The sequence below is a fragment of the Aegilops tauschii genome, chromosome 1 (assembly GCF_002575655.3).
Source record: "Aegilops tauschii subsp. strangulata cultivar AL8/78 chromosome 1, Aet v6.0, whole genome shotgun sequence".
NCBI lineage: Eukaryota > Viridiplantae > Streptophyta > Magnoliopsida > Poales > Poaceae > Aegilops > Aegilops tauschii.
The window spans coordinates 396,922,067-396,994,155 of NC_053035.3; the positions used below are offsets into that span (position 1 = coordinate 396,922,067).

General features: G+C 45.3%; 1 long non-coding RNA gene and 2 other non-coding genes across 4 annotated transcripts; all 3 read right to left on the reverse strand.

The window, feature by feature from the left end:
• Positions 1 to 28,979: 28,979 nt before the first annotated feature.
• On the reverse strand, positions 28,980 to 29,057 carry LOC120973109 (small nucleolar RNA snoR117). The gene has a single exon (XR_005767227.1). It is a non-coding gene; the product is annotated as a small nucleolar RNA snoR117 (small nucleolar RNA).
• A 58-nt stretch (positions 29,058 to 29,115) lies between these two features.
• Positions 29,116 to 29,204, reverse strand: LOC120973096 (small nucleolar RNA U31b). Its single transcript, XR_005767216.1, has one exon. It is a non-coding gene; the product is annotated as a small nucleolar RNA U31b (small nucleolar RNA).
• Positions 29,205 to 32,000: 2,796 nt separating this feature from the next.
• Positions 32,001 to 36,350, reverse strand: LOC109762346 (uncharacterized). Of its 2 annotated transcripts, XR_012183812.1 has the most exons (4): positions 35,993 to 36,350; positions 33,120 to 35,886; positions 32,954 to 32,997; positions 32,001 to 32,373 (listed from the first exon to the last, which is right to left on the reverse strand). It is a non-coding gene; the product is annotated as an uncharacterized lncRNA (long non-coding RNA). The 2 variants fall into 2 exon arrangements; XR_012183811.1 differs by having other exon boundaries at positions 32,954 to 35,886.
• Positions 36,351 to 72,089: the final 35,739 nt, after the last annotated feature.

Here is a 72,089-nt window from a genome sequence, read left to right on the forward strand (position 1 = left end):
TAGGATGGCCTTCAGGATACAAAGGTTCCTGAGTCATTTTACCAGTTCTAGTAGCCACTCTAACAGCAAAATCATTATTCTTACTATTTAATTCATTGAGCAAATCATTCTGGGCCTTAAGTACTTGTTCTACTTGAGTGGTAACCATAGAAGCATGTTTACAAATAAGTTTAAGTTCACCTTTAACTCTAGACATGTAATCACTCAAGTGTTCAATCATATAAGCATTTTGTTTTAGTTGTCTACCAAAATAAGCATTAAAATCTTCTTGCTTAATCATAAAGTTATCAAACTCATCCAAACATTGGCTAGCAAACTTAGTAGGAGGGATTTCAGCTTTATCGTATCTATAGAGAGAATTTGCCTTCACTACCTGTGTCGGGTTATCAAGACTGTGTAGTTCTTCAATAGGTAATGGATTAAAGTCATGTATTTCTTCAACAAGCGGTAAATTAAGACCATGTATTTCTTCAACAGGAGGTAAATTCTTAACATCTTCAGCTTTTATACCTTTTTCTTTCATAGATTTCTTTGCCTCTTGCATATCTTCAGGACTGAGAAATAGAACACCCCTTTTCTTCGGAGTTGGCTTAGGAGTTGGTTCAGGAAGTGTCCAATTATTTTCATTGGTCAACATATTATTCAATAGAATTTCAGCTTCATCTGGTCTTCTTTCCCTGAAAACACAACCAGCACAACTATCCAGGTGGTCTCTGGAAGCATCGGTTAGTCCATTATAAAAGATATCAAGTATTTCATTTTTCTTAAGAGCATGATCAGGCAAAGCATTAAGTAATTGGAGAAGCCTCCCCCAAGCTTGTGGGAGACTCTCTTCTTCAATTTGCACAAAATTATATATTTCCCTTAAAGCAGCTTGTTTCTTATGAGCAGGGAAATATTTAGCAGAGAAGTAATAAATCATATCCTGGGGACTACGCACACAACCAGGATCAAGAGAATTAAACCATATCTTAGCATCACCCTTTAATGAGAACGGAAATATCTTAAGGATATAATAGTAGCGAGTTTTCTCATCATTAGTGAACAGGGTGGCTATATCATTTAATTTAGTAAGATGTGCCACAACAGTTTCAGATTCATAGCCATAGAAAGGATCAGATTCAACCAAAGTAATTATATTAGGATCAACAGAGAATTCATAATCCTTATCAGTAACAAAGATAGGTGAAGTAGCATAAGCATGATCATATTTTATTCTAGCATTCAGAGTTTTTTGTTTCAGCTTAGCTAATAATTTCTTAAGATCACTTCTATCAATGCAAGCAAGAAAGTCTCTAGCAGTTTCTTCATCCATAACATAGCCCTCAGGCACAACAGGCAATTCATATCTAGGGGGAGAATCTTCATCATCACTTTCATCAATATTATCAGTTTTAATAATTTCATTCTCTCTAGCCCTAGCAAGTTGTTCATCAAGAAATTCACCAAGTGGCACAGTAGTATCAAGCATAGAAGTAGTTTCATCATAAGTATCATGCATAGTAGAAGTGGCATCATCAATAACATGCGACATATCAGAATTAATAGCAGAAGCAGGTTTAGGTGTCGCAAGCTTACTCAAAACAGAAGGTGAATCAAGTGCAGAGCTAGATGGCAGTTCCTTACCTCCCCTCATAGTTGAGGGATAAATTTTTGTTTTCGCATCTTTCAAGTTCTTCATAGTGACCAACTGATATAAATCCCAAGTGACTCAAAGAATAGAGCTATGCTCCCCGGCAACGGCGCCAGAAAATAGTCTTGATAACCCACAAGTATAGGGGATCGCAACAGTTTTCGAGGGTAGAGTATTCAACCCAAATTTATTGATTCGACACAAGGGGAGCCAAAGAATATTCTCAAGTATTAGCAGTTGAGTTGTCAATTCAACCACACTTGGATAACTTAGTATCTGCAGCCATGGAAGCCAAGGACCAGAGGGGAAAACCTTCTCCCATCTAGGGAGAAGGTCAAGGAAGAAGAAGAAGAAGGGGGGCCTCTCCCCCTCTCTTCCGATGGTGCCGGAACGCCGTCGGGGCCATCATCATCACCGCAATCTACACCAATACCTTCGTCATCTTCACCAACATCTCCATCACCTTCCCCCATCTATCTACAGCGGTCCACTCTCCAGCAACCCGCTGTACCCTCTACTTGAACATGGTGCTTTATGCTTTATATTATTATCCAATGATGTGTTGCCATCCTATGATGTCTGAGTAGATTTTTGTTGTCCTATCGGTAATTGGTGAATTGCTATGATTGGTTTAATTTACTTGTGGTTATGTTGCTGTCCTTTGGTGCCCATCATATGAGTGCACGCGTGGATCACACCATAGGGTTAGTTGTATGTTGATAGGACTATGTATTGGAGGGCAAGAGTGGCATAAGCTTCGACCTAGCATAAAAATTGATGCATACGGGATTGAAGGGGGACCAGTATATCTTAATGCTATGGTTAGGTTTTACCTTAGTGACCATTAGTAGTTGCGGATGCTTGCTAATAGTGCCAATCATAAGTGCATAGAATTCCAAGTCAGGGATGACATGCTAGCAGTGGCCTCTCCCACATAAAACTTGCTATCGGTCTAGTAAAGTAGTCAATTGCTTAGGGACAATTTCGCAACTCCTTACTACCTCTTGAGCACTGCGTTGGTTTTTCCTTGAAGAGGAAAGGGTGATGCAGCAAAGTAGCGTAAGTATTTCCCTCGGTTTTTGAGAACCAAGGTATCAATCTAGTAGGAGGCTACGCGCGAGTCCCTCGTACCTACATAAAACAAATAACTCCTCACAACCAATGCGATAAGGGGTTGTCAATCCCTTCACGGTCACTTACGAGAGTGAGATCTGATAGATATGATAGGATAATATTTTTGGTATTTTTGTGATAAAGATGCAAAGTAAAATAAAAGCAAAGTAAAAAAGCAAAGGAAATAACTAAGTGTTGGAAGATTAATATGATGAAGATAGACCCAGGGGCCATAGGTTTCACTAGTGGCTTCTCTTAAGAGCATAAATATTTTACGGTGGGTGAACGAATTACTGTTGAGCAATTGACAGAATTGAGCATAGTTGTGAGAATGTCTAGGTATGATCATGTATATAGGCATCACGTCCGAGACAAGTAGATCGACTCCTGCCTGCATCTACTACTATTACTCCACTCATCGACCGCTATCCAGCATGCATCTAGAGTACTAAGTTCATGAAAACAGAGTAACGCCTTAAGCAAGATGACATGATGTAGAGGGATAAATTCATGCAATATGATAAAAAAAACCCTATCTTGTTATCCTCAATGGCAACAATACAATACGTGCCTTGCTGCCCCTACTGTCACTGGGAAAGGACACCGCAAGATTGAACCCAAAGCTAAGCACTTCTCCCATTGCAAGAAAGATCAATCTAGTAGGCCAAACCAAACTGATAATTTGAAGAGACTTGCGAAGATAACCAATCATACATAAAAGAATTCAGAGAATATTCAAATATTGTTCATAGATAATCTTGATCATAAACCCACAATTCATCGGATCTCAGTAAACACACCGCAAAAAGAAGATTACATCGAATAGATCTCCACGAGAGAGGGGGAGAACATTGTATTGAGATCCAAAAAGAGAGAAGAAGCCATCTAACTACTAACTATGGACCCGAAGGTCTGAGGTAAACTACTCACACTTCATCGGAGAGGCTATGGTGTTGATGTAGAAGCCCTCCATGATGGATGCCCCCTCCGGCGGAGCTCCGGAACAGGCCCCAAGATGGGATCTCGTGGGTACAGAAGGTTGCAGCGGTGGAATTAGGTTTTTGGCTCCGTATCTGATCGTTTGGGGGTATGTAGGTATATATAGGAGGAAGGAGTACGTCGGTGGAGCAACAGGGGGGCCACGAGGGTGGAGGGCGCGCCCTGGGGGGGTGGGCGCGCCCCCCCTACCTCGTGGCCTCCTCTTTTGTTTCTTGGCGTAGGGTCCAAGTCTCCTGGATCATATTCTTCCTAAAAATCACGTTCCCGAAGGTTTCATTCCGTTTGGACTCCGTTTGATATTCCTTTTCTGCGAAACTCTGAAATAGGCAAAAAAAACAGCAATTCTGGGCTGGGCCTCCGGTTAATAGGTTAGTCCCAAAAATAATATAAAAGTGGATAATAAAGCCCAATAATGTCCAAAACAGTAGATAATATAGCATGGAGCAATCAAAAATTATAGATACGTTGGAGACGTATCACTCCTACCACCACTTTTCCACACTCGCTATACTAACTTTATTGCTTCTTTACCTAAACAGCCCCTAGGTTTTATTTACGCGCTCTTTATTATCTTGCAAACCTATCCAACAACATACAAAGTACTTCTAGTTTCATACTTGTTCTAGGTAAAGCGAACGTTAAGCATGCGTAGAGTTGTATCGGTGGTCGATAGAGCTTGAGGGAATATTTGTTCTACCTTTAGCTCCTCGTTGGGTTCGACACTCTTACTTATCGAAAGAGGCTACAATTGATCCCCTATACTTGTGGGTTATTAGTGGGCACAACCCACCCGGGCGCGCCTGGCTGCCAGGCGCGCCCTGGTGTCTTGTGCCCACCAGGGTCACCTTCCTGGTAGTTTATTATTTTCCTAATTTTTAAAATATTCCAAAACAAACAAAAAATATTTTTGCAGATTTTTCGGAGTCCGTTTACTTACCGTATCACGTACCTCCTCTTTTTCACGATTCTGGAGTGTTCCGAAAAGTTTCTTTTATGTGTTCTTCTGGTGTCATAGTTTGGATAATATTGCTTTCAACATTAATGGGCGTACCTAAGATATAATGTTTTAGTTGTTGCCCATTAACAACCTTCGGGTTAGTACCTTTGGCATTATTTATTTTGATGGCTCCAGATCGATAGACCTCCTCGATAACATAGGGTCCTTCCCATTTGGAGAGGATTTTTCCTGCAAAGAATCTGAAATGAGAGTTGTACAAAAAACATATTCTCCGACTTTCAACTCATGCTTTTGGATTCTTTTATCATGCCATCTTTTAACTTTTTCTTTAAATAATTTGGCATTTTCATAAGCTTGGGTTCTCCATTCATCTAATGAGCTAATATCAAATAACCTCTTTTCACCGACAAGTTTGAAATCATAGTTGAGTTCTTTAATTGCCCAATATGCTTTATGTTCTAACTCAAGAGGCAAATGACAAGCTTTTCCATAAACCATTTTATAAGGAGACATACCCATAAGATTTTATATGTTGTCCTATAAGCCCAAAGTGCCTCATCTAATTTCTTAGACCAATTCTTCCGGGACCTATTGACAGTCTTTTGTAAAATTAATTTTATTTCTCTGTTTCTAAGTTCAACTTGACCACTAGACTGAGGATGGTAGGGTGATGCAATTCTATGGTTAACATCATACTTAGCAAGCATTTTACGGAAAGCACCATGAATAAAGTGTGAACCACCATCAGTCATTAAATATCTAGGGACTGCAAACCTTGGGAAAATAACTTCCTTAAGCATTTTAATAGAGGTGTTGTGATCAGCACTACTAGTTGTAATAGCTTCTACCCACTTAGTAACATAATCAACAGCAACCAAAATATGAGTATATCCATTAGAGGAAGGAAAAGGTCCCATGTAATCAAAACCCCAAACATCAAATGGTTCAACAGCAAGTGAATAATTCATAGGCATTTCTTGACGCTTACCGATATTACCTATTCTTTGACATTCATCACAAGATAAGACGAACTTACGAGCATCCTTGAAGAGAGTAGGCCAATAAAACCCAGATTGCAATACCTTGTGAGCAGTTCTGTCTCCCGCATGATGTCCTCCATAAGCTTCGGAGTGACATTTCCGTAGGATTTGTCCCTGTTCATGCTCAGGTACACAACGTCTAATAATACCATCTACTCCTTCTTTATAAAGATGTGGGTCATCCCAAAAGTAATGTCTTAAATCATAGAAGAACTTTTTCTTTTGTTGGTATGTGAAACTAGGTGGTAAATATTTAGCAACAATATAATTAGCATAATCAGCATACCAGGGTGTACTATTAGAAACATTTATTGCAGCTAACTGCTCATCAGGAAAACTATCATCAATAGGTAGTGGGTCATCAAGGACATTTTCAAGCCTAGGCAAGTTATCAGCCACGGGGTTCTCAGCTCCTTTTCTATCAGTAATATGCAAATCAAATTCTTGCAACAAGAGAACCCACCTAATAAGTCTAGGTTTAGCATCTTTCTTTTCCATAAGATATTTTATAGCAGCATGATCGGTGTGAACAATAACTTTAGAGTCAACAATATAAGATCTGAATTTATCACAAGCAAACACCACTACTAGGAATTATTTTTCAGTAGTAGCATAATTTCGTTGAGCACCGTCTAGAGTTTTACTAGCATAATGAATAACATTCAGTTTCTTATCAACTCTTGGTCCTAGAACAACACCAACAACATAATCACTAGCATCACACATAATTTCAAAAGGCAAGTTCCAATCATGTGGTTGGACAATAGGTGCAGAAATTAAGGCTTTCTTGAGTGTTTCAAAGGCTTCTACATAATCATCATCAAAAACAAATGGAACATCCTTTTGCAAAAGATACGTAAGAGGCCTAGAAATTTTCGAAAAGTCTTTGATAAATCTCCTATAGAAACCAGCATGACCAAGGTAACTACGAATACCTTTGATATCTTTAGGACATGGCATTTTCTCAATTGCATCAACCTTAGATTTGTCCACCTCAATACCTCTTTCAGAAATTTTATGGCCCAAAACAATACCTTTGTTAGCCATAAAGTGGCACTTCTCCCAATTCAAGACAAGATTTGTTTGCTCACATATCTGCAAAACTCGATCAAGATTTCTTAAACACTCATCAAAAGACTTCCCATAAACAGAAAAGTCATCCATGAAAACCTCAATAATCTTTCACAAAAGTCAGAGAATATAGCAGTCATACATCTTTGGAAGGTAGCAGGTGCATTGCATAAACCGAAAGGCATACGTCTATAAGCATAAGTTCCAAAAGGACAAGTAAAAGTGGTCTTTTCTTGATCAGGCTGAGAAACAGGTATTTGTGAAAAACCAGAATATCCATCAAGGAAGCAAAAATGTGTGTGCTTAGATAATCTTTCTAGCATTTGATCAATAAAAGGCAGAGGGTAATGATCTTTTCTAATTGCTTTGTTTAATTTCCTAAAATCAATTACCATTCTATAGCCTGTAATAATTATTTGTGGAATAAGTTCATTCTTATCATTAGGAACAACAGTAATACCTCCTTTCTTAGGGACACAATGAACAGGACTTACCCATCTACTATCAGTTATAGGATAGATTATACCTGCTTCCAGAAGTTTTTATATTTCCGTTCTTACCATTTCTTTCAGCTTCGGATTTAACCGACGTCGGTGATCAACAACGGGTTTAGCATCAGGTTCCATATTAATCTTGTGCTGACATAGAGTGGAACTGATGCCCTTTAAATCATCAAGAGTATATCCAATAGCAGCTCGGTGCTTCCTTAGAACTTTCAATAATCTTTCTTCTTCATATTCTGAAAGGTTAGCACTAATAATAATAGGATATATCTTCTTCTCATCAAGATAAGCATATTTCAAAGTGTCAGGCAATTGTTTTAATTCAAACACAGGATCACCCTTAGGTGGAGGAGGACCTCCTAGAGTTTCAATAGGCAAATTGTGTTTAAGCAGAGGACGTTGTTCAAAGAAAATCTTATCTATTTCATTTCTTTCATGCATATGCAAATCATTCTCATGGTCTAGCAAATATTGTTCTAAATGGTCGGTAGGAGGTACAGCAATAGAGGCAAGACCTATTATTTCATCTTTACTAGGCAATTCTTTCTTATGATGCTTTCCACTAAACTTGGAAAAATTAAACTCATGAGATTCATCACCAAAGCTAACACTGACAGTTTGTTTCTCACAACCTATTTTAGCATTAACGTTGTTCAAGAAAGGTCTACCAAAGATAATGGGACAAAAGTCATCCTGTGGGGAACCAAGAACGAGAAAATTAGTAGGGTATTTTATTTTCCCATACAAGACTTCAACATCTCTAACAATCCCAAGTGGTGTGATGGTGTCTCTATTAGCAAGTTTAATAGTAACATCTATGTCTTCTATTTCAGCGGGTGCTATATCATTCATAATTTCTTGATATAAGGTAAAAGAAATGTCACTCACACTAGCACCTATGTCACATAAACCATGATAACAATAATCTCCTATTTTAACTGAGACAACGGGCATGCCAACGATAGGACTATATTTATCTTTTTCATCGGGTTTGGCAATTCTAGCAGCTTCATCACAGAAATAAATTACATGCCCATCTACATTTTCAACCAGGAGATCCTTAACCATAGCAACACTAGGTTCTACCTTGTTTTGTTCAGCGGGTTTAGGTGTTCTAATATAACTTTTATTGACCACATTTGAAACTTTAGCATGTTCCTTCATCCTAACTGGGAAAGGTGGTTTTTCAATATAAGCAGTAGGAACAACTGGATCAACATTATAAATAATAGTTTCATCTTTAGCTACTACCGGTTCTTTAATTTCTTCTTTAATAGGTGGGTGATATTTAAACCACTTCTCCTTAGGGAGATCAACATGAGTAGCAAATGATTCACAGAAAGAGGCTACTATCTCAGAGTCAAGTCATATTTAGTGCTAAACTTTTGAAAAGCATTGGTACTCATAAAAGATTTAACACAATCAAACTTAAGCTTAATACCTGACTCTTTACCTTCATCGATTTGCCAATCTTCAGAGTTGTGTTTAATTCTTTCCAAAAGATCCCACCGGAATTCAATAGTCTTCTTCATAAAGGAACCAGTACATGAAGTATCAAGCACGGATCGATCATCATGAGAAAGCCGAGCATAAAAATTCTGAGTGATAATTTCCTTCGAGAGCTCATGATTAGGGCATGAATATAACACTGAATTAAGACTCCCCAAGCTAGAGCGATACTTTCTCCTTCATGAGGCCAAAAATTATATATATAATTCCGATCACGGTGAACTAGATGCATAGGATAATTTATTTGGTGAAACTCCAATTTCAATCGATTCCAATTCCAAGATCCAATATCATCGCATAGCCTATACCATGCCAATGATTTTCCCTTCAAAGATAAAGGGAAAACCTTCTTCTTAAATTCATCTCCGGGTAGACCTGCAAGCTTAAACAATCCACAAATTTCTTCCACATATATCAACTGCATATTAGGATGTTCGGATCCATCTCCTGCATAAGGATTAGCTAGCAGTTGTTCTATCATACCTGAAGGGATTTCATATTCAATATTTTCAGTAGGTGCAGTAGGTTGAGGGGTGACTAATTGTGGTTCCGATCGAGGTGAAGATACCCCGAACAAGCCCCTCAAAGGATTGTTTTCCATAGTAACAAGTGACAATAAATTTCAGCATGTAGTAATAATTTTTCCTTACCAATTTCCACTTACCAAGAGCGCTTCACTCCCCGGCAATGGCGCTAGTAAAGAGCCTTGATGACCCACAAGTATAGGGTTTCAATCGTAGTCCTTTCGATAAGTAAGAGTGTCGAACCCAACGAGGAGCAGAAGGAAATGACAAGTGGTATTCATCAAGGTATTCTCTGCAAGCACTGAAATTATAAGTAACGAGTAGTTTGATAGCAACATAATTTGTAATGAGCAAGTAATGGTAAGGGTAACCAAAGTGCAGCAAGATACCCCAATCCTTTTGAGGCAAAGGACAGGTCAAAACAGTCTCTTATAATAAGTAAAGCGTTCTTGAGGGTACATGGGAAATTCATCTAGTCACTTTCACCATGTTGGTTCGATTGTGTTCGCTACTTTGATAATTTGATATGTGGGTGGATCAGTGCTTAGGTGATGTTCTTACTTGAACAAACCTCCTACTTATGATTAACCCTCCCGCAAGCATCCGCAACTACGAGAAAAGTATTAAGAATAAATTCTAACCATAGCATTAAACTTTTGGATCCAATCGGTCCCTTACAGAATAGCGCATAAACTAGGGTTTAAGCTTCTGTCATTCTCGCAACCCATCATCTAATAACTACTCCACAATGCATTCCCTTAGGCCCAAATATGGTGAAGTGTCATGTAGTCGACGTTCACATGACACCACTAAGGGAATCACAACATACATACTATCAAAATATCGAACACATATAAAATTCACATGATTACTTGCAACAAGATTTCTCCCGTGACCTCAAGAACAAAAGTAACTACTCACAAATAATAATCATGCTCAAGATTAGAGGGGTATTAAATAGCATATTGGATCTGAACATATAATCTTCCACCAAATAAACCATATAGTAATCAACTACAAGATGTAATCAACACTACTAGTCACCCACAAGTACCAATCTATAGTTCCGGTACAAAGATTGAACACAAGAGATGAACTAGGGTTTGAGAGGAGATGGTGCTGTTTAAGATGTTGATGGAGATTTCCTTCCCCAAGATGGGAGAGTTGTTGGTAATTATGATGACGATGATTTCCCCCTCCGGGAGGGAAGTTCCCCTGGCGGAATCGCTCCTCCAGAGGGAAAAAGTGCTCCTGCCCAAGTTCCGCCTTAGACGGAGGCGCTTCGTCCTGAAAGTCCTGCCCTTATTTTTTCCTAGGTCAACATAACTTTTATACCAGAAGAGGGGCACTAGAGGTGGGCTGGGCTGAGCACAACCCACCAGGGCGCGCCTGGGGGGGCAGGCACGCCCTGGTGTCTTGTGCTCACCAGGTGGCCCCCCTCTGGTAGTTATTTGCTCCAGTATTTCTTACTTATTCCATAAAAATTCCTCGTGAAGTTTCAGCTCATTTGGAGTTGTGCAGAATAGGTGGCCTGACGTAGCTTTTTCAGGTCCAGATTTCCAACTGCCAAAATTCTCCCTCTTTGTGTGAACCTTGCATATTATGAGAGAAAAGGTATTAGAATTACTCCAAAAAGCATTATTATGCATAAAAACATCATAAATAACAATAGGTAAACATGATGCAAAATGGACGTATCAGCTACCTCTACATCTACCTTCGGGATTAGTTTTAGACCTCACTAATTGTTATTTTGTGCCAGCGTTGAGCATGGGCATTATATCTGGATCTTTTTTATTGCAAGACGGTTATTCATTAAAGTCAGAGAATAATGGTTGTTCTATTTATATGAGTAATATCTTTTATGGTCATGCACCTTTGATGAATGGCCTATTCTTGTTGAATCTCGATCGTAGTGATACACTATTCTTAATATTGATGCCAAAAGATGCAAAGTTGATAATGATAGTGCAACATACTTGTGGCACTGCCGTTTAGCATATTGGTGTAAAGCGCATGAAGAAACTCCATGCGGATGGACTTTTGGAATCACTTGATTATGAATCATTTGATACTTGCGAACCATGCCTCATGGGTAAGATGACTAAAACCCCATTCTCCGGAACAATGGAGCGAGCTAATGACTTATTGGAAATAATACATACCGATTTATGCACTCCGATGAGTGTTGAAGCACGCGGTGGGTATCGTTATTTTCTAACCTTCACAGATGATTTAAGTAGGTATAGGTATATCCACTTAATGAAACACAAGTCTGAAACATTTGAAAAGTTCAAAGAATTTTAGAGTGAAGTGGAGAATCATCGTAACAAGAAAATAAAGTTTCTACGATTTGATCACAGAGGCGAATATTTGAGTAACGAGTTTGGCCTTCATTTAAGACAATGTGGAATTGTTTCACAACTCACGCCACCTAGAACACCATAGCGTAATGGTGTGTCCGAACGTCGTAACCGTACTTTATTAGATATGGTGTGTTCTATGATGTCTCTTACCGATTTGCCTTTATCATTTTGGGGTTATGCATTAGAGACAGCCGCATTCACGTTAAATAGGGCACTGTCTAAATCCGTTGAGACGACACCGTATGAACTATGGTTTGGAAATAAACCTAAGATGTCGTTTCTTAAAGTTTGGGGATGTGATGCTTATGTCAAAAGGCTTCAGCCTAATAAGCTCGAACCCAGAGCGAAGAAGTGCGTCTTCATAGGATACCCTAAAGAAACTATTCGGTATACCTTCTACCACAGATCCGAAGGCAAGGTCTTTGTTGCCAAGAATGGGTCCTTTCTAGAGAAGGAGTTTCTCTCGAAAGAAGTGAGTGGGAGGAAAGTAGAACTTGATGAGGTAGTTGTACCTTCTCTTGAATTGGAAAATAAGACATCAGTTCCAGTGATGCCTGCACCAACCGAAGAGGAAGCTAATGATAATGATCAAGAAACTTCGGATCAAGTTACTACTGAACCTCGTAGGTCGACCAGAGCACGTACCGCACCAAAGTGGTACGGTAATCCTGTCCTAGAAGTCATGTTGTTAGACAACGGCGAACCTACAAACTATGAAGAAGCTATGATGAGCCTAGATTCTGACAAATGGCTAGAGGCCATGAAATCTGAGATAGGATCCATGTATGAGAACAAAGTGTGGACTTTGGTGGACTTGCCCGATGATCGGCAAGCCATTGAGAATAAATGGATCTTCAAGAGGAAGACAAACGCTTATGGCAATATCACTGTCTACAAAGCTCGACTTATCGCGAAAGGTTGTATATGATGCAAACAGAAGGTTTTGTTGATCCTAAGGGTGCTAACAAAGTATGCAAGCTCCAGCAATCCATTTATGGACTGGTGCAAGCATCTCGGAGTTGGAATATATGCTTTGATGAGGTGATCAAAGCATATGGTTTTATACAGACTTACGGTGAAGTCTGTATTACAAGAAAGTGAGTGGGAGCTTTGTACCATTTTTGATATTATATGTGGATGACATATTGCTAATTGGAAATGATATAGAATTTCTGGATAGCATAAAGGATATTTGAATAAAAAAATCAATGAAAGACCTCGGTGAAGCTGCTTACATATTGGGCATCAAGATCTATAGGGACAGATCGAGATGCTTAATAGGACTTTCACAAAGCACATACCTTGACAAAGTTCTGAAGAAGTTCAAAATGGACCAGTCAAATAAAGGGTTCTTGCCTGTGTTGCAAGGTGTGAAATTGAGTCAGACTCAAAACCCGACCACAATAGAAGATAGAGAGAGAATGAAAGTCATTCCCTATGCCTCAGCCATAGGTTCTATAATGTATGCCATGCTGTGTACCAGACCTGATGTGTGCCTTGCCATAAGTTTGGCACGGAGGTATCAAAGTAATCTAGGAGTGGATCACTAGACAGCGGTCAAGAATATCCTGAAGTACCTGAAAAGGATCAAGGATATGTTTCACATTTATGGAGGTGACGAAGATCTCGTCGTAAAGGGTTACGTCGATGCTAGCTTCGACACAGATCCGGATGACTCTAAGTCACAAACCGGATACGTATTTATATTGATTGGTGGAGCTATCAGTTGGTGCAGTTCTAAGCAAAGCGTCGTGGCGGGATCTACATGTGAAGCGGAGTACATAGTTGCTTCAGAAGCAGCGCATGAGGGAGTCTGGATGAAGGAGTTCATATCCGATCTCGGTGTAATACCCAGTGCATCGGGTCCAATGACAATCTTTTGTGACAACACTGGAGCAATTGCCTTACCGAAGGAATCCAAGTTTCACAAGAGAACCAAACACATCAAGAGACACTTCAACTCCATTCGTGAAAAGGTCAAGGATGGAGACATAGAAATTTGTAAAGTACATACGGATCTGAATGTGGCAGACCCGTTGACTAAACCTCTTCCGTGGGCAAAACATGATCAGCACCAAGACTCCATGTGTGTTAGATTCATTACAATGTAATCTATATTATTGACTCTAGTGCAAGTGGTAGACTGTTGGAAATATGCCCTAGAGGCAATAATAAAGTGCTTATTATTATATTCCCTTAATCATGATAAAGGTTTATTATTCATGCTAGAATTGTATTGATTGGAAACTTAAATACATGTGCGAATACATAAGCAAAATACCAAGTCCCTAGTATGCCTCTACTAGACTAGCTCATTGATCAAAAGATGGTTAAGGTTTCCTGACCATAGACATGAGTTGTCATTTGATAACGGGATCACATCATTAGGAGAATGATGTGATCAACAAGACCCATCTGTTAGCTTAGCATATGATCGTTCAGTTTATTTCTACTGCTTTCTTAAATGTCAAATACATATTCCTTCGACCATGAGATCATGCAACTCCCAGATACATGAGGAATACCTTGTGTGCTATCAAACATCACAACGTAACTGGGTGATCATAAAGATGCTCTACAGGTATCTGTTGAGTTGGCGTGAATCAAGATTGGGATTTGTCACTCCGTATGACGAAGAGGTATCTCTGGGCACTCTCGGTAATACAACATCATAAGAAGCTTGCAAGCAAAGTGACTAAGGAGTTAGTTACAAGATGATGTATTATGGAGCGAGTAAAGAGACTTACCGGTAACAAGACTGAACTAGGTATGAAGATACCGACGATCGAATCTAGGGCAAGTAACATACCGACGGACAAAGGGAACTACATATTTGTCATAAAGGTTGGACCGATAAAGATCTTCGTAGAATATGTAGGAACCAATATGGGCATCCAGGTCCCGCTATTGGTTATTGACCGAAGAAGCGTCTCGGTCATGTCTACATCATTCTCGAACCCGTAGGTTCCGCACGCTTAACATTTGTTGACGATATAGTATTATATGAGTTATGTATGTTGGTGACTGTATGTTGTTCAGAGTCCCGGATGAGATCACGGACATGAGAGGAGCTCCGGAATGTTCCGGAGGTAAAGATTGATATATAGGATGATATGGTTGGGCCAATGGGTAAGGCTCACGGGGCTTTAGGTCGGTGCAAAAGGAAGTTTTGCGGAGATCAGGGACCAGACACTAGGGACCCTGGCGTCTGGGCCAGACGCCAAGGACCGTGGCGTCGGGTACTAGAAACCGAGAAGGACTCTTCCTTGCGTTCCAAACCGACTTTGAGGAGGCTCTTTCTCCAAGAAACGACCCCAGGGCTCAACATATAAATAGAGGAGCAGGGCTAGCCCCTGGGGGACACCACAATTCACCAAGCCGTGTGCCGGCACCCCCTCTCCCTCTAGTTCGTCCTCTGTCCTAAATCCGTTGTGCTTGGCGAAGCCCTGCGGAAATAGTTTTCACCACCACCGTCACCATGCCGTCGTGCTGCCGGAACTCATCTACTACTTCGCCTCTCTTGCTGGATCGAGAAGGCGAGGACATCATCGAGCTGAACGTGTGCTGAACGGGGAGGTGTCGTACGTTCGGTACTTGATCGGGACGGACTGTGAAGGTGTACGACTACATCAACCGTGTTAATAAACGCTTCCGCTTAGTGATCTACATGGGTATGTAGATGCTCTTCCCCTTTCGTAGCTATACATCTCCATGGATAGATCTTGCGTGTGCGTAGAAATTTTTGTTTTCCATGCAACGTTCCCCAACAAATTCGACAAAGGTAAAGAGTAAGGTATAAATCTTGAGTTTGATTGTGTTAAGTCTTTTATGGAAATCGATACTTTTCATAAGTTCAGTGGTAAATATGGACTTGACTCTGAGATAGTAGCTTCTATTTGTGAATCATTTGCTACTCATGTTGATCTCCCTAAGGAGAAGTGGTTTAAATATCATCCCCCTATTAAAGAAAAGATAGACGAACCCATTATAGTTAAAGATGAAACTATCATTTACAATGTTAACCCAGTTGTACCTACTGTTTATGTTGAGAAACCTCATTTTCCCATTAGGATTAAGGAACATGCTAAAGCTACAACCGTGGTTAATAAAATCAATATTAGAACACCTAAACCCTCTGAACAAATTAAGGTTGAACCCAATATTGGTATGGTCAAAGATCTCCTGGTTGATAATATTGATGGGCATGTTATTTATTTTTGCGATGATTCTGCTAGAATTGCCAAACCGTTAGAAATGAATGCGATAAGCCGGATAAGAATAAACTAGTAGTTGGGCATGCTTGTTGTTTCTGTTAAGATTGGAGATCATTGCTATCATGGTGTATGTGACATGGGTGCTAGCATTAGTGCTATCCCATTTACTCTTTATCAAGAAATTATGAATGATATTGCACCTGTTGAGATTGAACATATTGATGTCACTATTAAGCTAGCAAATAGAGATACTATTTCACCACTTGGAATTGTTAGAGATGTTGAAGTCTTGTGTGGTAAGATCAAGTACCCTACTGATTTCATAGTACTTGGTTCACAACAAGATAATTTTTGTCCCATTATGTTTGGTGGACCTTTCTTGAATACTATTAATGCTGACATTGATTGTGTTAAAGATAAAGGTTAGAGTTAAATTTTGTGATATATCTCATGAGTTCAATTTCTCTAAGTTTAATAGACAACCACATGAAAAAGAATTGTCTATTAAAGATGAAATTATTGGTCTTGCTTCTATTGTTGTTCCTCCTACCGATCCATTAGAACAATATTTGCTAGACCATGAAAATGATATGCATATGAATGAAAGGAAGGAAATAGATGAAATATTTTTCAAACAAGTACCTATCCTCAAGCATAATTTTCCTGTTGAAACTCTTGGAGGCCCTCCTCCACCAAAGGGTGACCCCGTGTTGAATTGAAACAACTACCTGATACATTGAAATATGCTTATCTTGATGAAAAGAAGATATATCTTGTTATTATTAGTGCTAACCTTTCAGAGCATGAAGAAAAGAGATTACTAAAAACTCTGAAGAAGCACCATGCTGCTATTGGATATACTCTTGATGATCTTAAGGGCATTAGTCCCACTCTATGTCAACACAAGATTAATATGGAGCCTGATGCTAAGCCAGTCATTGATCATCAACGACGGTTAAATCCTAAGATGAAGGATGTGGTAAGAACTGAAATTTAAAGCTTCTAGAAGTAGGTGTAATTTATCCCATAGCTGATAGTAGATGGGAAAGTCTTGTTCATTGTGTTCCTAAGAAAGGAGGCATTACCGTTGTTCCTAATGATAAAAATGAACTTATCTCCCAACGAATCATAACTGGTTATAGGGTGGTAATTGATTTCAGAAAAATAAATAAAGCTACTAGAAAGGATCATTACCCCTTGCCTTTTATTGATCAAATGTTAGAAAGGTTGTCTAAGCATACACACTTTTGCTTCCTAGATGGTTATTCTAGTTTTCTCAAATACCTATGTCACAAGAAGATCAAGAGAAAACTACATTTACTTGTCCTTTTGGAACTTATGCTAATAGACGTATGCCTTTTGGTTTATGCAATGCACCTGCAACCTTTCAAAGATGTATGACTGCTACATTCTCTGATTTTTGTGAAAATATTGTTGCGGTATTCATGGATGATTTTTCCGTTAATGGGACTTCTTTTGATGATTGCTTAAGCAACCTTGATCGAGTTTTGCAGAGATGCGAAGAAACTAATCTTGTCTTGAATTGGGAGAAGTGCCACTTTATGCTAAATGAAGGTATTGTCCTTGGGCATAAAATTTCTGAACGATGTGTTGAGGTAGATAAAGCTAAAGTTGGTGCAATTGAGAAAATGCCATGCCCTAAAGATATAAAAGGTATAACAATTTTTCTTGGTCATGTTGGTTTCTAAAGAAGGTTCATTAAAGACTTCTCTAAAATTTCTAGGCCTCTTACTAATCTCTTCCAAAAAGATGCTTCATTTGTTTTTTATGATGATTGCGTAGAAGCCTTCGAAACATTTAAGAAAGCCTTAACCTCTGCACCTATTGTTCAACCACCTAATTGGAACTTGCCTTTTGAAATTATGTGTGATGCTAGTGACTATGTTGTTGGTGTTGTTTTAGGACAAAGAGTTGGTAAGAAATTGAATTTTATCCATTATGCTAGTAAAACTCTAGACAATTCTCAATGAAATTATGCTACTACTGAAAAATAATTTTTAGCAGTTGTTTGCATGTGATAAATTTAGATCTTATATTGTTGATTCTAAAGTGATTGTTCACACTGAGCATGATGCTATTAAATATCTTATGGAAAAGAAAGATGCTAAACCTAGATTGATTAGGTGCGTTCTGTTGCTACAAGAATTTGATTTGCATATTATTGATAGAAAGGGAGCTGAGAATCCAAGAGCTGATAATTTTTCTAGATTGGAAAATGTTCTTGATGACCCACTGCCTATTGATGATATTTTTCCTAATGAACAATTAGCTGTTATAAATTTCTCGTAATACTCCTTGGTATGCAGACTATGCTAATTACATTATTGCTAAATATATACCACCTAGTTTCACATACCAACAAAAGAAAAAGTTCTACTTTGATAAAGAAAGAGTAGATGATGTTATTAGACGTTGTGTACCTGAGCATGAACAGGAACAAATCCTACGGAAGTTTCACTCTGAGGCATATGGAGGGCACCATGGTGGAGACAGAACTGCACATAAGGTTTTACAGTCTGGTTTTATTGGCCTACTCTCTTCAAAGATGCACGTAAGTTTGTCTTATCATGTGATGAATGTCAAAGAATTGGTAATATTAGTAGACGTCACGAAATTCCTATTAAGTATTCACTTGTTATTGAACCATTTGATGTTTGGGGATTTGATTATATGGGACCTTTTCCTTCCTCTAATAGGTATACACATATTTTAGTTGTTGTTGATTACGTTAATAAGTGGGTAGAAGCTATTCCAACTAGTAGTGTTGATCATAACACATCTATTAAAATGCTTAAAGAAGTTATTTTCCCGAGGTTTGGAGTCCCTAGATATTTAATGACTGATGGTGGTTCACATTTTATTCATGGTGCATTCCGTAAACTTCTTGCTAAATATGATGTCAACCATAGAATTGTATCACCATATCAGCCTCAGTCTAGTGGTCAAGTTGAATTGAGAAATAGAGGAATAAAGTTGATTTTGCAAAAGTCCGTTAATAGATCTAGAAAGAATTGGTCTAAGAAACTTGATGATGCATTGTGGGCATACATAACTGCTTATAAAATCATATGTGCATGTCCCCTTATAAAATGGTATATGGAAAAGCATGTCATCTACCTCTTGAGTTAGAACATAAAGCTTACTAGGCAATTAAAGAACTAAATTATGATTTGAAACTTGCCGGTGAAAAGAGGTTATCTGATATTAGCTCATTTGATGAATGGAGGACACAAGCTTATGAAAATTCCAAGTTATTTAAGGAAAATTTAAAATATGGCATGACAAAAGAATCCAAAAACAGGAATTCAAAGTAGGAGATCAAGTTTTACTATACAACTCTCATTTAAGATTCTTTGCAGGAAAGCTCCTCTCTAAATGGGAAGGACCATATGTCGTTGAAGAAGTTTATCGCTCTGGAGCTATCAAGATAAACAATGCCGAAGACACTAACCCGAGAGTGGTTAATGGGAAAAGAATTAAGCATTATATTTCAGGAACACCCATTAATGTTGAAACCAATATTATTCAAACGATGACACCGGAAGAGCACATAGAGGCAACTTTTCGGAAAGCTCTAGAACCCTGAAAAGGGGTAGGTATGTGGTATGGTAAGTAAACCAACTCCAAAAGTTTCATAAAAGTATTTTCTGTCCATTTTGGAATATTTAAAAATTAGGAAAATAATAAATAGTTCGGAAAGCGCATGAGGACGCGACAAGTTCAGGGGGCGCGTCCTACCCCCCTGGGTGCGCCTCCCAGGCTTCTCGCTCCCTCGTGAACTTTCCCAACTCCATTTTTCTTCCATATTGCTTGTCATGCACGAAAAAAATCACTATATATACTCCCTGATGTTTTGACCACTCTATCGCAAGATTCTCCTCTGTTCTTGTTTCGAGTTGTTTTTCCTAGCAAATCTGACAGCACTGTGTCGTCGCAATACTCAGATGGAGAGAGCTATGTTTCCCATTCTGTTGCAAATACAAGGATCTATGGAGACAATGATCCATATGGTTGGTCCACGGAGGAGGAGCGGGATGATGATTTAAAGAAGACTGGGGACATGTGCACAGAAGAAGATGAAGCTCCCCTACCTCAGTCGGGAGATATGCACGTGGAATTCAAGAAGTCGAGCCTCCCAAACATAGTAAACGAATCTAGGTTTCAATTTATCCCGTTCTGTGTTCTGTAGGAAAGCAAGAACGCAGTATGTGAAAAGGTATTGACACTTGAGCAAGAGGTCAATATACTGAGGGAAGAAAATTGTATTCTCAAGCATAAGATGGAGGACAAACCCGCTATTCATCACCACCATCACCAAAGAAGGAGATTCGAGTACACGGGTATGGGCACTCCCCTTGGCTTGTGCCAAGCTTGGGGGAGGTGCCCCGATATCGTATCACCATCACTTTTTATCATCATTATCTATCCTAGTTCGATCCTTAGTTATTTCATGATTTAGAAGAATAAAGTTTTAGTATGATCTATTTTCGAGTGCTTGCTCAGTGATATATCTATCTATGTATGTAATCGTGTGAGAGTTATATAATAAAGAGTAGTTTGAGTTTTACTTTGCTTTCTTGTTTCAATCTTACCAATGAAAAAAATGAAAGAATGAAAATATCATATGCTAGTCCCATGGGGAGTAATGACTTCACATAAAAGAAGTATAATTGATAAAATTGGTTGGAAGTTGACAAGCATAGTATTGGTCATTGGTGCAATCCATGAAAAAAGTAATGAAGGAAGAGAGGTCTCACATATAAATATACTATCATGGACATCTTTTATGATTGTGAGCCCCCATCAAATATTCTATATCAATTAGTTGACGTTGGACAAGGAAGACAACATAATGAGTTATGGTTGTTTACATTCACATAGATGTTATATTTTTACGGATCTTCTAACATGTGGTGCTTGTCTAGGATCCTTTGCTAGCCAAAAAATTGCACTAAGTAGAGATACTACTTGTGAATCCAAAACCATTAAACCCAGTTTCATGTCATGAGAGTCCACTATATCTACCTAGGGATTGAATAAGATCCCTCAAGTAAGTTGTCATCGGTGCAAAAGCAATAAAAATTCCTCATAAATATGTATGATCTTTTATTGTAAGGGAAAGTAAGTTTTGTACGATCTTGTGATGGTAAAGAAATAAAAGCGATAGACTACATAATAAAGGTTGCTATCACAAGGGGCAATATAAAGTGAGGTTCCTTTACATTAAGAGCTTGCACATCCAAAAACAAAAAGCGCATGACAACCTCTGCTTCCCTCTGCGAAGGGCCTATCTTTTACATTCATGTATTCATTTTTATGCAAGAGTCAATAGTGTTCATCCCTATCACTCTCTATGTACTCTTTAGTGGCGATCACCATGTGGTGGATAGATCCATATATATATGATCATGAATTATTATTGTTGACATTACCCTTGAGGTAAATAAGTTGAGAGGCGAAACTATAAGCCCTTATCTTTCTATGTGTCTGACTGAAACTTTTGCTCTATAAATATGCCTTGAGTGTCAGCAATCAGAGAAGACTAAATGATAGTTGAGTATGTGAACTTGCTAAACAAAGCTCTTACATAGACTCTTTCTGAAAATATGATGAATTGTGATTATCTCAATGGGTGAAGGCATAGTTTGTAGGTTTCCAATAAAGTCTATGATTCATACTTTAGCTTGTGAATGAATTGTTACTCTAGCATGAGAAGTTTTATGAGTTATATTGTTGTTATGATAATGACCACGGTGCTCTCATGTCTGTATTTTGTTTTTATCAACACCTCTCTCTCTCTCTCTCTAAACATGTGGTCATGATTATCGATATCGGCTTTCGCTTGAGGACAAGCGAGGTCTAAGCTTTGCGGGAGTTGATATGTCCGTTTTGCATCATGTTTTCCTATCGATATTTATTGCATTATGGGCTGTTATTTCATTTTATGATACAATTCTTATGACTTTTCTCTCTTATTTTGCAAGTTCACATGAAGAGGGAGATTGCCGGCAACTGGAATTCTGGACCGGAAAGGGCTATATCAGAGACACCTATTATGTACAACTCCAAATGACCTGAAAATTGACAGAGGATTATTTTGGAATATATAAAAAAACCGAAGAAAGAAATAACAAAAGGGGACCAACCAGGAAGCGACAAGCCAGGGGTGCCCCCCCTCCGAGCTTGTGGCACCCCTGGCAGGCCTCCGGGGCCCATCTTCTCCTATATGGTGCCATTTTACCTAGAAAAATCAGAAGGAAGGTTTCAGGACGAAGCGCCGCCGTCTCGAGGTGGAACCTGGGCCGGGGTACTTTTGCTCTCCGGCGGGGCAATTCTGCTCGGGAAACTTCCCTCCGGGAGGGGAAAATCGAAGTCATCATCATCACCAACGACCCTCACATCGTGGGAGGGACAATCTTCATCAACATCTTCACCATCTCATCTCAAACCCTAGTTCATCTCTTGTATTCAATATTTGTCTCAAAACGTCATATTGGTACACGTGGGTTCTAGTACTGTTGATTACATCTTGTAGTTGATGCTAATTGGTTTATTTGGTGGAAGATTAAATGTTCATATCCTTAATGATATTCAATACTCCTCTGATCTTGAACATGAATATGATTTGTGAGTAGTTACTTTTGTTCTTGAGGAGATGGGATAAGTCCGGTTATAAGTAATCATGTGAATTTTGTATTCGTTCGATATTTTGATATGATGTGTATGTTGTGATTCCCTTAGTGGTGTTATGTGAACGTCAACTACATAACACTTCACCATCTTTGGGCCTAAGGGAATGCATTGTGGAGTAGTAATTAGATGATGGGTTGCTAAAGTGATAGAAGCTTAAACCCTAGTTTATGCGCTATTTCATAAGGGGCTAATTTCGATCCATATGGTTCATGCTATGGTTAGATTTATCTTAATTCTTCTTCCCTAGTTGTGGATGCTTGCGAGAGGGGTTAATCATAAGTGGGAGGCTTATCCAAGTAACAGCACCCAATCACCGGTCCACCCACACATCAAATTATCAAAGTAACGAACGCGGATCAAACAAACATGATGAAAGTGACTAGATGAAATTCATGTGTGTCCTCAAGAACGCTTTGCTTGCTATAAGAGAAAGTTCCAGAATGTCCTTTGCTATAAAAAGGATTGGGCTACCTTGCTGCACCATTGTTACAATTGCTACTTGTTGCTCGTTACAAATTACCTTGTTATCAAACTATCTGTAACCAATAATTTCAGTGCTTGCAGAAAATACCTTACTGAAAACCGCTTGTCATTTCCTTCTGCTTTTCGTTGGGTTCGACACTCTTACTTATCGAAATGACTACGATTGATCCCCTATACTTGTGGGTCATTAGCCGCCTACCCGGGAAAAAAATCACTGACCGATATGGCCATGCCAACATAAACTTTTCTCTCGACCAAAATAATGAGGCCTTAAATCCCCTCATAAAAGAATGATAAGAGATTTCACACAACTGTTTTCATTGTGAAGATTCATCCGTAAAAGAATGATAAGAGATTTTCACAAAATAATTGATGACATGAACATCCAAAGGACACCCACCAAAAACAACAACATGATTAGAGCATCTACAACTGGACCCCTCATATCCTCCCTATACGTCGGGGCGAACGGCCTGATCATTAACCGGTCACGAAAAGACGACCAACTGGACCTCTCAAACTGCCCATATATGTCCGGGCTGTCCGACATCCTCCATACCGAGTTCATATCGGGGGTGACTATGGGTAGGCCCAAACATGCCTGCCACATCGATCCAGCCCCACGCTGGTCCACACAACTCCACAAATATCCCCACCCTAATCGCATCGACAAAACCCTAGCCACTTCCCACTCCACTCTCCAACTACTCTCCGACCTTCTCTGGCATGGAGGGTAATGAATCTGAGTCCAACAACTCCGGATCTTTCGACTAGGACCTTGTCCCCCGGGACGAGGAGAAATTCGTCGTCCGCTTGGCTCTGCACCCATCTCGGGAGAAATCTGTCCCGAGCTTCGTCATCCGAGTCGTGGCGGCAGGAATCTATTGTGTCCCCGCAAGTGGGCTTGGATCCACCAGCGTTGGCAGCTCGAGGCTACGACCGCAACGGATCTGGAGCTGGCGAGAGGCGGCTGGAGGTACATGCGCTCTACCCCAGACGAACCCGGGTTGGCCTCGAAAACCCTGTACTGGCTCATCCCGGCAATGTCCGAGTTCGAGGTCAACGACACCAATGTGCACTGCTTCGAATGCGTAGAATGCCCCAGGTCCGGTGACAAGTCCGAGGCCGAGGACTGTTGTGCCTGTCGTGCGAGGGCGAAGGCGCGGAACGCCGCTGAGGTCGAGTTGCACCTCGCCGCTGAGGCCAAGGCCGCCGAAGACGCCCGCGCTTGCATCTGGGCAAAGCGGGAAGACCGAGCCACGCGTACCCTCACACTGGAGGAAAAGGCGGGCAGTATGTGCCCTCTCTGGCCATGAAGGAGGAGGAGGTTGGTGCCGCATTCAACACTTCAGCTCCGACAGCGATCATATCCATCTTGACTTGTACTGTGTCTTCGACCGCTATGACCACAAAGTGGAGGGCAAGGGCGGTCATCAGTGAACTTTCATCATAATTCTAGTTTGGAACATGCCAATTTTTGATAGTCCGATGGCATGTATAGTAAACTACACATATGCTATGTGTGATCTGGTTGAACTACGTGCTTTATTGTGATTATGTCCATCTTGTGATGGGAATGGGGACTGTTCAATTGTCACATTGTTTGCACGAAACCAATGGCGTAGCTGCATCCCGTAGCATATGAGATTTCTATTACTAGTTGGAAGATGTGAGTGTGCTTATTTGATCAATAAAGTAACCCATGGATTACATGCCCACTTTCTCTCCTAGTTTAAGGTTTCACTTCCTCCCGATGTCCCAATGTACTCCTCGGCTAACAAAGCATCTCATGAGTCTTACACTCTGACTCGCTAACCAGTTGGCTGTACATTTTGGTTGTAAAAAGAGAAAATATAACACTTAAGGTTTCTTTTGGTTTACATAATTTTGTAGAAATTCTAAAGGATAGAAATTTTATAGGAAGTCTTTTGGTTTGCCGGAATGAATTCTTATTCCTATGTAGAATAGCATTGACTCAATGAAAATTTTCTATCATATGCATCAAATGATATCTCATTTCATTTAGTAATTGAGATGCATGTCATCTCACTTCCTATGATAATGTTAATCTATGAATCAATATGAGGCCTTAAATCACTGTTATTCCCATATTTTTTATTAAGTACTATTCTTCTTACATCTTGTTCAAGATTATGTTCAGTCAGTAGTGCAAGCAGAGGGGAAAAACCAAAGCACCCACCCCTGCCGCTCTCGGGGTGGCATGGCGAGACCCTAGCCGCCGATGCACCGAGAGGTCAAGTTGGTGGCCCATCTGTGCGATGGAGCGGCGACGGCCACGTGGAGACGATGGGGGTGTGGTTGGCGCGGTCCGTGAGCTACGTGCATCTCCTCACAGGCACAATGGGCAATGGTTGTGGCATTGACGCACCAGTTGTTGGATTGACACTGAAGGATACAAATGTGGCATCGTGGTAGCTCGTCCGGGCCAAGGCTTGCTTGGCGACGACCATCGACAGTACCCAATTCCTATCCCTCTCGGTTCACCGAGACTGGATAGGGACACAAGTGTGGGCGCTTCCTACGATGGAGGCACCAACCCAGATTCGATGGTTTGACGGGCTAGGAATGGATGGCAAGGCCTCCGCTCTTCCTATTGTGGTGGGTGCGCCATGAAGTGGATGGTTGGCAGTGTTTTGAGTCTTGGATACCAGGGACCCGGCCTCAAACGATGGACCGCATGGTTGGCTCTCCAACAGGCGCTATGGAGCTGTGGTGGCATTCCTCTGGTTGTATGCGTGGCGAGGGGTTAGCATTAGGTGGCCCAGGCTCGTCATGTGTCACAATGTGACGACATTGAGATCCAGATCTTCTCCGGTTCTTCTCTCTATGTCATGTTCAAGCCTGTTTCAAAAATGTTGTTATGGTGCACTGCACACATTTTTGTGTAGTATCATTGATCTAAATCCCTTTGTCACATTTCAATCAATGACGTATCAAATTTGCAGTACTAGTACGCAAGTATATTCAGACATGTCAAGTCTTCGCATGACCGAGTGACGTTTTGACTGGTGTAGAATCTCTCAAGAAATAATTAAATCAGTGTTCACGCCTTTTTGCCAAACCAAATACAGGTAGATCAATTAATGGTAAGCAAAAATGCCATTGGTAAAACAGGTATGTTCGTTGAAAAAAACAAAACAACATCAGCATGACAAAAAACTTTCGGACAAGTGGATGTGCACACCGTAGGAGGGACGGTGCACGTGTGATACCATGTTCAGGCGGTGCGTGCCCTCACACTAGAGGAAAGGCGGGTAGTATGTGCCATCTCTGGCCATGAAGGAGGAGGATGGTGGTGCCGCATCCTACCCTTCATCTCTGCCAGCCATCATATCCGCCTTGACTTGTACTGTATGGACAAAGGCAAGGGCAGTCATGGGTGAACTTTCACCATAATTCTAGTTTAGAACATAGCAGCTTTTGGTAGTCTGATGGCATGTTTAATGAACTACACATATGCTATGTGTGTGATCTAGGGGCGTGTTTGGTTGCCCGCATACACCTCAACCAGGCCCGCGCGGGAGGGATTCATCCTGTTTGGTAGCCCGCATACACTGTTAGGCCTGCATCGCACGCTTCTTAAAGCACATCTGGGTCTGGCTCGCTGGAAACGCTCAGATCGGCAGTTTCTCTCGAGCTAGGCCGAGCGGAAGCGCAGCGAGCGGGCCCCTGCACGAGGAGAAACTAAGGGATGCGAGGTGTTTACCTGGTATCTTCTTCAACCTTCAGTAAGCTCCTTTCTAATCTCCTCTCTTCCATGCCCCTCTAATCTACACAACGATGTTTCGGTTCGTGGTAAGCTCTACACGAAAAAGATGCACATCGATGCTACGGTTCCATTCAGGCAATCGGTTTGTAGTTTCGTCGACCTTACATGCTCAATTTCTTGTTCCCGTTTGGAGCTGTTTTGGACGAATTTTGTCAGATTCGTCGCGCACGATCGATTCTTTGAAATTTTCTTTGACCAGCTACCTAATCTCGCAGTTCTGCACAACATTTGTGTTGTAAGTTTTCTGTTTGTAGACGAGAAGATCTAGATATTTCTCATGGATGTACATATGGATATGTGTGCTATGATTCAAGACACTGCTTAATTATTCCTCTAGCCGACGTGGTTTCTCTTGATCTCCTCTCTTGAGTCTTGCTGTGGTAGCGTCATCTCAGCCTTCTCTCCATGATCCTACTGCAGTTAAGCCACCATGGCGCGCACACTGACAGGGTTCTTCTTCTCTGTTCTCTGCCACCGACAGGGGTAGATCATCTTGGCCTCCTCCCAGCCTCCTCTTTCTCATCCTACTACACTGGAGCCATTTTCGGCGTTGGTCATCTCAGCTCCTCTCTCTCGTCCTACTACATTGACGATGCCATGGCGTGAGCACTGCATTTCTCCTCCTCCTCTGTCCACTATCTTTGCGCGAGCACTCCAAGTAGTTCGCCAAAGAGGTCGCTCGCCCATGACTCGGTGCTCATCATGTCGAACACAGTGTCACGATCACTTCCCTAGGCTTCCCACGGTCCGACATGACGATGCCATGGCGTCAGGTGCGGTCATCCGAGATCCCCTATCCCTTCACCCAGCTTCTCTCAAAATCTTGAACCCATATATTTTTTACAATCCTAGCTAGTTAAGATAAACAACTAGGATTGTAAAAAAAATGTGGATACATGATTCTGGGAGAAGCTAGATGGAGGGTCGATTCTCAAGATTCCGAGAGAATCGCCCAAAAGAACTGAGCCGATAGCTATCTTGGTAACTTCCCTAGGTTACTAATCTGTATCTGGCCGTGTGAATGTCGTAGCTGCATCCCATAGATGAGATTTGTAAGTGCGCTCTCCCCAACCTTCCTTCCCCCTCGCCTAAGCTAGAGGGCTTAGAACGCCCGGTCGGCGTCAACATCGGCAGGGCCGTGACATATCTGGCGTGGAGTGACATATCTGGCATGTAGACGGTGGGGGTGTGTGCTCGGTCCATTAGCTGCGGGCACCGGTTGTTGGATCGACGCTGAAGGACAAACGGAAAAGTTGTGGGAGCTCGCCTTGCTCGAGGACGAACGCTGTTCTTATCCCTCTTAATCCACCGGGGAGCAAGCCTCATGATTGACCTCATAGTGTACGATGTAACATTGAGATCCAGATCTTATCTAGCGTTAGGAAGCTATGAGCAAACATTGTTGTGGATCTTTTCTCCATATCATGTTTGAAAACTAATGTCCAATTTGACTCAACTCATGTCCACTAAAGACTCGCAGTAGCAACTGCTGAATTACACACGTTTCTGTGTGGCTACCTCTCCAGTCAGTTTTTCAGATGTAATGCTTATTTACACAAGTTTCTGTGTAGTATTGATCTAAATTCCGTTCAGTCACATGAGAAAAACAAAATCATTGCGTCTCCAGGTATCAAATCTGCAGTACTAATATTCAGACATGACGTTTTGACTGGAATCTCTCGAGAAAAGAATTAAATCAGTGTTTATGCCTGCATTTGTTCATCGCACACGGTTGTTTTTGCCACACCAAATATCAAACAGATTTTTAATGTCCATGACAAATTACTACCAAGATTATATCATGAAAAAATTAATTAATGGTAAACAGTTATGTGCGACAGAAAAACCAGTACGAACTCAACATCAAATTGACCATAACTGTCGGACAAGTGGATGCGCACGTCGTGCGCGGGACGGCGCACGCATGATAACCTGTTCGGGCATCGCTCTCGGCAACGTACAGCACCGAAGTCGCTATGGAAATCAGCGCATTAGAGACTCTAATTTGTTGCCTCAACACGAAAAATGCAAGATTAAAAAAAAGAACACAAGTCAAATAGAAGGGCCTCAAAGACGCATTAGCAAATGTGAATCATCAGATGTATCAGATGGTACGGACAAATTGTTAAAATCACAGGCCCAACATATAAAGAAAGATCGAGACGATGAGATCCAGCCAGCTGACGGGATTTATGGCAGAGTCAGATTAGATAACGTATGTCAATCAGCACAGGTCCGGCGAGCCGGATCTAAGACCGGGGCGACAAAAATCCATGTCATCACGCTCCACGGTTACTTCAGGGCTCGGGAAAACCAGAGATCCACACCAAAAAGTCGACTGCTGGATGCAGAGTAGTGCTACAGATGTGCGTGCCGCAGGGGAGAACGCCCCAGCCGGAGATGGCGGCCGGGGTGATGCATCTTGCCCCCTGCGGCACAGCGGTCGATCTGCGCCTCCAGAACAAGGCCGCCGAGAGTGGATTTGCTCTTGCAGCCGAAAGAAGAGGCGACGGAAACAAGCGAGTGCGCACGCAAGATTGGTTCAAAAACAAGGCAGCAAAAACAAAAGAAGAAAGAAAGATGCGAAAATTTGTTCCGGCGAACTTCGCCCCGCATGACAAACCGAGATGTGACAAGGGAAGGAGCGGCTGCGAGCTGAGGGAGAGGCGGCGCGGCGAGGCAGGTTTTGCTGAGAGGACGTCTCGTGCGCTTATAAAGGCCAGCCGGGTAGATCTAGAAGCCGCGGTGGGCGGGGAGCGTGTGGGCCGATCTGGAGGCCCAGATCGTTGGTTCCGGCCCTGCATGTCGTGTCTGTTTGTTCAGCGCCCGGAAACCCTTGCTGGCGCTCACGCGCTCCCCTAATGGGCCGCGGCGCCCATCGCTTGCCCGATCTATATCGCTACGTGGGTTGTTCGCTAGCCTTTTATTTCCTTGCGAACACTTGTTGAAAACACTGGTCTTTGCGGTTTTCCAATTAATTTTGGGGCATGCTCCACGTCCGCCAGCTGATATTTTTGAAAGATCAGCCGGCTCGCGAGCCGTCGGATTGCCGCATCAAGCGAGCCGAGCATGCCTCCAGAACTGTAACACAGGTCTTGTTGCAGAATTATTTCTGCAACATGGGTTTTATTGCAGATTTTTTTTTGCAACGGCTGTTTTATCGCAATTTTTTTTACAATTAGGCCCGTTCTCCAGAACTGCAGCTCTGGAGAACATATGTTTTGTTGCAAAACTAGACCCGTCATAGACCATTGCAACACCGCATATGTTTCTGAAACATAGCCTCTGTTTCGGAAGTGCGGTCGACAAAGAACGGCATGCAAGCCATCAATTGGACGCGTGTCATGCAGCGGAGGTGGCAGACGGCCACTACGATCCGCTGGATGACAGTAAGCTTTTCCCGTTAATTTTAAAAAGTTCATGAACTCAAAAAAAGATTATTAATTTAAAAAATGTGAATACGTAAAAATGTCCGTTCAATAATAAAAAATGAATTTGATATAAGTTTACGAATTTGGAAAACTGTAACCAGTTTTTTTTCACAAAAACTTCATCAGTTTTGAAAAAAATTTGAAAAAGTTCACTGAATTTTAAAAAACATCACTTTTGAAAAACAGTTCATTGATTTTTGAAAAAAGTTCATCAATTTTGGAACAAAAATTCATTGATTTGAAAAAATGTTCATCCAATTTGGAAAAAAATCATCAATTCTGAAGAAAAAAAAGTGTGGAAAAAGTTCATTAATTGTTTTTAAAGGTTGATCAATTTTGAGATAAAGTTCATCAATCGAGAGCTTCATCTTTGTAGCTGGGCATCAGCAAGCGAGACCAGTGGGAGGTGATGAAGTTGGCGCTAAGGCTTCTGTGGCAACGGTGCCACGGGGAACGATGTAGGAGACGCAGCTTTGGTTGAGGTAGTCGGCTCTTCTCCTGCGTGTTCGTGGGATGGCCTCGACTGGTTTGTTGCTTTGAAGTCGAAGTTGAGGTGGCGGGGCCCTGTGGTGTACGATGACGGGTAGCAGGTGGTCCGTTCGGTGATCTTCCACGATGCCAGCCTTGCCTGATTCTCCTCCGTAGCTTCTCGTCGATGTCAGAGATGCGCTATCTCGTCGCGGTGGCTGAGGTTTGGCAACCCAAACTAAACTAAATTCGATTCAGTCGAAAGAACTCAGCAAGTACAAAATCTTGAAGGACCATCACCACCAATTGATTCAGAAAACCTAGCAGGCAATAAACTTATCAAATATTCCATACCAAGCAGCACGTCAATCCCATGATATTTTATTCTGCCACTTTGAATCTTAAAACCTGCAAGAAACAAAAAAAAATGGACCAACCACAGAAACTGAATGGCCAAAACATGAAGACAACCCCTAGAAAATCAAGTGTTTCATATAGAGCAAATTCAGTGAACACCAAAATGAAAAGAAACCATGAAAAGAACTAGCGGGGAATCCATGGTCCACCAAAATGTTTTTGTAGACCTTGAGGGGAATTGGAAGAGGACGATTTTTTTAGCTATTGAAAAGAGTTAATTACATATACAGTACATGAACTTGCACTGTGTGTATATTTTTCTTAAAAAACTTGCAAAATGACTCAAATCGGCCACTAAATTTGCTTTGCGGGAACAATTCCATACTAATCAGTCCGAAGCGCCTGTGTGTCACGCCACGTAGGGCAGACACTTTCACGTTACAGGAACATTTGCAGGAAAGTCCTCATTGTATGTTAAAGTTATGTAACACGGTCCTCAAGCTCTCTAAAATCCCCATCTCTCCTGACGCACGAGTAGCTTCCTCGCGGGTGTTTTTTTTGCGGGGCTCACAAGCGGTGTCATGTGCCACTATTTGCATGCCGCGAACGGCGGCGACGTGCAGCGTACGGACAGCGGGGACGTGCGCTTCCGTGTGTAGCTGGGAGGGATAGGAAAAGACACAAAATGTCTAATTTGTTTGTGCCACAATGTTCGTACTCCTGCACCTAGCTCAGTGGCCAAACAGCTGAATACCTAATTGGCGGGTCCTGTTTCGACTCTCAGGACTCTTGCTTATTTCCGAATTTTCTTTTTTGCTCTGTTCGATAGGTGTACTTCAGCAGAAAATTCAGTTCTACAGCAACTGAATAGCCATCGATAGCATGTACTTCAGCAGAAAAGTCAGTTCTACACAAATGAACAAAATAAACTCTGTTGCTCTAGGCCTTTTTGAGCAAAAAAAAAATGCATCAGGAGGAAAGACTAAACCTGAAAATTCAGTTCTACAAAGCTGAATCTCTACCTAATTAATATTAAAGGACGGAGCGTTTCTCCATTTTTTTAGTCCATCACACGTTTTTCGTACGTCTTTTTTTGGCATCAAAGTCAGGGCATCACGAGGCTACTGTTTTCTTCAAAATCCCATACCAAACCTCTAATGCACAGACTGCATTGCACCCCCGGCACCATCTGGGGTGGATCTGTTAGAGAATAAAAAATATGACAAGAAGAAAGGTTATTGGTCCAAGATTAACATATGCGCCTTAATTTTCTCATAATATATATGTAAGAGCATCAACATATAACGCACATCAGATCTTTTTTATTGATTAGCGGACATCTCTAGATGATATCAGCATACATATCTCACTCCCAAAGAAACTACAGGGTAAGAGTAACCATCTACTTGAAATTTCCAAGTCATTCTTCTTAAATATTATACCACATGGTATATGTCCATGTCAAAAAGGAAATCAGATGGAAATGAACGAGCATATGGTACCATAACTGTATCCTAAAACAGAAGCCAAGCTCAGCGCTAAAATTTAAAAAGAAGCCAAGCTGGCAACTGACATCCTAAGTAGTGAATATCGATTATACTTCAAAGCATGGAAACTTTCTCTACTAGTAATTCACATCAAAGAGATATATAATTAACAAAGTGTGCACACACAAGAAATACATGCATATCAACTACAGATATTTGAAAGAACCTAAGTAAAATATTAGACAGCCTTCTATTTGAAATTTAGCATACGCTACTGAGGTTATATCAATTACCTGTTTCGTTTCTGGCACGAAGACAATCTGAACCCAGTCTGCAGCTGAACACCAAGGAATAAGATTTCAGAATATTGGGCCAACAATTTGTATGTGTTGAAGTAAACTGCAAGCATATCTACGAAAATAAAATAAAATAAAATAAAAGAGAATCGTCAAGCACAACCTCTGAACATAGGCAAGAAGAATCGTGATAGCGCCTTTGATGTTTCTACATGCCCGCCAAGCTTTTATGTTTGCATTAGCCCACTGGTTAAGGCATTACACTATTTGATTTAACCTCTCTTGATGCTTGATACTTTGCGGGATTAGTCATAGCAAAACTGAACGTCATTGTACATATCAACATATCACAAAGATCAATACCCAATTCTGAATCATACGCCCCCAAAAGAAACACATCTCATCTTGATTTCAAGCTTGATCACCCACGATCAAAACCCTAGGTGGAGACAGGGGAGACAGGGAGCAAATCATCACATAAAGGGCGGTTGAACTCGATTTCATACCGTAATCTGGAGGAAACTCACCGATGCCCCGAGAACGTGGCTCCATCCGGCGTAGATCGCCCCGGCGGCGCTCCCTCCTTCGTCGCTCCCTCCTGTGTCGGTAACAAGAAGATGAACAGGCAAAGGCGATGATACAGGGGTTTATGAGGCCTTGTACAATGCTAGGTGCTTAGAAAAATAAACCGAATTTTTCTGAAGTATTACTGCCTATTTCTACAGGAGATACGCCTAATTAAGCGTCGGTTCCATCCGGTTGGGCGGTTGGGTCTAGGAATGCGGGAGAAATCCCTGCCGGCTTCGGCCTCGACGTGGTGACACCTGCGGGTGCCACCATTCCTTCCTGGAGGGTGTCGGGTGGTATTCACCACCCACCTCCCTCCGCGTGCCGGGGGAAACCCTAGGACTTGTCCGGGCAGCAGCGTCGTCGGTGTCGCATTCCTTGGAGGTGCTGCTTGGTACGCGGCGGTTCGGAACCTCGGTCTGTGGTGGTTTGTATCCGGTGGGCGCCGCGGTGGCGGGTCATCCGCGCTTTGCCGAGCTGCTGTGGTTGGCATTTGTTTCTTCTTCTTTTTCTTTAATACAAAGTGGGGGGAAACCCTTTTTCGGTACAAATACAAGGTGCTTAGGTGAGGTGTTTAGAGAAATAAACCATGTTTTTCTTAAGCATTGGTGCTTACTTGTATAGGATAAACGCTTAATTAGGCGTCTCTCCTGTAGAAATAGGCACCAGTGCTTTAGAAAACCCGGTTTATTTTTAAGCACGTCCCTAAGCACCTAACATTGTACAAGGCCTAAGCACATTGCATTATACAAGGCCTGAGAGGTTAGCTGTGGCAATCCGTTATTATGCACAGGGTAATTCTGGTACTCTTACGGCTGCCATTAGCTTGAGGACGGCGGGTTCAGTTCTTCCACTAGGACGGGGGTTTTATGCAAATAAACAACGGCGGGCGCGTGCAAAGCAAATTTAGTGGTTTGTTTGAGTCATTTTGCAAGTTTTTGTATGAAAATGCACCTGCAGTGCAAGATCATGTACTTTATATGTAATTAAACTGCAGGCATCTATCTAGTTCCAGAATGGACATGCAGAAACAGCAGCTCAGCGGGTTCCACAAAAATTGCCATGAGAAGGAAGATTTTTATTGCTACAAATAATAATATACATCCATGAGAAGGACATAGATGCATTGCATACAACCAAGCCAGCTAATTCCTAGCTAAAACCAGAACGCCACAGGAGAAAATGACAAGACATGCTTAGACACTTGATAGGATTTGGTGGTGCGGCGGATGGTGGTTTGCAGCTCTCCCTCACGATTGTACTTGACACCAAAAATGGTGATGCAGAGCATGAAGCCATTACAGTCACCAAAGGCGTCATCAAACTCCAGTTCTTCACATACCAAACTCTCTACAAGGCAAAACCTGGTGCTCCCCATGTATGTGAGGGTGGCATCCGAGTGCTTGAGGAAAAGTTTCTCCTTGCCCATCTTCCAGTCAGGTTGCATGGTACCTTCGTCGGTGCAGGAAGCGACTTGGCAGGAACAAATGTACCCATCCTTGTGAAGGCCAACCCATGCATCCAGCTCACTGTCAAAGTAGCCTTGTCCTTGGAAAGGCAATGCCCATTCCCCAAGACACCTCCACTCTTGGTACCTGGTGTCAAAGGAGAAGGTGCGATGCAGATAGCGCCTGCTGCTAGCAGACATGAAGATAGTGTGTCCATCTGGGTGCATGGGGTAGGAGTTGATCATGTCATCCTTGGTGAATGGCAGTGGTGAGGGCACGCTTGTCCAGCACCAGTCCATGCTTGGATTTGAAGGATGTGGATCCTTGATGCCCACCGCAGACAGCACCTCAAATGACTGTCGCATTTCCTTGATGTTATACTTTAACACATACAACTGCATGTTGGCAGTAGCCACAAAGATTTTAATGCCTCCGAGTAGTCCATCAGGGAGAGGAGGGCCGATGGCCAATCCAGCTGTCTCTGTGTTGTAGACCATGGTGCCAGGGTGTTTGCTGTTCGCCATGAAGATATTGCTGCCCAGGGCAGCGAAGTACATGGGATAATTAGTGAAGCTGACACTAGCCGGAGAACTGGGGGCTCCAAGTCCAGGTCGGAGCTGCTGTCCAAGGTGTCGATGTTAATCTTGTAGATAGCCAAGCCCTTGGTCCAGTCATCTAGCGCCAGATAGAGATGCTTCTGCCTCTGCACAGACCGCAACTTCTTGTCTGCGCGGTCCCTGTAGCTTACCTGCTCCTGCCGACGCTTGGACATCCCTCCTCCCAAGATCTGCTCCTCCGAGTTTGTCTACTAAAGACAAAATTTTGGTCGCAATCGAGGTGTAGAGCAACACAGCAAAACAGATCTGGAATAGGTGCAGACTGCAGTCGATCTGACGGGGGCTTCTTTGACGTAATCTGCAGGTTCATGTTCTATTTATATAGACCCTGTCTGCCTAACTAATCCAAATCGAATTAAGAAACCGACTCTGTTTGCAACCGAACACAAGAGGGGAACACATACCTCGGCAGAATCCGAGCCGGCCGTGTGGTTGAATCAGAGATAGAGACGGGGACCGAAAGCAACACGGCTGCAAGACCTCAGCGCGCCGCCGCCGCCGCCGCCTTCGACTGGTTGGGGATCGTGAGAATGAGAGTCGCCGAGCGAGAACGCGTTGATCAGGACGGAAACGCGGAACCCGCGCTGTGGTTGGTCGTCGGTGGGGCGGCGCAGGCCTGCTGCTGCTGCCGTCTCGGAGTAGTTCTGTACATGCTCGTCGAGTTCTATTTTCGTAGCGCTCTAATTGATAGCGTGGCAGTGGTCACGCAGAGAGACGAGAACCTGTAAACCTGTATGTGTTTGATTAATTTGAGAATAAACCGATGTCTATGTTTTGCCACTGATCCTCGACCCTTTCCTGCCCGAACTATCGTGATTTATTCTGCCCCTCTGAATAAACTGAATAGTTCCAGTTCAGTTTCAGTTAGTATAATCTCTTATTCTTTTGCGTGATCAAATTGACAGTATACATCCAAGTTCGTTGGGGTGGATTCAGGGTGTAGTCATCTGATTGTATCAACATACAATGTTAACCATGTGAGGAAAATTCTTTCACGGTGCATTTGCTGTTTCAGTTTTTTTACTTGTAGCACATTATATGCTAAAGTAAGTTTCTGAATGATATTTAGGATAATGATTGGTGCACCAAGGTAACAAAGGGAGGGGCTGCCATGACCTTTAGTTGGACCATTGCCTCAAGCAAGGACAGTTAATTCCTGCTGGGAAGGTACAGATTGCTTTTATATTGCATCTGCTGCAAATCTTACATTCTTAAGAAGTTGACCCCTACTTTTAGCAATTCTCTTTACATTCACACTGTCTACATCAGATGCCACGTCAGCGTTCAGTTTCCAAAACAACAACTTTCAGAAAAAAAATCTAGTACGACCGGGTCGCACGCAGCCAAACGTGAGACCACAGCGACAGCGTGAGCATGTGTCACTACAATATCAAAGCAGGCAACGTAACCTTATCCCAAACCCGATATTTCCATCCATACGGACGAGGATGGCTCCCGCTCCCGCTCCCCCCTCCTCCATCTCACCGGAGGAGGGCCAACCACCAGCCACCCAAAAACCTCCGGCCACCTTCTCGCCGGAGCCAACTCTAGCCACCAGTCCTCTAGACGAGCTCCTCCCCACAGTAGCTCCTCCACCATCGCCATTTTTTGACCCGCCTTATGTAAAATCAGGGCAGGTTGCGCTCCGCTGCTTCCTGGGCTGCGGCAATGCCATGGGCTTGGAGTTCGAGGATGATGCCTCATACTACCTCCGCCTCGACATCACCACTGTGACACCCCCGATTCAATCGTACACTAATCATGCACGCAAACGTGTACGATCAAGATCAGGGATTCACGGGAAGATATCACAACACAACTCTAAAACATAAATAAGTCATACAAGCATCATAATACAAGCTAGGGGCCTCGAGGGCTCGAATACAAGTGCTCGATCAAAGACGAGTCAGTGGAAGCAACAATATCTGAGTACAGACATAAGTTAAACAAGTCTGCCTTAAGAAGGCTAGCACAAACTGGGATACAGATCGAAAGAGGCGCAGACCTCCTGCCTGGGATCCTCCTAAACTACTCCTGGTCGTCGTCAGTGGCCTGAACGTAGTAGTAGGCACCTCCGGTGTAGTAGGAGTCGTCGTCGACGGTGGCGTCTGGCTCCTGGGCTCCGGCATCTGGTTGCGACAACCAGAGAGAAAGGAAAGGGGGAAAAGGGGGAGAAAAACAACCGTGAGTACTCATCCAAAGTACTCGCAAGCAAGGAGCTACACTACATATGCATGGGTATATGTGTAAAGGGCCATATCAGTGGACTGAACTGCAGAATGCCAGAATAAGAGGGGGATAGCTAATCCTGTCGAAGACTACGCTTCTGGCCACCTCCATCTTGCAGCATGTAGAAGAGAGTAGATGGTAAGTTCACCAAGTAGCATCGCATAGCATAATCCTACCCGGCGATCCCCTCCTCGTTGCCCTGTTAGAGAGCGATCACCGGGTTATATCTGGCACTTGGAAGGTGTGTTTTATTAAGTATCCAGTTCTAGTTGTCATAAGGTCAAGGTACAACTCCGGGTCGTCCTTTTACCGAGGGACACGGCTATTCGAATAGATAAACTTCCCTGCAGGGGTGCACCACATAACCCAACACGCTCGATCCCATTTGGCCGGACACACTTTCCTGGGTCATGCCCGGCCTCGGAAGATCAACACGTCGCAGCCCCACCTAGGCACAACAGAGAGGTCAGCACGCCGGTCTAAATCCTATGGTGCAGGGGTCTGGGCCCATCGCCCATTGCACACCTGCACGTTGCGAACGCGGCCGGAAGCAGACCTAGCCTAGCAGGAGTTCCAGTCTAATCCGGCACGCGCCGCTCAGTCGCTGACGTCACGAAGGCTTCGGCTGATACCACGACGTCGAGTGCCCATAACTGTTCCCGCGTAGTTGGTTAGTGCATATAGACCAAATGGCCAGACTCAGATCAAATACCAAGATCTCGTTAAGCGTGTTATTATGAAGTAACCGCGAACGCCGACCAGGGCCAGGCCCACCTCTCTCCTAGGTGGTCTCAACCTGCCCTGTCGCTCCACCACAAAGTAACAGTCGGGGGCCGTCGGGAACCCAGGCCCACCTCTACCGAGATGGAGCCACCTGCCCCTTTAGCCCCCATCTCCGAACAGTATCATAAGTAATGTAACAGTATAAAGTATATAGCATATGCCCGTGATCACCTCCCGAGTGATCACGGCCCAGTAGTATAGCATGGCAGACGGACAAGAATGTAGGGCCACTGATGGAATACTAGCATCCTATACTAAGCATTTAGGATTGCAGGTAAGGATAACAAATGTGGCAACAATGACAGGCTATGCAGCAGAATAGGATTAACCGAAAGCAGTAACATGCTACACTACTCTAATGCAAGCAGTAGAGAGAAGGAATAGGCGATATGTGGTGATCAAGGGGGGGGCTTGCCTGGAAGCTCTGTTGCACAAGAAGAAGGGTCGTCGGTGACGTAGTCGTACTCGGTGGCATCAGCGCCGGTCTCGGGGTCTACCGGGGAAGAAGAGGGGGAAGAAACAGTAAATACGGAGCAAACAAAGCATCACAAAACATAACGAGGCAATACGCGGTGCGAGGTATGCCCTAACGTGGTAGGAGGTGATACCGACGAATGGGGGAAACATCCGGGAAAGTATCCCCGGTGTTTCATGTTTTCGGGCAGATGAACCGGAGGGGGAAAGTTGCGAGTTTGCTATGCTAGGGATGTGTGGCGGACGAACGGGATGTGTATTCGAATTCGTCTCGTCGATCTGATCAACTTTCATGTACAAAGCGTTTTCATCCGAGTTATGGATTATTTTATATGATTTTTCAAAGTTTTAATCATTTTCCGAATTTATTTTAATTCGAAAATAAAACAGTAAAATACTTTTGTTACCTAGAGCTACCTAGCCCATGTGTATGATAGTGGGACCCAGGGGGTTGGTCAACACAGTCAAAATGACTGGTCAAAAGTGGAGGTGGTGGCCCACTTGTCATTGGCACAAAAATTAAACCAGTGTAGAATTAAAATGGGGTCCACATATCATTGGGCCCACCAAGTTTACCTAACACTAAACAAATCCTAGCACTAATCCAAGGATGTTGGCTGGCTGCAGGCACGCACATGAGCATGCAAGGCATGCCTAGGAACGTCGGATGCTCTGTGTGCACGCATGCTTGGCCGGCTATGGCCGAAGTGCAGCACGGGGAGCGCGCATAGAAGGCCGTCGGCCGGCAAGCAGCAGCGAGTGCGGCCGGGCGCGACAGCAGCATCAGTTAGAACAGTAGCTGAGCCGCAAGGCAGCAGCAACAGGCAGGGAAAGGAGCAGACTACCATCTCAGTAGCTAGCAAAAGCAACAGATAGCAATGGTAGCCGCATGAGGAGCAGCCAACAACGGCAACAGTAGCAAGAAGCAGCAGTAGGAAGCAGGCAACAGCAGCAGCGGCAAAGCAGTAGGCACGACGTGCGGCGAGCGTGGCCGGGCGCCGCCGGTCGTGGCCGTGGGCGCGAGGCGGAGGTGGGCTCGGTCAGGAGGGGGCATGAGGCGGTGTCGGGCAGCACGGCAGGCCGCAGTGGGCGGTCGCAGCGGGGCAACAGATGTTGTGGCGGCCGGCAGGGGCGCCGGTGACGAGCCCTGGCGGCGGCGGGGATCGGACTAGATCGGGCGCGTGGCTACGGGACATGAGGAAGAGAGGGGAGAGGTCGCGAGGGACCGGGGGCTCACAGAGAGTGTTGCGGGCGTCTCGGTGACGCCGAAGGTGGGCGAGGTCGAGCGGATCGACCGACGAAGTGCGGCGGCCGTGGCGGAGTGGAAGGCGATGGATCCGGCACCGTGGGGCTCTCCGGCTTGGCTTGATGGGCGAAGAAGAAGCGGCGGCCTCCGGCGGTGCTCCTGGTGCTGGCCTAGGCGATGGGGACGACGGTGGGCGCGTGGACAGCGGCGGCCATGCTTCGAGGTGCTCGGGCACGGCAGGAAGGGCGAGGGGAGAGAGATGACGGCGCGAGGGAGCAGAGTCATGGGTTCAGGGGGAGGGGTCACGGGGTTGCTTTTAACCATCAGGGGGGTGCCAGGGATGGCCGACACGTGGAGGGTGCCATGGGGATGGCCTCCACGCAGCCTCCAGTTCCTGTAGCGACAGGTAGGGGACGCTTGGGAGGTTGGGCTGGGCCAGATTCACAGTGGCCACCAAAGGCCCGGTTGAAAAGTAGTTACCTAGGCCCTTTTCTATTTTATTTTCATTTTACTTTTCTGCTATGTATTTTCCTACTGTTTTGTATTTATTTGAGCGAGCAAACGAATTTTGTTACAAATGAAACTTGGCATATAAATACAAGGCATTGCTATGAGCTAGCACAACAAGTTTCAATTTATTTTGAAAAGTGAAAATATTTATTTAATTGAAATTGGATCAATTAAAAGTTGTTGGTCCAATTTTAAATAGGTTAAGGGTGTTTTAATAATTCAAATAATATTGGTTTGTTCATGGCAATTTGTTAGTGAATTCTTGCAACCCAGCGAACATTTTTGTTCTACTATTCAAAGAAATAATAATTTGACTTTATTTTAAATTAGAATTTGAATTCGGCTTGGATTAAAGTGAGGTTTAGAAAATTAATTGCGATGACATGGTCCCATTAGTGCGTGGTTACTGTAGCTTAATTATCCGGGCGTTACAAATCTCCACTACAAGAAATCTCGTCCCGAGATTTAAGTGGTAGAGTTAAAAGGAAGGAATTGGTTACGAAATTCTAACGAGTGTTCTGGATCTTGGTTGCTCTTTTCGAATCGATCCATTACGTTGATGTCTTCATTTCTCTGCTTCAGCTCATCATGATGAAGTAGGCATCCTTTCTTCGGGATCTTCATCGTACTTACGAAAGGGTAAGAAGGGAAAACTCTATAAGGACGGATTCTAACAAGATCGAGCATCGGACGGTTAACTTAGGGGAAGAAGCATAAGTATCTCTCGAGTTGAAACTTAAGAAGATATCGAGAGCAAGGTAAGAAGGTACCATGAGAAGTTTCAAACATCGGCAATATTTCGATGCCTAATCAGAAGGTGAAAGGGTTCCAGAGCAACGAGAATAAGTATTGTGTTTGATACCAGAATATATTACTAGGGAGGTGACCCCGTGAATTACATACGAAGTCAAGCGCGAGGAATAACTTTGCAGACAGGAATATACAGAAGAGTAAGTTTCGATCCTGTGGAACTATGGGTTATGGGCCCACCATGTGGGTTAAAATTAGGAAGGGCGGTGACGTCTTGCACGATCATGTAAGCAAGGCATGTCAGAGTATAGCCTGTCAGTTGTGTCGGCAACAACATCGATACCAAGGGCGAGGGACGAAGAGAACCATTTTCCTGCTCGTTGAAACGAGGCGGACCAATAGGTAAAGTTCCCGTCCATCGGTGGTTACCGGAATATCATCAACAATAGTAACAGGGTCTAGCTGACAGAATTGTACACCACGGTGTTTACATAAGCAGGAAGATATTACTGCCTATGTCATATTGATCACAGAAAGGTTAAACAAATCAATGGAAAGGAAATTATGTTTATTAGATTAAACAGAACAATGGAAAGGTAAATGTGTTTAAACACATATTTCGGGGGTATATTCTTCCCAGGGACAAGCAGAGCATGATATCCACGACAGGATATAAAGTAGAAAACCCTTTAGAAAAGGGGAGAGAAGTTTCATGAAATTACCCATACAAGGGTGTTTGGATAATTGATAAAGAAAATTTAGCATTGTGCTTCCAATGTTTTTATTGAACATCGGAGTACCACTGACATGCTTCGAGATAGCATTGACATGGTCATTAGGTAAAGATCAGGCTATGGATACACAAAGGATCCATCAGGAACAACTTATAAAATAAGTCTTACAATTTCCTCAGGGAAGAATGGTTAACCTCACTAAAAAGGGAACTATAACAATAGGTCATCCGGCCAGGTGTGCTAGGCATGACATCACCTTACCGGGTCACATAAATACCATTGTTATAACTCTTGGAAATATGTTCCAACCATCATATCTGAGCGGGATTCATATTTGATTGGTGTTAGGATATCTCAGACTCAGGATGCCTGAGAAGAAGAGGTGCAACACAATTGACGAGATGACATTATATGATTCTTGGGAAATGAACTATGAAAGCGAGTTTCGAACAAGGGTTCATCATTAAGCCAAGGAGAGGATGAGGAAGTGGCTGATGGACTCAGCGATAATTCAACGAGGTATCCAAAAAGATGCATCCCCACAATTATGTGGATAAGGAGATAGCATTTGTCAGGTCAAATGATATAATGTAGTATGCTCGAGGAAAACATACACAATTAAACATTGGTTAAAAGGTGCACCCGAAATATGGGTTGTCTTGCACGACCAATGTCAGAATGGTGATTCAATAATCAATAGTATAAGAATGAACAGCCGACCATTAACTTTAGAGCAATAGGGTTGCTAGAAGGGCAGAATCCAAACAGCACCGTTCACTTGTTGGTACACCGGTTGAAATCAACACGAGGACCAAGAAAGAATGGTGATGGTGAGAAGCATCAATATACCAAGAATTCTTAAGAGGTGGAGCAATCCTCACAACATCCTTGTCATAAAGGACATTAATACTTCAAGGTGGAACATCATACAAGCTGGATAGCAAGTTGCAATCATAACATGAACAAGTTTGTGTTGTGGGAAGGCAAGAATGTTGTCGATGATAACACAATCATCGAGGGGCAAGGATGGTAATTCTCATCATGAATTTGATTGACATTCTGGAAGAGCTCAGAATGTTGATGATGATCACGACACATTTGTCGAGAGATTACCTGAAGATGTAATCGATCGGCGATGACATCAAGTCAAAGGAATGATGAAGCGAAAGGTTATTGGAACCACAGGTACGACACAAACTCGAGACCAAGCTTGCAGTTCAAAGCGAAATGATATGATGAGGAAGATCGACGTAAGCTTAGCTCATCATCAAAAATTGTGCTCCGGGAAGAAGGACCAGGTAGGACAGTTACAATTTAGCACGATAAGGATATAGCCAATTAGGCTAGGAATGACTTGAAGGATTATTAAACTCATAAGCAACAAAAATTACTTAGAGTTATCATATAGGAGCGCGGAATCGATTCACTTATCGATGTTCTCGGTTGACGACAACCCAGAACCCGTGGAGTCACTATGACAGGGAAGGTACTACTTCATCAGAAATTCATAAAATATATCCTCGAGATACCATGGGGGTAATACAAGAAAGCAGATCAAAAATAGAGGTTGGGGGCAGGCGTATTGATCTGCAGAAGGCAAGTATCTAACTTGTCCGTGAAATGGAATCAAGAAGAAAATATGGTCGGAACCACGGTTGCAAAAGACCAATACACAGATACCAGATGATAGGTATCAAGGAAATAGTTATTATTACAAGAAGCTTCCATGATAGGATCTACATCGTGTCCATGGGCATGAACACAAAGTTCAAGGTCGACTCCCACTTCTTTAATGCAGAACCTTTCATTCACTTCTCGCCTTCAACGAAGTTGTGGTGTTGAAATTTTATCTGACATAACACCAGTAGAGTATGACCCGTAGTAGTTTCCGGGTTCACACAGATTAGAAAAGGCATATGTCCAACCCATCGGGGCCTCTTAGGAACATATACCACAAACTTCAGGAGTAATTGTCACCAGCTCGAAAGCAGAGCATGGTTGGCCAAATCAGAGAATAGGATTTACCAATGGCATTATGTATCAGAGAAAGAACTTCTTGAGGTTTTTGTATACGAAAGACATTGTTGGATGATAATACAACAAAGGATCTGACGGTCCATAACGGGGCTGATGTGAGCATTGGCACACGATCAGAGGACGAAACAAAGCAAAGGCTTTGGATTATAGAAACAACTGACTAATTCAAAGCTCAAAGGCAAAGGAATTAAGATTTCCAAATCAAGGGAACAGGAGCAAGGGCTCTGATTCAGCATGGATAAGTCGAGTAGGCTTAGTGGAATAATGGCAATTTGATTGGTCGAGATCCAGCTCGACGTCTGAGCCAGAAAGATGAATTCTAGGATTCGTCTAAGGATTGGAAGCAATCGCAACATATTGAATCAATGGACTCAAAACGATAATGACAAAGGATGCCAATAAGATTACTAGACTTATGGGATTAACCATAATGCAAGTAAGTAAGAATTTCAAGAACAACATGCTGCTGAGGATTTTCGAAAGATCGAATAGTATTTTGAATAATTTTGTGAAACAGATGAACAACTGGGGAGAAACAAATCCTCGGTATGTGTGAGGATTAACTTGTAGGTGTATTCAGGCGAGAAGAAACTGCAAGGCAGTAGACATAAGGGATTCTCGGAGCAATAGGGAGAATTTCAGGGTATCTTGTAATAACCAGGGCTACTGGGGATGAAGGTATGAACGACAAAAGTATGTAGTTATCCATAAAGATTTATCGGTGGTAGGGATCGCAACGGCGAAGGGCACAAGGGTCTCGGGAAAGGATCAGAGAGTGTCTTCAAAATCTTCTGGTGCAGCAGGCGATCATTTGTCCTGAAGGGGCTCTCCGGGAGGAAGTAATTTCGAGAACCTAAAGTTAGATTTTAGCAAAATCATTTAACCCGAATAGAAGAGAGTTTAGAGTCCTAGAGTAAAGGTCGAGGAATAAAAGATCCTACTACCACCCAATGGCGACGTGGGCCCATGGGCCGCACAGCCATGTTATTAAAACAGTTTTCGTCGACTAGACTCAACTTCAGCCAAGGAGTGTGGAAGGGGGATTCCTACAGGCAGTCGGCTCTAATAACAACTTGTGATGCCCCCGATTCAATCGTACACTAATCATGCACGCAAACGTGTACGATCAAGATCAGGGGCTCCGGGAAGATATCACAACACCACTCTAAAACATAAATAAGTCATACAAGCATCATAATACAAGCCAGGGGCCTCAAGGGCTCGAATACAAGTGCTCGATCAAAGACGAGTCAGCGGAAGCAACAATATCTGAGTACAGACATAAGTTAAACAAGTCTGCCTTAAGAAGCTAGCACAAACTGGGATACAGATCGAAAGAGGCGCAGGCCTCCTGCCTGGGATCCTCCTAAACTACTCCTGGTCGTCGTCAGCGGCCTGAACATAGTAGTGGGCACCTCCGGTGTAGTAGGAGTCGTCGTCGACGGTGGCGTCTGGCTCCTGGGCTCCGGCATCTGGTTGCGACAACCAGAGAGAAAGGAAAGGGGGAAAAGGGGGAGAAAAGCAACCGTGAGTACTCATCCAAAGTACTCGCAAGCAAGGAGCTACACTACATATGCATGGGTATATGTGTAAAGGGCCATATCGGTGGACTAAACTGCAGAATGCCAGAATAAGAGGGGGATAGCTAATCCTGTCGAAGACTACGCTTCTGGCCACCTCCATCTTGCAGCATGTAGAAGAGAGTAGATGGTAAGTTCACCAAGTAGCATCGCATAGCATAATCCTACCCGGCGATCCCCTCCTCGTCGCCCTGTTAGAGAGCGATCACCGGGTTATATCTGGCACTTGGAAGGGTGTGTTTTATTAAGTATCCAGTTCTAGTTGTCATAAGGTCAAGGTACAACTCCGGGTCGTCCTTTTACCGAGGGACACGGCTATTCGAATAGATAAACTTCCCTGTAGGGGTGCACCACATAACCCAACACGCTCGATCCTATTTGGCCAGACACACTTTCCTGGGTTATGCCCGGCCTCGGAAGATCAACACGTCGCAGCCCCACCTAGGCACAACAGAGAGGTCAACACGCCGGTCTAAATCCTATGGCGCAGGGGTCTGGGCCCATCGCCCATTGCACACCTGCACGTTGCATGGGCGGCCGGAAGTAGACCTAGCCTAGCAGGCGTTCCAGTCCAATCCGGCACGCGCCGCTCAGTCGCTGACGTCACGAAGGCTTCGGCTGATACCACGACGCCGAGTGCCCATAACTGTTCCCGCGTAGTTGGTTAGTGCGTATAGGCCAGTGGCCAGACTCAGATCAAATACCAAGATCTCGTTAAGCGTGTTATTATGAAGTAACCGCGAACGACGACCAGGGCCAGGCCCACCTCTCTCCTAGGTGGTCTCAACCTGCCCTGTCGCTCCGCCACAAAGTAACAGTCGGGGGCCGTTGGGAACCCAGGCCCACCTCTACCGGGATGGAGCCACCTGCCCCTTCAGCCCCCATCTCCGGACAGTATCATAAGTAATGTAACAGTATAAAGTATATAGCATATGCCCGTGATCACCTCCCGAGTGATCACGGCCCAGTAGTATAGCATGGCAGACGGACAAGAATGTAGGGCCACTGATGGAATACTAGCATCCTATACTACGCATTTAGGATTGCAGGTAAGGATAACAAATGTGGCAACAATGACAGGCTATGCAGCAGAATAGGATTAACCGAAAGCAGTAACATGCTACACTACTCTAATGCAAGCAGTAGAGAGAAGGAATAGGCGATATCTGGTGATCAGGGGGGGCTTGCCTGGAAGCTCTGTTGCACAAGAAGAAGGGTCGTCGGTGACGTAGTCGTACTCGGTGGCATCAGCGCCGGTCTCGGGGTCTAGCGGGGAAGAAGAGGGGGAAGAAACAGTAAATACGGAGCAAACAAAGCATCACAAAACATAACGAGGCAATACGCGGTGCTAGGTATGCCCTAACGCGGTAGGAGGTGATACCGACGAAGGGGGGAAACATCCGGGAAAGTATCCCCGGTGTTTCATGTTTTCGGGCAGATGAACCGGAGGGGGAAAGTTGCGAGTTTGCTAGGCTAGGGATGTGTGGTGGACGAACGGGCTGTGTATTCGAATTCGTCTCGTCGATCTGATCAACTTTCATGTATAAAGCGTTTTCATCCGAGTTATGGATTATTTTATATGATTTTTTAAAGTTTTAATCATTTTCCGAATTTATTTTAATTTGAAAATAAAACAGTAAAATACTTTTGTTACCTAGAGCTACCTAGCCCATGTGTATGATAGCGGGACCCAGGGGGTTGGTCAACACAGTCAAAATGACTGGTCAAAAGTGGAGGTGGTGGCCCACTTGTCATTGGCACAAAAATTAAACTAGTGTAGAATTAAAATGGGGTCCACATGTCATTGGGCCCACCAAGTTTACCTAACACTAAACAAATCCTAGCACTAATCCTAGGATGTTGGCTGGCTGCAGGCACGCACATGAGCATGCAAGGCATGCCTAGGAACGCCGGATGCTCTGTGTGCACGCATGCTTGGCCGGCTATGCCCGAAGTGCAGCACGGCGAGCGCGCGCGTAGAAGGCCGTCGGCCGGCAAGCAGCAGCGAGTGCGGCCGGGCGCGACAGCAGCATCAGTTAGAACAGCAGTCGAGCCGCAAGGCAGCAGCAACAGGCAGGGAAAGGAGCACACTACCATCTCAGCAGCTAGCAAAAGCAACAGATAGCAATGGTAGCCGCATGAGGAGCAGCCAACAACGGCAACAGTAGCAAGAAGCAGTAGTAGGAAGCAGGCAACAGCAGCATCGACAAACAGTAGGCACGGTGTGCGGTGAGCGTGGCCGGGCGCCGCCGGTCGTGGCCGTGGGCACGAGGCGGAGGTGGGCTCGGTCAGGAGGGGCGTGAGGCGGAGTCGGGCGGCACAGCAGGCTGCAGTGGGTGGTCGCAGCGGGGCAACAGATGTTGTGGCGGCCGGCAAGGGCGCCGGTGACGAGCCCTGGCGGGGGCGGGGATCGGACTAGATCGGGCGCGTGGCTACGGGACACGAGGAAGAGAGGGGAGAGGTCGCGAGGGACCGGGGGCTCACAGAGAGTGTCGCGGGCGTCTCGGTGAAGCCGAAGGTGGGCGAGGTCGAGCGGATCGACCGACGAAGTGCGGCGGCTGTGGCGGAGTGGAAGGTGATGGATCCGGCACCGTGGGGCTCTCCAGCTTGGCTTGATGGGCGAAGAAGAAGCGGCGGCCTCCGGCGGTGCTCCTGGTGCTGGCTTAGGCGATGGGGACGACGGTGGGCGCGTGGACATCGGCGGCCATGCTTCAAGGTGCTCGGGCACGGTAGGAAGGGCGAGGGAAGAGAGATGGCGGCGCGAGGGAGCAAAGTCTAGGGTTCGGGGGGAGGGGTCATGGGGTTGCTTTTAACCATCAGATGGGTGCCAGGGATGGCCGACACGTGGAGGGTGCCATGGGGATGGCCTCCACGCAGCCTCCAGTTCCTGGAGCGAGAGGTAGGGGACGCTTGGGAGGTTGGGCTGGGCCAGATTCACAGTGACCACCAAAGGCCCGGTTGAAAAGTAGTTACCTAGGCCCTTTTCTATTTTATTTTCATTTTACTTTTCTGCTATGTATTTTCCTACTGTTTTGTATTTATTTGAGCGAGCAAACGAATTTTGTTACAAATGAAACTTGGCATATAAATACAAGGCATTGCTATGAGCTAGCACAGCAAGTTTCAATTTATTTTGAAAAGTGAAAATATTTATTTAATTGAAATTGGATCAATTAAAAGTTGTTGGTCCAATTTTAAATAGGTTAAGGGTGTTTTAATAATTCAAATAATATTGGTTTGTTCATGGCAATTTGTTAGTGAATTCTTGCAACCCAGCGAACATTTTTGTTTTACTATTCAAAGAAATAAGAATTTGACTTTATTTTAAATTAGAATTTGAATTCAGCTTGAATCAAAGTGAGGTTTAGAAAATTAATTGCGATGACATGGTCCCATTAGTGTGTGGTTACTGTAGCTTAATTATCCGGGCGTTACAAATCTCCTCCACTACAAGAAATCTTGTCCCGAGATTTAAGTGGTAGAGTTAAAAGGAAGGAATTGGTTACGAAATTCTAACGAGTGTTCTGGATCTTGGTTGCTCTTTTCGAATCGATCCATTACGTTGATGTCTTCATTTCTCTGCTTCAGCTCATCATGATGAAGTAGGCATCCTTTCTTCGGGATCTTCATCGTACTTATGAAAGGGTAAGAAGGGAAAACTCTATAAGGACGGATTCTAACAAGATCGAGCATCGGACGGTTAACTTAGGGGAAGAAGCATAAGTATCTCACGATTTGAAACTTAAGAAGATATCGAGAGCAAGGTAAGAAGGTACCATGAGAAGTTTCGAACATAGGCAATTGTTCGATGCCGAATCAGAAGGTGAAAGGGTTCCAGAGCAACGAGAATAAGTATTGTGTTTGATACCAAAATAGATTACTAGGGAGGTGACCCCGTGAATTACATACGAAGTCAAGCGCGAGGAATAACTTTGCAGACAGGAATATACAGAAGAGTCAGGTTTCGATCCTGTGGAACTATGGGTTATGGTCCCACCATGTGGGTTAAAATTAGGAAGGGCGGTGACGTCTTGCACGATCATGTAAGCAAGGCATGTCAGAGTATAGCCTGTCAGTTGTGTCGGCAGCAACATCGATACCAAGGGCGAGGGACGAAGAGAACCATTTTCCTGCTCGTTGAAACGAGGCGGACCAATAGGTAAAGTTCCCGTCCATCGGTGGTTACCGGAATATCATCAACAATAGTAACAGGGTCTAGCTGACAGAATTGTACACCACGGTGTTTACATAAGCAGGGAGATATTACTGCCTATGTCATATTGATCACAGAAAGGTTAAACAAATCAATGGAAAGGAAATTATGTTTATTAGATTAAACAGAACAATGGAAAGGTAAATGTGTTTAAACACATATTTCGGGGGTATATTCTTCCCAGGGACAAGCAGAGCATGATATCCACGACAGGATATAAAGTAGAAAACCCTTTAGAAAAGGGGAGAGAAGTTTCATGAAATTACCCATACAAGGGTGTTTGGATAATTGATAAAGAAAATTTAGCATTGTGCTTCCAATGTTTTTATTGAACATCGGAGTACCACTGACATGCTTCGAGATAGCATTGACATGATCATTAGGTAAAGATCAGGCTATGGATACACAAAGGATCCATCAGGAACAACTTATAGAATAAGTCTTACAATTTCCTCAGGGAAGAATGGTTAACCTCACTAAAAAGGGAACTATAACAATAGGTCATCCGGCCAGGTGTGCTAGGCATGACATCACCTTACCGGGTCACATAAATACCATTGTTATAACTCTTGGAAATATGTTCCAACCATCATATCTGATCGGGATTCATATTTGATTGGTGTTAGGATATCTCAGACTTAGGATGCCTGTGAAGAAGAGGTGCAACACAATTGACGAGATGACATTATATGATTCTTGGGAAATGAACTATGAAAGCGAGTTCCGAACAAGGGTTCATCATTAAGCCAAGGAGAGGATGAGGAAGTGGCTGATGGACTCAGCGATAATTCAACGAGGTATCCAAAAAGATGCATCCCCACAATTATGTGGATAAGGAGATAGCATTTGTCAGATCAAATGATATAATGTAGTATGCTCTAGGAAAACATACACAATTAAACATTGGTTAAAAGGTGCACCCGAAATATGGGTTGGCTTGCACGACCAATGTCAGAATGGTGATTCAATAATCAATAGTATAAGAATGAACAACCGACCATTAACTTCAGAGCAATAGGGTTGCTAGAAGGGCAGAATCCAAACAGCACCGTTCACTTGTTGGTACACCGGTTGAAATCAACACGAGGACCAAGAAAGAATGGTGATGGTGAGAAGCATCAATATACCAAGAATTCTTAAGAGGTGGAGCAATCCTCACAACATCCTTGTCATAAAGGACATTAATACTTCAAGGTGGAACATCATACAAGCTGGATAGCAAGTTGCAATCATAACATGAACAAGTTTGTGTTGTGGGAAGGCAAGAATGTTGTCGATGATAACACAATCATCGAGGGGCAAGGATGGTAATTCTCATCATGAATTTGATTGACATTCTGGAAGAGCTCAGAATGTTGATGATGATCACGACACATTTGTCGAGAGATTACCTGAAGATGTAATCGATCGGCGATGACATCAAGTCAAAGGAATGATGAAGCGAAAGGTTATAGGAACCACTGGTACGACACAAACTCGAGACCAAGCTTGCAGTTCAAAGCGAAATGATATGATGAGGAAGATCGACGTAAGCTTAGCTCATCATCGAAAATTGTGCTCCGGGAAGAAGGACCAGGTAGGACAGTTTCAATTTAGCACGATAAGGATATAGCCAATCAGGCTAGGAATGACTTGAATGATTATTATACTCATAAGCAACAAAAATTACTTAGAGTTATCATATAGGAGCGCGGAATCGATTCACTTATCGATGTTCTCGGTTGACGACAACCCAGAACCCGTGGAGTCACTATGACAGGGAAGGTACTACTTCATCAGAAATTCATAAGATATATCCTCGAGATACCATGGGGGTAATACAAGAAAGCAGATCAAAAATAGAGGTTGGGGGCAGGCGTATTGATCTGCAGAAGGCAAGTCTCTAACTTGTCCGAGAAATGGAATCAATAAGAAAGTATGGTCGGAACCACGGTTGCAAAAGACCAATACACAGATACCAGATGATAGGTATCAAGGAAATAGTTATTATTACAAGAAGCTTCCATGATAGGATCTACATCGTGTCCATGGGCATGAACACAAAGTTCAAGGTCGACTCCCACTTCTTTAATGCACAACCTTTCATTCACTTCTCGCCTTCAACGAAGTTGTGGTGTTGAAATTTTATCTGACATAACACCAGTAGAGTATGACCCGTAGTAGTTTCCGGGTTCACACAGATTAGAAAAGGCATATGTCCAACCCATCGGGGCCTCTTAGGAACATATACCACAAACTTCAGGAGTAATTGTCACCAGCTCGAAAGCAGAGCATGGTTGGCCAAATCAGAGAATAGGATTTACCAATGGCATTATGTATCAGAGAAAGAACTTCTTGAGGTTTTTGTATACGAAAGACATTGTTGGATGATAATACAACAAAGGATCTGACGGTCCATAACGGGGCTGATGTGAGCATTGGCACACGATCAGAGGACGAAACAAAGCAAAGGCTTTGGATTATAGAAACAACTGACTAATTCAAAGCTCAAAGGCAAAGGAATTAAGATTTCCAAATCAAGGGAACAGGAGAAAGGGCTCTGATTAAGCATGGATAAGTCGAGTAGGCTTAGTGGAATAATCGATGGCAATTTGATTGGTCGAGATCCAGCTCGACGTCTGAGCCAGAAGGATGAATTCTAGGATTCGTCTAAGGATTGGAAGCAATCGCAACAAATTGAATCAACGGAATCAAAACGATAATGAAAAAGGATGCCAATAAGATTACTAGACTTATGGGATTAACCATAATGCAAGCAAGTAAGAATTTCAAGAACAACATGCTGCTGAGGATTTTCGGAAGATCGAATAGTATTTTGAAGACTTTTGTGAAACAGATGAACAACTGGGGAGAAACAAATCCTCGGTATGTGTGAGGATTAACTTGTAGGTGTATTCAGGCGAGAAGAAACAGCAAGGCAGTAGACATAAGGGATTCTCGGAGCAATAGGGAGAATTTCAGGGTATCTTGTAATAACCAGGGCTACTGGGGATGAAGGTATGAACGACAAAAGTATGTAGTTATCCATAAAGATTTATCGGTGGTAGGGATCGCAACGGCGAAGGGCACAAGGGTCTCGGGAAAGCATCAGAGAGTGTCTTCGGAATCTTCTGGTGCAGCAGGCGATCATCTGGCCTGAAGGGGCTCTCCGGGAGGAAGTATTTTCGGGAACCTAAAGTTATTTTAGCAAAATCATTTAACCTGAATCAAAGAGAGTTCAGAGTCCCAGAGTAAAGGTCGAGGAATAAAAGATCCTACTACCACCCAATGGCGACGTGGGCCCATGGGCCGCACAACCATGTTAGTAAAACAGTTTTCGTCGACTAGACTCAACTTCAGCCAAGGAGTGTGGAAGGGGGATTCCTACAGGCAGTCGGCTCTAATAACAACTTGTGACGCCCCCGATTCAATCGTACACTAATCATGCACGCAAACATGTACGATCAAGATCAGGGGTTCACGGGAAGATATCACAACACAACTCTAAAACATAAATAAGTCATACAAGCATCATAATACAAGCCAGGGGCCTCGAGGGCTCGAATACAAGTGCTCGATCAAAGATGAGTCAGCGGAAGCAACAATATCTGAGTACAGACATAAGTTAAACAAGTCTGCCTTAAGAAGGCTAGCACAAACTGGGATACAGATCGAAAGAGGCGCAGGCCTCCTGCCTGGGATCCTCCTAAACTACTCCTGGTCGTCGTCAGCGGCCTGAACGTAGCAGTAGGCACCTCCGGTGTAGTAGGAGTCGTCGTGGACGGTGGCGTCTGGCTCCTGGGCTCCGGCATCTGGTTGCGACAACCAGAGAGAAAGGAAAGGGGGAAAAGGGGGAGAAAAGCAACCGTGAGTACTCATCCAAAGTACTCGCAAGCAAGGAGCTACACTACATATGCATGGGTATATGTGTAAAGGGCCATATCGGTGGACTGAACTGCAGAATGCCAGAATAAGAGGGGGATAGCTAATCCTGTCGAAGACTACGCTTCTGGCCACCTCCATCTTGCAGCATGTAGAAGAGAGTAGATGGTAAGTTCACCAAGTAGCATCGCATAGAATAATCCTACCCGGCGATCCCCTCCTCGTCGCCCTGTTAGAGAGCGATCACCGGGTTATATCTGGCACTTGGAAGGGTGTGTTTTATTAAGTATCCAGTTCTAGTTGTCATAAGGTCAAGGTACAAGTCTGGGTCGTCCTTTTACTGAGGGACACGGCTATTCAAATAGATAAACTTCCCTGTAGGGGTGCACCACATAACCCAACACGCTCGATCCCATTTGGCCGGACACACTTTCCTGGGTCATGCCCGGTCTCGGAAGATCAACACGTCGCAGCCCCACCTAGGCACAACAGAGAGGTCAGCACGCCGGTCTAGATCCTATGGCACAGGGGTCTGGGCCCATCGCCCATTGCACACCTGCATGTTGCGTGGGCGGCCGGAAGGAGACCTAGCCTAGCAGGCATTCCAGTTCAATCCGGCGCGCGCCACTCAGTCGCTGACGTCACGAAGGCTTCGGCTGATACCACGACGCCTAGTGCCCATAACTGTTCCCGCGTAGTTGGTTATTGCGTATAGGCCAGTGGCCAGACTCAGATCAAATACCAAGATCTCGTTAAGTGTGTTATTATGAAGTAACCGCGAACGCCGACCAGGGCCAGGCCCACCTCTCTCCTAGGTGGTCTCAACCTTTCCTGTCGCTCTGCCACAAAGTAATAGTCGGGGGCCGTCGGGAACCCACGCCCACCTCTACCGGGATGGAGCCACCTGCCCCTTTATCCCCCATCTCCGAACAATATCATAAGTAATGTAATAGTATAAAGTATATAGCATATGCCCGTGATCACCTCCCGAGTGATCCCGGCCCAGTAGTATAGCATGGCAGACGGACAAGAATGTAGGGCCATTGATGGAATACTAGCATCCTATACTAAGCATTTAGGATTGCAGGTAAGGATAACAAATGTGGCAACAATGACAGGCTATGCAGCAGAATAGGATTAACCGAAAGCAGTAACATGCTACACTACTCTAATGCAAGCAGTAGAGAGAAGGAATATGCGATATGTGGTGATCAAGGGGGGGCTTGCCTGGAAGCTCTGTTGCACAAGAAGAAGGGTCGTCGGTGACGTAGTCGTACTCGGTGGCATCAGCGCCGGTCTCGGGGTCTACCGGGGAAGAAGAGGGGGAAGAAACCGTAAATACGGAGCAAACAAAGCATCACAAAACATAACGAGGCACTACGCGGTGCTAGTTATGCCCTAACGCGGTAGGAGGTGATACCGACGAAGGGGGGAAACATCCGGGAAAGTATCCCCGGTGTTTCATGTTTTCGGGCAGATGAACCGGAGGGGGAAAGTTGCGAGTTTGCTATGCTAGGGATGTGTGGCGGAAAAACGGGCTGTGTATTCGAATTCGTCTCGTCGATCTGATCAACTTTCATGTACAAAGCGTTTTCATCCGAGTTACGGATTATTTTATATGGTTTTTCAAAGTTTTAATCATTTTCCGAATTTATTTTAATTCGAAAATAAAACAGTAAAATACTTTTGTTACCTAGAGCTACCTAGCCCATGTGTATGACAGCGGGACCCAGGGGGTTGGTCAACATAGTCAAAATGACTGGTCAAAAGTGGAGGTGGTGGCCCACTTGTCATTGGCACAAAAATTAAACCAGTGTAAAATTAAAATGGGGTCCACATGTCATTGGGCCCACCAAGTTTACCTAACACTAAACAAATCCTAGCACTAATCCAAGGATGTTGGCTGGCTGCAGGCACGCACATGAGCATGCAAGGCATGCCTAGGAACGCCGGATGCTCTGTGTGCACGCATGCTTGGCCGGCTACGGCCGAAGTGCAGCACGGCGAGCGCGCGTAGAAGGCCGTCGGCCAGCAAGCAGCAGCGAGTGCGGCCGGGCGCGACAACAGCATCAGTTAGAACAGCAGCCGAGCCGCAAGGCAGCAGCAACAGGTAGGGAAAGGATCAGACTACCATCTCAGCAGCTAGCAAAAGCAACAGATAGCAATGGTAGCCGCATGAGGAGCAGCCAACAACGACAACAGTAGCAAGAAGCAGCAGTAGGAAGCAAGCAACAACAGCAGCGGCAAAGCAGTAGGCACGGCGTGTGGCGAGCGTGGCCGGGCGCCGCCGGTCGTGGCCGTGGGCGCGAGGCGGAGGTGGGCTTGGTCAGGAGGGGGCGTGAGGCGGAGTCGGGCAGCACGGCTGGTAGCAGTGGGCGGTCGCAGCGGGGCAACAGATGTTGTGGCGGCCGGCAGGGGCGCCGGTGACGAGCCCGGGCGGCGGCGGGGATCGGACTAGAACGGGCGCGTGGCTACGGGACACGAGGAAGAGAGGGGAGAGGTTGCGAGGGACCGGGGGCTCACAGAGAGTGTCGCGGGCGTCTCGGTGAAGCCGAAGGTGGGCGAGGTCGAGCGGATCGACCGACGAAGTGCGGCGGCCGTGGCGGAGTGGAAGGCGATGGATCCGGTACCGTGGGGCTCTCCGGCTTGGCTTGATGGGCGAAGTATTTTCATCTGAGCAACGGTTTATTTTATATTGATTTTAAAAGAATTTATTAATTTCTGGAATTAATTTAATTATTTAATATATACATTATCCGAAACAGTGTTGCGATGACATCAGCATGACATCATGCTGACGTCAGCAGTCATCTGACACGTGGGTCCCACATGTCATAGACTGATTAGGGTAATTAGGGTTAACTAATTAATTAACTATTTATTAAACTAATTAATTAAATTAGATTAATCTAAACAGGGTTAATTAACTAATTAATTAATTATTTTTATTTTATTTTTATTTTTATTTTCTTTATTTATTTATATATTATTATTCTTTTTAATTCCCCTTTTTTTCTTGTTTTTTTAAATTACGTTCTGGGCGCGGGGCCCACCTGTCTGTGGCCCATAGGGGGTTCGGGCCCAGGGGCAGTGGCTCAGGGGCGCGCGGTTGCGGGCGCTCGCACTGGACGCAGCCAGTTGGGGCCACAGCAAGGGGGGAGGGTTCGCCGGCGTGGCAGCGGCGAGGCCACGGCAGGGCAAAAGGGGAGGAGCAGGGCGCGGGCGCCGGAGTGCCAGAGGTGGCCATGGGCGTGGGGCGTCGCCTGCGCGTGGGGGAAGGAGGCCGCAGCGAGCGCGAGGACGACGCCGGAGCGGCGCTGTGGACATGGAGGAGGGAGGTCGGGCACGGCGAGCAGGGGCCCGAGGCGACGGCGGCCTCGCTCGGCAGCTGCAGTGGCGAGGTGCAGCTAGGCGGGGCTCGGGCATGGGCGGAGTGGGACGGCCGTGGGCGGCGACCGGACGAGAGGGGAAAGAAGAGGGGGGGTCGTTGCTCACCCCCGTTGCAGGGGATCTGGGGCGGCGAGGCTCGTTGGGGAGTAGGATGGGGACGAGCGGCGGAGATGGGGAGCGGTCCGGCGACGATGTGGCGTCCGCGAGGTGGTGGCGGGACGAGGCAGCGACGTCGGGGGCGACGGTGACGAAGAGGAGGCAGTCCGTCGAAGGCGGAGGCGCGTCGAGCTCCGGGCGGCGAGGATCCAGCGACCGGGGCGGCGGGGTGGTTCGGTTCCAGGTGTCGAGCGGCGGGGCGGCAACGGCAGTGGTGCGGCGTCGGGCGCTGGGGGTCGGTGCATCGCGCCCCGATCCAGATCCAGCGGGGGGGGGGGGGAGTGGGTGCGAGGAGTGGGGAACGTGGGGTGTCGGTGGGGTGGGTAGGGTTTCGGGGTTAAGGGGAAGTGGGGGGGAGTGGCCGGCTGGGCCTGATGGGTTGGCCCAGTTGGGCTTGTGGTATGTTGGGCCGGAGCCTAGTGGGGGGGTTGCTTTCTCCTTTTTTTAGTTTTGTTTTCTGTTTTCTTTTCTTTATATATTTTCTTTTCTATTTTATTCTTTTAATTCGTGTTTTATAAAATATAAATACAACTCCTAAATTAATGTTATAATTTATTCTACTGCCCCAAAAAGTTTGACACCTAATTAAAATAGTTTGCATTATTATTATTTTTAAAAGGCATTTAATTAATTGTCATAGCTGTTGTTTTAATTACTTTAGAGCCTTTAAACATTTTATAAAAGTGTGGTTTCTCCACAATAATTACCTATGCATTATTTGGCAACACCCCAACATTTTAGTTTTAATATTTGAAAATCTTTACCGTTTGACTTTATTTTCAGTTTGAATTTCGAATCGATTTTGAACTAACACGAGATTAACAACAGTAACCGTGGTGACGTGGCATCATTAACGTGGGATTACTGTAGCCTAATTACCCGGGCGTCACAATTCTCCTCCACTACAAGAAATCTCGTCCCGAGATTTAGGAGTGGTTATAAGGGGGAAGGGATCTGGTTACGAAATTCTAACGATTCTTCTCGGTCATAGTTGCTCTTCTCGAAGAGGTCGATCCATTACATTGATGTCTTCAGTCCTCTGCTTCAGGTCATCATGATGAAGTTTGTCGTCCTTCCTTCAGGATCTTCACCGTACTTACGAAAGGGTGAGAAGGGAAAACCCTATAAGGACGGATTCTAACAAGATCGAGCATCAAGCGGTTAACCCAGGGGAAGAAGCATAAGTATCTCTCGAATTGAAACCTAAGAAGATGTCGAGAGCAAAGTAAGAAGGTACCATGAGAAGTTTTGAACGGGTAGGCAATCGTTCGATGCCTGTTACAGGGCGTGAAAGGGGTTCAAAGCAACGGGAATAAGTATTGTGTCTGATATCAGACTTGAAGGTGGCTCGTGAATTACATACGAGGCCACGCGCGATGAATTTATTTGGGAACAGGGGGTGCACAGGAGAGTCAGGTTTTGATCCTGTGGAACTGTGGGTTATGGGCCCACCATGTGAGTTAAAAGTAGGAAGGGCGGAGACGTCTTGCGTGATCATGCAAGCAAGGCATGTCAAAGGGTAGCCTATCTTTTATGTCGGCAACAACATCGGTACCAAGGGCGAGGGACGAAGAGAACCATTTTCCTGCTCGTCGAAACGAGGCGGACCAATAGGCAAAGTTCTCGTCCATCGGTGGTTACCGGAATATCATCGACCATAGTAACAGGTTCTTACTGACAAAGTCGTACACCGAAGTGCTTACAAAAGCAGTGACTTATTACTGCTCAGATCATATAAATCACAAGAAAGGTTAAACCAAACAATGGAAAGGAAGATATGATCATCAGATTTAAACAGAAGAATGGAAAGGAAAATGTATTTAAACACATATTTCAAGGGTATATCCTTCCCAAGGACAAGCAGAGCATGATATCTGTGACAATATATAATGTAGAAAACCCTTTAGGTAAGGGGAGAGAAACTTCATGACATTACCCATACAGCGGTGTTTGGATAATTGAGCAAGAAACATTTAGCATTGGGCTTCAAATGTTCTTGTTGAAAATCGGAGTACCACAGACATGCTTCGAGATAGCATTGACATGGTCTTCAAGCAAAGGTTGGACTTGGATATACAAAGGATTCATCAGGAACAACTTATAGAATAAGTCTTACAATTTCCTCATGGAAGAATGGTTAACCTTGCTAAGATGGAAACTATAACAATAGGTCCTCCGGCCAGGTGTGCTAGGCATGTCATCACCTTACCGGGCCGTATAAAGACCAATGTTGTGACTCTTGGAAAATGTTCCAACCATCATATCTGACCGAGATTCAGATCTGATTGGTGTCAGGATACCTCAGGCTTAGGATGCCTGAGAAGAAAAGGTGCGGCACAATTTGACGAGATGACGTTGTAAGATTCTCGGGAAATGAACTATGGAAGCGAGTTCCGAAACAAGAGTCCCTCAGTAAACCAACGAGAGGATGAGGAGGTGGCTGATGGAATCAGCGACAATTCATCGAGATTAACAAAAGATGGATTTCCACAACTATGTGAACAAGGAGATAACATTTGTCAGATCAAATGGTATAATGATGTATGCTCGAGGAAAACATACACAATTAAACATTGGTTGAAAGGGGCACCCGAAATATGGGCTGGGTTGCACGACCAACGTCAGAATGGAAATTTAGCAACCAGCACACTACATTGGAATTATTGTCCATTAACTCTGAAGTAACAAGGTTTCTAGAGATATTAAATTCTCATAATAGAGTTCACTCAACACGGGGACCAAGAGAAGAATGATGATGGTGAGAAGCATCATTGTATCAAGAATTTCTTAAGAGGTGGTGAAACTCTCACGACATTCTTGGCATAAAAGATGGTAATATTCCAAGGTAAAGAAGAACAATTGCTGGATAGCAAGGAACTCAAGGTATAACACCAAACACGAACAAGCTTGTGTTGGTGGGAAGGCAATAAGGTGGTCGATGATAACACATATCATCGAGGGCAAGGATGGTATTTCTCATCATGAACTCAATTGATATCCTGGAAGAGCTCATAAGGTTGATGATGATCACGACACATTTGCCGAGAGATTTCATGAAGGTGTAATCGATCGGCGATGACATCAAGTCAAAGGAATGATGAAGCGAAAGGTTATTGAAACCACGGGTACGACACAAACTCGAGACCAAGCTTGTTGTCCAAGGCGAAATGATAAGACAAGGAAGGTCGGCGTAAGCTTAGCTCATCGTCGAAAATCGTGCTTCGGAAAGAAGGACCAGATAGCACAGTTAAAAAGTTGCATGATAATAACATAGCCGAGCAGGCTAGGGATGACGTGATCGAGTACAAACTCGTAATCAAAGGAGATTACTAAGAGTTGTTTAATCGTGATGCGGACTCGATTCAGTTATCGATGTCCTTGAGTGTTTAATAACTCGGGGCTCGTGAAAAATTGGAATAAATGAGAATGTAATACTTGATGGAGAACTCATAAGAAGTTATGCAGTTCCGTGATAATCTCGAGATACCAGGGGGGTAATACTCGACGACAGATTAAAATAGAGGTTGGATTGGGTATTGCTCTACAGAAGTCAAGTGCTTAAACTTGCACGAGAAATGGTGTTTAAAGGAGAACATGGTCGGAACAACGATTGCAAAAGGCCAGATCCCAGATATAAGATGAACTTATACCAAGGTAATAATTAATTTAAGAGAAGCTTTTAATGATAAGATCTACATCGTGTCCATGGTCATGAACACAAAGTTCAAGGTCGACTCCCACTTCTGCAATGCATAACCTTTCATTCACTGCTCTATTAAAAATAATTTGAGTGCGAAGACCTACCTGGTGAATTACCAGAGGAGTATGAACCTTGGAAAACTTTCGGGTTCACACAGATTAAGGAAGGCATAGGTTCAACCCATCAGGGCATCTTAGGAACATATACCACAAACTTCGGAGTAAATATTACAAGCTCGAAAGAAGAGCATTGTTCAAAAGTAGATGATACAATTTACCAAAGGCATTATATACCCATGGAAAGGCTCACAAGGTTATTCAATAGGAAGGACACTGTCGGATAAAATCCAACAAAGGAACCGATGGTCCACAAGGGATCTGATGTGAGCATCGGTACTCAACCAGAGGAAGAAGAATGCAAGGAGATCTGATTATAGAAACAACTGACTAACTCAAAGTTCAAATGCAAAAGAATTATGATTTCCAAATCAGGGGGTCAGAAGCAACGCTCTGATCAAGGATGGATAAGTTGAGTAGGCTTAGGGGTACAATCGATGGCAATTTGATAGGTCGAGATCCAGCTCACGTTTAAAATGACGTCTGAGCCGGAAGGATGAATTCTAGGATATGATTGAGGATTGCGAGCATTCGCAACAAATTGAATCAACGGACTCAAAATGATAATGACAAGAGATGCCAATAAGATTACGAGACTTATGGGATTAACCATAATGCAAGCAAACAAGAATTTCAAGAGCAATAGGCTCCTGAGGATTTTCGGAAGATCGAATAGTATTTTGAAGACTATTGTGAAATACTTGAATCAACTGGGGATGAGCGGATACTCGGTAAGTGCGAGAATTATCCGTAGGGGTATTCAGGTGACAAAGAACAGCAAGGCAGTAAGCTCAAAGGATTCTCGTAACAACAGAGAGAATTATGGGGTATCTTGTAGTAACAAGATCAACCGGAAAACATTGTATGAATAGCGAGGTTATCCATAGGAGTTTATCGATGAAAGGGAATTGCAAAAGTGATGAACACAAGTTCTCGGGTTATCAGCGGAGAGTATCTTCAGGGTCTTCACGTGCAGCAGACGATCATCAGCAATAAGGGGCTCTCCGGGTGAAAGTGATAACGAGACCCTAATGTTAGATTTAGCAAAAATTCACTTACCCGAATAGAAGAGAGATCAGAGTCCCAGAGTATAGACAAGGAGTAAAAGATCCTAATACCACCCAATGGCGACGTGGGCCCGTAAGCCACACAGCCATGTTAGTAAAAGTTTTTCAATGACTAGACTTGACTTCGGCCAAGGAGTTGGAAAGGGGATTCCTACAGGCAGTCGGCTCTGATACCAACTTGTGACGCCCCCGATTTGACCGTACACTAATCATACACGCAAATGTGTACGATCAAGATCAGGGACTCACGGGAAGATATCACAACACAACTCTAAAACATAAATAAGTCATACAAGCATCATAATACAAGCCATGGGCCTCGAGGGCTCGAATACAAGTGCTCGATCATAGACGAGTCAGCGGAAGCAACAATATCTGAGTACATACATAAGTTAAACAAGTCTGCCTTAAGAAGGCTAGCACAATCTGGGATACAGATCGAACGAGGCGCAGGCCTCCTACCTGGGATCCTCCTAACTACTCCTGGTCGTCGTCAGCGGGCTGCACGTAGTAGTAGGCTCCACCAGTGCCGTAGGAGTCGTCGTCAACGGTGGCGTCTGGCTCCTGGACTCCAACATCTGGTTGCGACAACCAGGTAGAAAGGAAAGGGGGGAAAAGAGGGAGAGAAGCAACCGTGAGTACTCATCCAAAGTACTCGCAAGCAAGGAGCTACACTACATATGCATGGATATATGTGTAAAGGGGCATATCAGTGGACTGAACTGCAGAATGCCAGAATAAGAGGGGGATAGCTAATCCTGTCGAAGACTACGCTTCTGGCCATCTCCATCTTGCAGCATGTAGAAGAGAGTAGATTGAAGTCCTCCAAGTAGCATCGCATAGCATAATCCTACCCGGTGATCCCCTCCTCGTCGCCCTGTTAGAGAGCGATCACCGGGTTGTATCTGGCACTTGGAAGGGCGTATTTTATTCAGTATCCGGTTCTAGTTGTCATAAGGTCAAGGTACAACTCCGGGTCGTCCTTTTACCGAGGGACACGGCTATTCGAATAGATAAACTTCTCTGCAGGGGTGCACCACATAACCTAACACGCTCGATCCCATTTGGCCGGACACACTTTTCTGGGTCATGCCCGGCCTCGGAAGATCAACACGTCGCAGCCCCACCTAGGCTCAACAGAGAGGTCAACACGCCGGCTAAATCCTATGCGCGCAGGGGTCTGGGCCCATTGCCCATTGCACACCTGCACGTTGCGAGGGCGGCCGGAAGCAGACCTAGCCTAGTGGCGTTCCAGTCCAATCCGGCGCGCGCCGCTCCGTCGCTGACGTCAAAAAGAGCTTCGGCTGATACCACGACGTCGAGTGCCCATAACTGTTCCCGCGTAGCTGGTTAGTGCGTATAGACCAAATGGCCAAACTCAGATCAAATACCAAGAACTCGTTAAGCGTGTTATGTTGAAGTAACCGCGGACGCCGTCCAGGGCCAGGCCCACCTCTCGCCTAGGTGGTCTCAACCTGCCCTGTCGCTCCGCCACAAAGATCCACTTGCGGGTACTCCTACGAGCCGACCCGACTTTAGTCACCACAAGTGTCATGTATATAGTATATAAGTATATACCCGTGATCACCGCCCAAGTGATCACGGCCCGATAGTATAACACAGCAGACGGACAAGAATGTAGGGCCACTGATGGAAAACTAGCATCCTATACTAAGCATGTAGGATTGCAGGTAAAGGTAACAACAGTAGAAGCAAGGACAGGCTATGCATCAGGATAGGATTAACGGAAAGTAGTAACATGCTACACTACTCTAATCCAAGCAGTATAGAGAAGAATAGGCGATATCTGGTGATCAAGGGGGGGGGCTTGCCTGGTTGCTCTGGCAAGAAGGAGGGGTCATCTTCGATGTAGTCGAACACACGGACATCGGCACCGGTCTCAGAGTCTACCGAAAAGAAGTAATGGAGGGGGAACACAATAAATAACAGAGCAATCAAATGTAACACAAAGCAAGACACGGCAATATGCGGTGCTAGGGGTGACCTAACGTAGTGGTAGGTGATACCGGCGAAGGGGGGAAACATCCGGGAAAGTATCCCCGGTGTTCCGCGTTTTCGGACAAACGAACCGGAGGGGGAAAGTTGCCTGTTTGCTATGCTAGGGATGTGTGGTGGACGAACGGGCTGCGTATCCGGATTCGTCTCGTCGTTCTGAGCAACTTTCATGTACAAAGTATTTTCATCTGAGCAACGGTTTATTTTATATTTATTTTAAAAGAATTTATTAATTTCTGGAATTTATTTAATTATTTAATATATACATTATCCGAAACAGTGTTGCGATGAGATCAGCATGACATCATGCTGACGTCAGCGGTCATCTGACACGTGGGTCCCACATGTCATAGACTGATTAGGGTAATTAGGGTTAACTAATTAATTAACTATTTATTAAACTAACTAATTAAATTAGATTAATCTAAACAGGGTTAATTTACTAATTAATTAATTATTTTTATTTTTATTTTTATTTTCTTTATTTATTTATATATTATTATTCTTTTTAATTCCCGTTTTTTTCTTCTTTTTTTTAATTACGTTCTGGGCGCGGGGCCCACCTGTCTGTGGCCCATAGGGGGTTCGGGCCCAGGGGCAGTGGCTCAGGGGCGCGCAGTTGCGGGCGCCCGCACTGGACGCAGCCAGTTGGGGCCACGGCAAGGGAGGAGGGTTCGCCGGCGTGGCAGCGGCGAGGCCACGGCAGGGCAAAAGGGGAGGAGCAGGGCGCGGGCGCCGGAGCGCCAGAGGTGGCCATGGGCGTGGGGCGTCGCCTGCGCGTGGGGGAAGGAGGCCGCAGCGAGCGCGAGGACGACGCCGGAGCGGCGCTGTGGACGTGGAGGAGGGAGGTCGGGCACGGCGAGCTGGGGCCCGAGGCGACGGCGGCCTCGCTCGGCAGCGGCAGTGGCGAGGTGCAGCTAGGCGGGGCTCGGGCATGGGCGGAGTGGGACGGCCGTGGGCGGCGACCGGACGAGAGGGGAAAGAAGAGGGGGGTCGTTGCTCACCCCCATTGCAGGGGATCTGGGGTGGCGAGGCTCGCTGGGGAGGAGGATGGGGACGAGCGGCGGAGACGGGGAGCGGTCCGGTGACGATGTGGCGTCCGCGAGGTGGTGGCGGGACGAGGCAGCGACGTCGGGGGCGACGGTGACGAAGAGGAGGCAGTCCGTCGAAGGCGGAGGCGCGTCGAGCTCCGGGCGGCGAGGATCCAGCGACCGGGGCGGCGGGGTGGTTCGGTTCCTGGCGTCGAGCGGCGGGGCGGGGCCGGCAGTGGTGCGGCGTCGGGCGGTGGGGGTCGGGGCATCGCGCCCCGATCTAGATCCAGCGGGGGGGGGGGGGAGTGGGTGCGAGGAGTGGGGAACGTGGGGTGTCGGTGGGGTGGGTAGGGTTTCGGGGTTAAGGGGAAGTGGGGGGGAGTGGCCGGCTGGGCCTGATGGGTTGGCCCAGTTGGGCCTGTGTTCTGTTGGGCCGGAGCCCAGTGGGGGGGGGGTTGCTTTCTCCTTTTTTTAGTTTTGTTTTCTGTTTTCTTTTCTTTATATATTTTCTTTTCTATTTTATTCTTTGAATTCCTGTTTTATAAAATATAAATACAACTCCTAAATTAATGTTATAATTTATTCTACTGCCCCAAAAAGTTTGACACCTAATTAAAATAGGTTGCATTATTATTATTTTTAAAAGGCATTTAATTAATTGTCATAGCTGCTGTTTTAATTACTTTAGAGCCTTTAAACATTTTATAAAAGTGTGGTTTCTCCACAATAATTACCTATGCATTATTTGGCAACACCCCAACATTTTAGTTTTAATATTTGAAAATCTTTACCGTTTGACTTTATTTTAAGTTTGAATTTCGAATCGATTTTGAACTAACACGAGATTAACAACCGTAACCGTGGTGACGTGGCATCATTAACGTGGGATTACTGTAGCCTAATTACCCGGGCATCACAAGCAGAGTCTAGGGTTCGGGGGGAGGGGTCACGGGGTTGCTTTTAACCATCAGGGGGGTGCCAGGGATGGCCGGCATGTGGAGGGTGCCATGGGGATGGCCTCCACGCAGCCTCCAGTTCCTGTAGCGAGAGGTAGGGGACGCTTGGGAGGTTGGGCTGGGCCAGATTCACAGTGGCCACCAAAGGCCCGGTTGAAAAGTAGTTACCTAGGCCCTTTTCTATTTTATTTTCATTTTACTTTTCTGCTATGTATTTTCCTACTGTTTTGTATTTATTTGAGCGAGCAAATGAATTTTGTTACAAATGAAACTTGGTATATAAATACAAGGCATTGATATGAGATAGCACAGCAAGTTTCAATTTATTTTGAAAAGTGAAAATATTTATTTAATTGAAATTGGATCAATTAAAAGTTGTTGGTCCAATTTTAAATAGGTTAAGGATGTTTTAATAATTCAAATAATATTGGTTTGTTCATGGCAATTTGTTAGTGAATTCTTGCAACCTAGCGAACATTTTTGTTTTACTATTCAAAGAAATAATAATTTGACTTTATTTTAAATTAGAATTTGAATTCGGCTTGGATCAAAGTGAGGTTTAGAAAATTAATTGCGATGACATGGTCCCATTAGTGTGTGGTTATTGTACCTTAATTATCCGGGCGTTACAACCACCCCCGCCATCCACCTCGCCTCGCCGCTCTACATCATCTTCCACTACTCCAACCGCCTCCTTGATGCCACTATTGTCGCCGCCTTGCTTCGGGCTGTTCTTGGCGGTGCTACCGCTAATTTCTTCGTTACCCAATGCTATCCCCTCGTTTATCGCTTCCATGTTGCCTCTGCGCGTATAGCAGAGATCATCCTCGCACAATCCACACTTCGCTTCCGTGCATACTCCTTCTCTTTCTTGAGAACCCTACCTCCGATCCCTCCTTCTCCGCCCCACACTGCCACATGCATGCCGTTGGCTCACCTGCTCCAAATTCCAGAGGATCTGGGTCTTCACTTTGAAAGCGTAGCTTGGGCACAATGTCGCTCGCTCGTCTCCTAGCGTCCACCAAACCAACCGCATGGATGCCGCATGTATGCGCGCGTCATACAGTTCCCTTTCACCCTTGATGCCACCACGATGGGTCTCATCCTAGCTTGCCTATTCGGCGGCATCCACCACCAATTCAACGTCACAGACGACGGAGATTCCTGCTTCTCCTCACTGTGGCCTCGCCTGGCATTGCCAAGCTCATCGCTTCCATGGGTGACTTTCACAAGCTGGGCATCCTGCTCCGCTTCCCTTGGCATGCGCCTACGGGGCGTGCTTCATGCTCATCACCGGGGTCGGCCTCGCCGTCGTCTATCGGGCCTTCGTTTTCCTCGCCGACGGCAGCCGATCCTGCTCTGCTGCCACCTGCGTCCACAACTATTGTTCTTTCGAAGGAGCGTCGTCAACGGCTTTTTCTACCGTATGCTTAATGTTCTCCGCTCCTGCCAGCTTACACCACATGCAAATTACACCCACCACACGCATTTGTTTTGGATCACCTTTCTACCAATTAATGTTAGACCTAATGAACTACTAGTAGAATCTGTCCTAAACCACTGCTTTTCAGTCAAACAAGATTTTCTAGCAGTCAAAGTTCATGAGCATGTGTATAAGTCTGGCGTCCTCTCCCGATCAATAAAAATTCAAATCCTCAACCTTGGGTCCGGGTTTCGGATCTTCCTCTTTGACCAGCTCGAACAAGTCGTTGCTCACTGTAGTCGTTTTTTTCCATCATTACACTAAGTTTGCTTACCCTACATTGCCCCCTCGATCAGACTCCATTCTTGGCCCTTTTGAGCGTCGGCATCTCCAGGCCCGCACGACACTGCAGCCCACCTCGGTCGCACGCTTGCACCACGCCCCCCTACTGCGCATGCACCGCTGGCCCATCCCATGCATCATGATGGCGGTGCGGCGCCCCCTGCCCCACCAAATCTATCAAAAGATCCGTACGCTGCTCCTGGTTCGGCGCATGCGGATGGAGCTGGCGCGAGCCCCCAGAACCCCCTCTCTATCTCCCTCTATCCGTGTTAATTTTGGACGAGCTGCTTGCCCGCCCCACGTCTAATCCGGGCACGTCTGCGCCACCCCCTGTCGCCCCACGCGCGTCCCCGGTGACCATATCTGCAGCGAATCTCGCCTTGGGAACCGACGAACTGACGAGCCCACGCGCCTGCCCGTCGCCACAGTCCCCTCCCACCACCCACGACCAGCATCTAGACCTCATGATCAAGCCTAATCCCTCTGCCCAGCCTACGACGGCCGCTCGGTCACCACGCTCCTGCCCGTCGCCCCCTCGCTCCCTGTCACACGCAATGGGCCCAGCCGCCCTGACGGCGGATATGTCACTCGTGTAGTCCAACCACAAACCGACGAGCCCGTACAGAGATGCCCTTTTCTCCTCCCCCCTCGATCACAGCCACCCGCACCCTCTCCCCCTCCTCTATATAACCCCTCGCCGTTTCCCCACTCCGCATCGACGCTCTCACACTTCTCCTCCAACACAAAGAAAGCAGCGCTGCTTCCGCTGCCTAGCTCTAGATCACCTCGTCGAAGCTTGCCGTGACCCAATCCGCTGTGCCCGCTGCTGGAGGAATGGCCACCGCAGCCGTGACTGCAGGTACAGGCGCATCTGGCTCATCTTCCCTCCCCTTCCTGACGCATTCCATTCTCAACCTAATCCACCTCTTTGCACTCGCAGCATGGACTCCGCCGGCTCCTCGTCGACGGTGGCTCGCGCATCCCGCACACTCATGATCGGTGACGTCCCCATCATCCTCTCCGAACCATTCCCCGCCCTCTGCATCCCCTCACCTTTCATCCTCCACGGTACCCCAGTCAGCTCCGCCCCTCCAGCCCCACCACCTCCCTCCCCACCACGATCCTCTGCACCTCCACCCACACCTACCTCACTCACACCAGCTTTCAACCACACGCACTCTCCACCCTTCGACACACAGGAGCTGAGGGGCCAGCTCGCCGACGTTTTCCTCGCCTCACAGTACACCAGAACCTCGTCTCACGTCTGCGAGACAGACACTGAGGAGGATCTGCCCCGTCCGGCCCATGAGGCCGGGCTGCTGCCTCCCTATGGAGACATGCCACTAGTCGCAGTTCCTCCTTGTCTCGTCCACTCCCCGCGTCGTTTTGCTTTCGTCCACCTTCGCACACCAGTCCCCAACCCCACTCCCCTCACCGTCGAGCCATCGAGCACACTTGCGGCAACCTTGCCTTTATCATCGGCGGCTCCTGGAGGGGGATCGCCTGCCTCACCTTTCACACACCAGCTGCATGCAATGACGTGCTCAACCACAGCCCCATCGAGTACGAGGGAAACTCTATCACTATTGAGCTGGTCGAGCACATCGACCGCTCCATTGCCATATATACTGACCTCGCTGAGGTCGAAGTCTCAGAGTTTCCACATGAGCTATGGCATGAGGATGGCATACGCTTCGCCCTCACTTTCCTTGGCGACGTGTGCGCCATTGACGACTTCTGCCTCCACGGTATTGACTACATGTCGGTCCGTGCCCTCGTCCTTCTCCAATCTGGCAAGCCAGCCCCTCCAGGCATTGTCATTCAGATCCCACCCATAAACGAGATTAAGATCGCCAAAGTTGTAGAGGTCTCCCGCTGGCACCACGGTGATGGTGCCAACCCGTTCAGTGATGGCTCCTCTGACGATGACTCTGCTCCTCCCTCTCAGCGAGCCTCTCCGCGGCCGCTCTCCCCTGCTCACATTGCTCCTGTCGTCTCCGTGATTCGTGCGGGGTAGCGTGCCGACCCCACCTACGGTGGCACTAGGCCGGTCGCCCCCCATGCCCCTTCTGAGCCTCATGAAACCGACACAACCCAGTCAGCAGTGGCCTCACCTCTCACCCTCCATGGTTCCCGGCGCCAGCCTCTCATCATCTCCGACGACGATTCGGCCGCCTCGGATGACATGCATGCACCGCTCCTGCATGCCGCTTCAGACTCGCTGGACGTGGTGCATAAACCCCCTTCCGACACCCATGCCCCACCTGTCATACGCCCGGTTGCCCAGGTGGGTGCCGTGGTGCCACCCACCCCGTGCACTAACCTGTCTGTCGCTCCTCTGGACGCCGGCCCGCTGGTTCAGTCCAGCGCCTCTGCGGTCCCCGCTCCTGCAGACGCACCTGCTGCGCCTCCTTCCTTCACTTTCACCACGGGCTAGTCCTCCCGTGCAGCTGGTAACCAATCTACCCCCCCCCCCCCCGTGCTCAATCAATCTAATCTCTCACCCTCTACTTATCTGCCGCTGACTGATGTACCCTTGGACGCAGCCCTCCCCCTGCAGGACCTGGACACCCATGAGTGCATCATTCGCAAGGCGCGCCGCAAGTCTGAGCGCGATCAGTCCGTCTCCAAGGAAAAGCTGCGGCGGAGTGCGCGGCTGGCTGGCAAGCAAGCCACCTACTCCCCCATGCTTGCTAAAGCCGTCAAGGCCAAGGCTGCTCGCCTCTCCGTTGCGGATGTCGACACGGCCATTGGCCGTGCTATCCAGGAGGCACGCCTCCACGAGCCCGACGCCCCTCCTGCCTCCTCCGAAGACCTTGCTGCCATTGCTCTGCTCTGCGGTGCTAACGACGAGCAGCTGGATGCCATCCTTGGCTTCGAGGATGCTACCTCTGGTGATGACGCCGCTCCATGATCAGTCGTCCTCGCCACCCTGGAGTTACGGCGCGACCTCTGCCTCACCTAGCCTTTCTGCATGGCGCCGTTAGATCGCTATTCTTTTGGTTTTTGCTTCCTATGTCGCATGTTCCTATGCTACTTTTGGCCTCACCTGTAGCCTTTGTGACTGTATGCCAGATGTACTCCGTTTCTGTCTGTTGGTGCTCGATCGGTCTCAATGAGTAATGGCGCCTTTTTAATCTGCTCTTGGAATGTACGAGGACTTGGTGATAATGATAAGTGCTCTGACGTGCTTTTCCGAACTAATCACAACAAAACCGCACATTACGCTCTTGCAAGAATCAAAAATCGACTCTCTCTCCGAAAGTAAAGCAAAATCCTTCCTACCACGTCAGGCCGACCAAGTTTTCTCCTTGCCAGCTATCAGAACCGCGGGTGGCACCATCTCGGCCGTCAACTCTGCATCCTTCCAAGTCGTGTCCTTCTCCCACTTAACCTTCTCCTCTACACTAATCCTCCAATCAACTGCCTGCGCACACCACATTGCCATAACTAACATCTACGCTCCCTCCTCGCGCCCTCTCAAGTTAGCGTTCTTAGACGAACTCGCCTCTATCGCACAACCAGATGACACCCCATGGCTCATCGCCGGTGACTTCAACCTTATCCGTTTCCCCTCCGAGAAAAATAACACCGCCTTCCACCCCGCCGAAGCCAACGCGTTCAACCAAACCTTAGATAACCTAGCACTTATCGAATTACCTTTACGGGACTGCAGGTTCACTTGGTCCAATAACCGTGCCTCTCCCACACTAGAACGGCTAGATCGGGTCTTTTTTAACCTTGCATGGGCAGATACTTTCCCCAACACTTCCCTTTCCTCTCGATCCCGCTTTACGTCCGATCACGTTCCATTCCTCATCCACGTCACCACCTCCATCCCTCGATCCAGCTTTTTCAAATTCGAAGCGGCCTGGGCCAACTCCCGG